This window comes from Diabrotica virgifera, chromosome 2 (assembly GCF_917563875.1).
Source record: "Diabrotica virgifera virgifera chromosome 2, PGI_DIABVI_V3a".
Classification (NCBI taxonomy): domain Eukaryota; kingdom Metazoa; phylum Arthropoda; class Insecta; order Coleoptera; family Chrysomelidae; genus Diabrotica; species Diabrotica virgifera.
Genome location: NC_065444.1, coordinates 170787371 through 170848318, shown reverse-complemented (window position 1 = coordinate 170848318; position 60948 = coordinate 170787371). Strand labels below are relative to the sequence as shown.

Here is a 60948-nt window from a genome sequence, read left to right as displayed (position 1 = left end):
TTGATTTTTTTTAAATATAGAAGAATACTGTACCTTTCATTTGCAATCTGCAAAATTAAAAACGGTTAACTACCACGGCGTCTGGATTTTTTTTTAAATAAACATTAATTTTTGGTGCTACTCGCAGGACAGCGGTGTTCGATTCACACAAGTTGATTTCCACCAAAATTTCTTCCAATCTTTATTTAATATATTATTTTCTTACTCTATATTTTGTTGTATTTTAATATTTTAATTCCAAATAAATCAAATTAGTTTGAGTATTGTTTGTGAAATATTGTTTAAACAATTGCATATGTTTAAAAATAAATAATACATTTTCATTCTCTAAGTTAAAATATATGAACAAAGAAAGTTTTTGCTAAAAAGGTGTTATTTCAAAAGACAGAGTATGTGTTTTTATTTTTCAATAAACAAATTTATTTATTTATATCGAAATGCACTAAAAATTAAAATTTATCAATCATTACCAAAGTCATTGGAATGCCCAATCAGAGCGAACGTATCCGCTGTCCTGCGCGTAGCATCAAAAATTAATGTCTATTTAAAAAATTCCTGACGTCGTGGTAGTTAACCGATTTTAATTTTGCAAATTTTAAATGAAAGGTACAGTATTCTTATATATGTAAAAAAATTAAAAATGAATAACCATTTTCAATTTCGTTGCAAAACGAAAATACAGCCGAACCATATTCCAGTCCAATCAGAGAGTGCTGCAAGCACCTCTACCGGTTTCGAAACTTATTAGTCTCTCATCAGGAGGCACATATGCTGCTCTCCCTGATCCAACCAAAACAAACCCCAGCGTGCAGTCCCGAATTGCAACGAACGAAATGGCATAGATGCCCTAGCGGCAACTGCTAGCAAAAGACTAAGTTTTCACTCTAATGGCATGTAACATATCCCACCAGAATGAAAACAATGGGAACCTTCTCTGGTTACACCTCCGAGGCTTCTACAATTTGCAAGCCATACGGATGCTGAGACTAAGGAAGATGAGGGAATTCTACAATTTACAATTCACGTCACATCTGCTCAGCGCGGTAAAGTTCCAACGAGACTGGTTCCCTTCATACTCCACACAGAGTAAATGTAAATCAAAAATGAATAACCATTTTCAATTTCGTTGCAAAACGAAAATACAGCCGAACCATATTCCAGTCCATTTCGTTCGTTGCAATTCGGGACTGCACGCTGGGGTTTGTTTTGGTTGGATCAGGGAGAGCAGCATATGTGCCTCCTGATGAGAGACTAATAAGTTTCGAAACCGGTAGAGGTGCTTGCAGCACTCTCTGATTGGACTGGAATATGGTTCGGCTGTACCAGTCTCGTTGGAACTTTACCGCGCTGAGCAGATGTGACGTGAATTGTAAATTGTAGAATTCCCTCATCTTCCTTAGTCTCAGCATCCGTATGGCTTGCAAATTGTAGAAGCCTCGGAGGTGTAACCAGAGAAGGTTCTCATTGTTTTCATTCTGGTGGGATATGTTATAATATGCCATTAGAGTGAAAACTTAGTCTTTTTAAAAAAATTAAACTTTCTGTTTGCTCTATTTTTAATCCTGCAACATTTAAAAAAAATGAATTTATTTTGCGAAAGCTGGATTGCAAAATTTATTTTGCAAAATCTATTAAACCCATCTTAATGAAATTTATAGTATTGTTTTAATATATCATCAAGTGTTTCTGGGTGAAATTGAAAGGTCCTAAGTGTAGCATAAATGGTTGAAAAACGTAAAATACAAATACTTGTTTTTTTTATGGTTTTTTCGAAATCATTGCTATTTTGCAACAAGGGTGACAATTTTTAAAAAATTTAACCAATCCTATGGTGTAGAAAATTTAATTACGCAACTTTTATGTAAATACAACTTTTCTGGAAAATGATTACTTTTAAAGTTATAATCAAAATACGAAGAAAAAAATCGAATGTGTCCTTCATTTTTTGACATTTTGATTATTTAAACTATGTTCCGGACCTTTTTGAGTGGGAGGATAATTCAATTATTATTATATGAGTTAATTCCAAGCAATTTCTGCAAAAAATATGAGTCACCTCTCAACATCGAAATGTACTAATATTTTTACAGATGCGCTCTGGTCTAAACCATCTACCTACACCTCATAATTGAAATTATCAAGAAATACGTGTAAATAAGCACATAGTAGACGCCCTATTCTGTAATCAAATCTGAATCATCTTTACTTTTAGATTATATTTTTATTCATTTTTGTGGGTATAAAAAGAACTACTTAGCTAAAGATTATTATCACGGTAAACGACATGTCCTGAATGCAATTATAGAGTCCCTTTGTCGAGTACGTCACCACCCTGTTCTGCTTTATTTGTCCATCTTAAAAAGCGCACATGAAAAATAATTCGAATTTTAGTTCCTACCACATTTTGACTGCTTGATTAAATTTCTTTAAAATTGAAAATATTGAAAAATATTTGCTAGTAATTTTTACAATAAAAACGTCATTGTTGAGAGTTTAGATCAAGGGGTATTTTAAATTGCTCATAATACTAATGAATATTTTGACTACATTGCTCTCGCCAAGAAAATATATACAGTAATGTAAAATCTGAAATTATTTACAAATAGTGTCTATTTACAATTTTTGCTAATTCCGAAAAGGGGGCAGGGTAACGTACGTTTGATTTCCATTTCCTGCTTCGGGTTTTAACTCCTTAATTCTCCCATCATCATGATAAGTCTGCTCATGTTTGGGAGATCCATTTTCATACCAGTCAGGTGATTGGCTAAGCGCAGCATTGTGGTCTACATATTCTATTTTAACACCTATAGAGTTTTCATCGGCACTTGGTGAATGCGTCTGCAGCATGGAGTATTCTCGACCTAAAGGTGGACTTGGGTTTGCAGGCGCTGCTGAATATTCATGGCTACGCATCGGAGCACTGAATAGTTGGCTTTCGTGTGAGTTTAACATATAAGAATAACTATTTTGAGCCGAGCCAAAGCTTGAATAGGAAGCTGGTGAGCCGAAGCTCGAATAAGTTCCCGAGGTACTATTAAGTAAGTTTAAATGAGGACCTAATTCATAAGACTGGTAGCTCCAAGAATCTACTGGTGCTGAAGTACTCAGTGTATTGGCTTGTGTGAAAGGAATGGTATTATTGAAGTTTGTAGCAATATTTGGACTTGGTGATGCTGAGCTAATATATCCAGTTTTTCGTGGTGGTTCACGCTTCCTCCATTTTGCTCGTCTATTCTGAAACCAAACTTGGACCCTGGATTCACTCAAATTTAATTTTAATGCTAGTTCTTCTCTCGCGAAGACATCTGGATATGGGGCTCGCTCAAAGGCTCTTTCTAATTCTTCTAATTGAAAAGCCGTGAAGGTGGTTCTAAAAAAAGAAAAAATAATCCAAATCAATTTGGAAAATATGTTTTAGAAATTACATTAATTACATTGAATATAAATATTAAAATGGTTCTTTTCTTGTTCCATTTTTATATTAACTACCCTATGTATATAATGGGAATTAATCACAATTGTAATTTAAAACAAATTATTATATTTTATAGATATTTGGCGTTTTGATTTTCACCTCGAACATCGTTCTCAAAATAAAAATTAAACAATTTATTTTGTTTTGTTATTTACAAATGGAATGGGATATATTACATTAGAAAACTTTGAAATATATTCAGAATTTCATATTTTTTTACTCACGAATTTAGTTACGTACTGATCCCATTTTAAATAATGAGGAAAAACACGAAAAGTATCTAATAATAGGTACTATCCCAACCTAGCGTTAGGTCTTACATTTAGATCTTTCTTATTCTATGAAATCCTCTCTTTCGATATAATATTGATGTTCACCTATTGTAACATTTAATCGTTTTGAAGTATTACATTATCTAAATAATAGTTTTCGCATTCACAAGGTATTTTGTAAACAATTTATTTGTTTTTTGGTCAGATGTGTAATGCAATGGCCGAACCTTCAACCTTCAGTTCCAAAAAAATTATCCAGCTGCTAAAAAATATGTGTAAATGATTTTATAGACAAGGCGAAAACGGCGGGTTCGTTGGGAAAAATATTTTCATGAGATTTTTTGGCATAATCACATTCGTGAGACACACCTGAATAAGGTACAAGAAGTCGCCCACGCGAAAAGTGGTCCAAATTTTTTTTAACAATGTTTTTTTAATCCAATTGCAAAAATTAATATTTTTGGCCCGGACAATTTTTTTTTAGGTTTCTTGGACCATTCTGGACAAAAAAAGTCTATTATATTTTTTCTCTAAAGTTGATCGTTTTCGAGTTATAAGCTATTTAAAATTTGAAAAACGCGAAAATGGCCATTTTCAAGGCGTAATAACTCAGTTAAAAGTTATTGTTATGAAAGTCAGAAAGTGACTAAATCAAAGTTTAAAGTCCCCCTACAAGATACTGAAAAAATTTTTGTCATTATTTTATTACTAAGCTGTCATTTTAAGTAATAATAATGAGCTTGAAATTATATAGTTTCGATTTTTGAGCTCATCCCCTTCACCCCCAAACAACCCTTTAATTGATTTAACTTAAGAGAAAAATGCTGAGAAAACTTAAAATATATCGTATTGCGGATATAATTCCTATAGCTTATATACTCTAAGAATAGACTATTAAATCACGTGCATTTCGATTATTGAGCTACAACCCCTTCGCAAGAAAACACCCTATCTTCCCGGCTTAAGAGAAAGTTGTACTTAAAATGCATTAAACTAATTATTTGGCGACTACATATCATTGAATAATTTATAAGCTTCCAAATTACGCGCATTTAGATCAGTAAATTGCAATTTATTTTGTATAGTGCAGTCACTGAAGGTAAAAATCAACCATTAACTTCAATTTCGGTGAACCTTCATGGATTTTCACGAAAATTGGTCAGTGGTTAGAGGATACGTCAAGAAACAAAGGTAACATGGTAGCACCGTGCGCCTTTACCCTGAGGGTGGATACCGCCCCTTCACGGGGGTGAAAATTATTTTATTAAAAATAACTGCACAAATCAATCAAAGGACAAATTAAAAGCAAAATTTATTATATAAAGTTAATAAAATAAGTCAATACTTTTTAAGTTATTAAAGATCAAAGATTTTAATTACTCGTGAAAAAAATGCATGTTATGAAGCAGTTTTTCATAAATCACTGAAAAACTGTAAGTTTTTACAAAAAAGTTAATAGTAGTTTAATTCGTATAGCTTATATTCTAAAAATAAACTCTTAAATCATGCGCCTTTCGATTATAGAGCTACAACCCCTTCGCAAGAAAACCATCCCATATTCCCGGCTTAAGAGAGAGTTGTACTTAAAATAATTTAAATTAATTATTTGGCGACTACATATCGTTTAATAATTTATGAGCTTGCAAATTATACGCATCTTAATTATTGAATTACCATTTTCTTTCTATAGCGCAGTCACTGAAGGTAAAAATCAACTATGACCTTCGATTTCGGTAAATTCCATTCATTTTCACGAATTAACAATAACAACTTGGGGTTTTAACCTGGGGTATATGCCACCCCTTCTCGGGCGTGAAAATTACTTTATTAAAAATAACCCCACAAATCGAGACAGTGACAAATTGTAAGCAAAATTTGTTATACAGTGATGAGCGTATCTACTAATAACTATCTACTAAAAACATATTGAATTGTGAGATAAAAATGAATAAAACCCGTAGAGTTGTTAAATTTAGCGATAGTAACATATAAATTGACATTATATTGATTGTTGCTCACCTTTAGATGTATCAGAGGAGTATGTCAATTAAAACTGTCACTGTGATAGTGGCATTTCCCAAATTCGTCAGATACGTCTAAAGGTGGGAAACAATCAATATAATGTCAATCTATAAGTAACTATCGCTAAATTTAACACCTTCACTAGGTTCATCTCTTTTTAATTCACAACTTAATATGTTTTCCATCTTTTGCGTTATTTTGCCGGTTATTAGTGCGCATATCACTGTTTAATGTGATTAAAATAAATCAATACTTTTTGAGTTATTAAAGATCAAATATTTTAATTTTTGTGAAAGAAAATGCATGCTTTAAAGCGATTTTTCATAAATAACTCAAAAACTGTAAGTTTTTACAAAAAACTGTTCATCACTAAAATTGAAGCTAATAAAAAATGTAATAAATTGCTTACATGAAAAACCCTTTAATGTTAATTTAAAGTAAGTTATTGGCTAAATTTAACACCTTCACTAGGTTCATCTCTTTTTAATTCACAACTTAATATGTTTTCCATCTTTTGCGTTATTTTGCCGGTTATTAGTGCGCTCATCACTGTTTAATGTGATTAAAATAAATCAATACTTTTTGAGTTATTAAAGATCAAATATTTTAATTTTTGTGAAAGAAAATGCATGCTTTAAAGCGATTTTTCATAAATAACTCAAAAACTGTAAGTTTTTACAAAAAACTGTTCATCACTAAAATTGAAGCTAATAAAAAATATAATAAATTGCTTACATGAAAAACCCTTTAATGTTAATTTAAAGTAAGTTATTGGTAATTAAATATATATTTTTTTCTGCAACTGTTCAAATCTAAGGATTCAAGCTTAAATAACGGGAAAGAGATGCATTTTATAACACTTAGGTACTAAATACTTGTCAAAGAACTTAAAATACCTATCAAAAATGAGCTCCAGAAAAAGTTGATAGCATCAAAATCCGCTCACCAATTTTCGTGAAAGTGAACGGAGATTTACCGAAATCGAAGGTCATAGTTGATTTTTACCTTCAGTGACTGCACTATAGAAAGAAAATGGCAATTAAACAATTGATATGAGTATATTTTGCGAGCTCATAAATTATTAAACGATATGTAGTCGCCAAATAATTAATTTAAATTATTTTAAGTACAACTCTCTCTTAAGCCGGGAATATGGGATGGTTTTCTTGCGAAGGGGTTGTAGCTCAATAATCGAAAGGCGCGTGATTTAAGAGTTTATTCTTAGAATATAAGCTATACGAATTAAACTACTATTAACTTTTTTGTAAAAACTTACAGTTTTTCAGTGATTTACGAAAAACCGCTTCAAAACATGCATTTTTTTCACGAATAATTAAAATTTTTGATCTTTAATAACTTAAAAAGTATTGACTTATTTTAATAACTTTATATAATAAATTTTGCTTATAATTTGTTCTTTTATAGATTTGTGCAATTATTTTTTATAAAATAATTTTCACCCCCGAGAAGGGGCGGTATCCACCCCCTGAGGGTAAAGGCGCAAGGTGGTACCATGTCACCTTTGTTACTTGAGGTATCCTCTAACCACTGACCAATTTTCGTGAAAATCGATGAAGGTTCACCGAAATTGAAGGTAATCGTTGATTTTTACTTTCAGTGACTGCACTATACAAAATAAATTGCAATTTACTGATTTAAATGCGCGTAATTTGGAAGCTTCTAAATTATTAAATGATATGTAGTCGCCAAATCATTAATTTAATGCATTTTAAGTACAACTTTCTCTTAAGCCGGGAAGATAGGGTGGTTTTCTTGCGAAGGGGTTGTAGCTGAATAATCGAAATGCACGTGATTTAATAGTTTATTCTTAGATTATATACGCTATAGGAATTATATCCGCAATACGATATATTTTAAGTGTTCTCAGCATTTTTCTCTTAAGTTAAATCAATTAAAGGGTTGTTTGGGGGTGAAGAGGATGAGCTCAAAAATCGAAACTATATAATTTCAAGAGCTCATAAATAGCTCGTAATTCTGCCGCAAAAACCGATTCAATATTCCTATTTTTAAGTAGTGGGGGCTCACTCAGCCCCCCACTAAAGTATCAAATTCCTGCTCAGTGGAACGAGCTCAAAATTTTTAGTTTGCGGAATATGAGAGCTCGTAAATAGCTCATAAATCAGGGCTATTTGTTTTTTGATTTTTGCAAGTGGGGGGGCCAGCTCAACACGGGTGATAGTGCGGCAGATTCGTGCAAATATAAGAATTGTGCATTTTATAATAGAAGCATATAATTCGGACCACATATACTACACATATAAAGGTTCAAAATTAGATATAAGGCCATCTCAGATTTTACCTTTTACAAAAATGGCAGGCATTCAAAATGGCGACGATACATATGTGACTTATAGCACGATAACTTTTAAACGAAAAGTCTGACTTCAACCAAATTTGGTATATGGCTTCTTTTTTTGATGGATAAGATCGAGCTTCTGAACCGGAAGAATCGGTTTACCAGAAGTTGTGTTTTCCCTGATTTTTTATGTAAAAATATGTTGTTTTTTTTTTCAATTCTTTCACTCTGTATATATTAATTTTTTAAAAAGGTAATACCGACATTGAAAAGAGCGTAACAATATTTTATAGGAAGTATTTTGAACTTTTTAGTTATGTTAATTACCATGTAATAAATGCATAACTTATCTTCACATGTACCTACTCGTATGTGCGGCAGATTCGTGCAAATATTATAAGAATTATTGTGCATTTAATGGTAGAAGCATATAATTTGGACCACATATACTACACATACAAAGGTTCAAATTTAGATATGAGGCCATCTCAGATTTTGTCTTTTTCAAAAAAGGCGGGGATTCAAAATGGCGACTATAAATATGTGACTAATAGCACGATAACTTTTGAATGAAAAGTCTGATTTCAACCAAATTTGGTATATGGGTTACTTTTTGACTTCTTGAACCGGAAAAATCAGTTTACCAGATATTGTGTTTTCCTGATTATTTTGTAAAAATATGTTTTTTATTTTTTCAATTCTTTCACCCTGTATATAATAATTTTTTAGAAGGGTAATACCGGCGTTGAATAGGGCGTAAAAATATTTTTTAGGAAATATTTTGAACTCTTTAGTTATACTGATTACCATTTAATACATGCATAACTTATCTTAATAATAATATAAGAATTATTGTGCATTTAATGGCAGAAGTATATAATTTGGACCATCTCAGATTTTGTCTTTTACAAAAATAACGGGCATTCAAAATGAATCTGCCGATTATAGGTACATGTGAACATAATACGTTATGTATTTATTAAATAGTAATTAACATAATTAAAATGTTCAAAATATTTCCTAAAAAATATTTTTACACTCTTTTCAATGGAGGTATTACCTTTTTGAAAAAATTTTATATACAGGGTGAAAGAATGGAAAAAGAAACAACATATTTTTACATAAAAAAACAGTAAAAACCACAACTTCTGATAAATCGATTCTTCTGGTTCAAGACCTCGATCTTACTCATCAAAAAAAGAACCTATATACCAAATTTGGTTGAAATCTTACGTCTTTTTCAAAAGTAATCGTGCTTTTAGTTACATATGTACAGTCGTCATTTTGAATGCCCGCCATTTTTGTAAAAGGAACAAAAACTGGATGGCCTCATATTTAAATTTGAACCTTTATATGTGTAGTATATGTGGTCAAAATTATATGCGTCTACCTTTAAATGCACAATAATTCTTATAATATTTGCACGAATCTGCCGCTCATAGGTACATGTGAAGATACGTTATGGATTTATTAAAGTGTAATTAACATAACTAAAAAGTTCAAAATATTTGCTAAAAAATATTTTTACACTCTTTTTAATGGTGATATTAACTTTTTGAAAAATTAATACATACAGGGTGAAAGAATTGAAAAAAAAAACAACATATTTTTACATAAAAACCAGGAAAAACACAATTTCTGGTAAACCGATTCTTCCGGTTCAAGACCTTGATCTGATTCATCAAAAAAACAACCTATATACCAAATTTGGTTGAAATTTGACGTCTCGTTCAAATGTTATCGTGCTATTAGTCACATATATGTATAGTCGCCATTTTGAATGTCCGCCATTTTTGTAAAAGGCAAAATCTGAAATGGCCTCATATCTAAATTTGAACCTTTATATGTGCAGTATATGTGGTCCAAATTACATACTTTTATCATTAAATGCACAATTGTTTCACATATCGGCTGCACTATGATACGTGGACGCTGAGAAAAGCAATGGAAAAAAAGTCAGACGTTTTGAGAGAAAAATCGTCAAAGAGGGATTTTTGGGCCCTCTCAAGGCCCTTAAGTCGTCGGCAGATTTAAGAACATTGTGGCTATCCACTGACTCAACCATCACGGACGACCGTTCGAGCTGGAAGAGGGAAGAAAAATACGTTTTTTGCAAATGTTCTAGGATCCTGTACAATTTTGATTTTATTTTTCCTATTCTATAAAATTCCTTATTATTGAATGGCAAATAATTAATCATGTTAATAAATGTTCCTTACCCTTTCGTCAGACCAAGTAATTTTGGCTTTTTCATATTATGATCCCATCTTTAGTATTTATCTATGTTGTACTTTGATTTGAAATTTAATTGGCTATTTATTTTGATACTATTTTATTTAACAAAAAGTTCCTTTAGCGTTTTTATCTGATTATTTTACTTGGTGGAAATGCAGACTTTAGAGTGCAAATATATACAAGATGGAAAATAATGGCCATTAGCCATCTTTTTGTTATACTTTCAACATAAATTACCATTTGTATCAATACTTTTTTTTTGTCATATTACAAAATGTCTGTGATTTACATATTTTACACTTTTTGTAGTTTCGATTGTCTCATGGTTCTGCAGAGCCGAAATCCCTAGAACTGACTTAACTTTCTTCGGAACATAAGATAGCAAAGTTGTTGTTTTCAAAAATCCAAACACATCCCTATTTATCGAGTATTTTTTATTGGCTTGGAGTCGGTACATTTCTTTCCCGGTTTTCTCGCAGGAGAAATAAAGAAAATTATTACATTTGGAGAGTTTACTGGCGTTGAAAGTGCCATCTGGTTGTGTTTGATAATCGAATTATAAAAGTCCCTATAAAATTTTAAATTACATATATATTTACTTATTGTTTTAATTAAATATATCAATGTCAAATAAACGTCAAATTGAAAGGCAGTTTATTTAGAAGTTCTCCTAAAAATTATTAATTTTTAAGGTTTTTTCTTAACTTTTTAAGTATTACGAATAGTTTAAAGAAGTACTAAACCAGTGATCTGTAAGAAAGTGTGAAATTTCGCGCCTAGAAGTTAAATTTCAGAAAACAAATAATATGGAAGGTATACCACCCGAACCTCCAGATAAAGGTACATTTTATGTAGAAATGAAAGGAGATGGGATGATGGAATATGAGGAATTAAATAAAAATAACAGTAGGGTAAATAATAAGGTAACAAACAAACAAAACCAAACAAGTAGCACTATTGAGGTAAGTAACAAATTTAGTTCCAATAACGATGAAACTTTGACAAATTTAAATCAAACAGATAAGTCAGGTAAGCAAAATTTAAATAAAGTAATAAATTTAAGATTAAAACATAGATATCAATTTGGAGATAATGCACCTTATATAGTACACATAGAAAATAAAAACTGTAACATTGGTCGACTACACAGGATCGGCACGGTCCGTTTGATTTTAAGTACAGTACCTGAAATTGAAAATAATATCATACAAATTACAGTAGTTGGTAGAAATAAAATCAAGGTAGAACTAAATAATTTTGCTAGTGCTAATAAATTAATTGATTCTCAAATTCTTAAAGGCAAAGAGTATGAGGCATATATTCCAACGTTTTTTACTCAAAAGAAAGGTGTTATAAAATTGGTAGATAAAGAGATAGAAGATAATGATTTATTATCATTAATTAAACCTAGATTTGGAATTAAATTCGAAGTATTACATGTAAAAAGAATTATGCGGAAAGTGATTCAAGATAATGGTAATACTAATTATGTAAAAACAGGAACCGTAATTGTCACTTTTAAAGGTCAGTCTATACCAAAAAATGTAATAATAGAAAAAATGATATACGAGGTGGAAAATTATACACCCAGAATAATCCAATGTTTAAAGTGTTTGAGATTTGGGCATATAAGTGCCCAATGTAGAGGAAAAGATAGGTGTGAAAGATGTGGCGAAGAACACAACAAATCTAATTGTTCCAATCCGAATAATTTACTTTGTGTATTGTGCAAAGGAAAACACAGCGCTACTGACAAGGGAGCAGATTGTACAGAAAGACAAAAACAGGAATATATTAAAAAAATTATGAATAATGAAAATATAACATATTATGAAGCTAATAATAAATATAAAAAATGTTATTCAACAGTAAGTAAAGACCAAGAAAATACTTCAAATAAATATACAATATCTAAACGAAAAAGATCAAGTAGTATTGATTCTAGTAGTGTAGATAAAGAAACAATGGAAGCACGCAGAAAAATTTTGCAAACACCAAGAATACAAAGTCAGCCTTGTTAAAATTTTAATAATCCCATTTATTCTAACACAACACAAACACAAAACGATAATCAAAATAATATAGGAGAAATAATAGTAAACTTTATTTCAGCAACATTAAATCAAATTAATCACAATTTAGGTCAGAAAACGTTGGAATTATTAAAAAACAATATTTCACAATTATTATTACCTCGTGATGGCTAACGTTTTATTTCTTCAATGGAATGCGAGATCAATTAAAACAAATAAGGGTTATTTAGAAAAATTCTTGTATGACAATAAAATAGATATAGGATTAATATCAGAAACTTGGTTTAAAAAAAAGTAATTTTATTAACTTTACTGGTTATAATGTCTTTAGGAATGATAGAGATGATGGATATGGTGGAGTAGCCATCCTTTTGAAGAAATTAATAAAATTTTACAACAGTCCTACTTTTCACCATATTAATGACATAATGTGCAATAGCATATCAATTAAAATTCAATCCGGCAAAAAGTTAAACATTTATTCAATATACGTAAAGCCAAATCTTAAAATCACTCTAAATGAATGGAAAAAGTTTTTTAATAGTCTAGAGAAGCTTTTTATAATTGGTGGTGATTTTAATAGCCACAATTATGTTTGGGGTTGTAGTACTGTAGACACTATGAGAAAAAATCTGTTAGAAGCTATTGAGGACTGTAATCTTGTAATTTTAAATAATGGTAAAGAAACTTTGATGCGTAGACCGAATAGCAATAATAAATCTGCAATATATCTTACAATATGCTCAGCAAATATAAGTCATTTTTTCAATTGGGATGTTGTGGATGAGACATTAGGATCAAATCATTTTGCTATTGTTATTAAGTCAAATATTAATGTGGAATGCGGAATGTGTAAATACAAAATTCCAATGGAACATAAATAAAGCGGATTGGTCTCTTTTCTCTTCTATCACTGATAATTTCATGGAAATAGATAATAATTTAAGTTGCCAACAATTTTTAAATAAATTAAACGAATATTGTAAGATATGTATACCGGAGAAGAGAACAGGGACTAATCCACGATTTAGAAAAACTTGGTGGAATGACAATTGTAAAAAGGTAATAGAAGAACAAAAACTAGCTTTACGCAAGTTTAAACTACAGTCTAATATACAAAATTATATAAATTATAATAAATGTGTAGCGAAAACCAAAAAAGTTGTATTAGAGAGTAAGCGTAATGCATGGAGAAATTTTTGTAAAACTTTAAACAAAAATACACCAATTAAAGATATGTGGAATCAAGCCAAACGATTACAAAACATTTTTAAACCACAAGTAAATCCAGTGACTGAAGGAGAATGGGTTGAGGAGTTTTTAAGAAAATTATGTCCAGATAATATATTTTCAAAAATTAATGTAATGGAAAGAAAAAACTCTAAACATCCACTTTCAATTCCATTTAGTTTCTGTGAATTAGAAATAAGCCTTAAGAATAAGAAAAATACTTCTCCAGGTATAGATAATGTACATTTAATTTTAATTATTTTAATAATTTAAATTTTAAATTTTAAAATAATAAAATTTTTAATAATAAAACATAATATTATGTTGGCCAATTTACATCAAAAAGGGAAAGAAACACTATTAAATTTTTTTAATCAAATATGGCTATCAGAAGATATTCCAGATAACTGGAGAGAGTACCGGGTGGTTCCTATTCTCAAAACAAATCGGAATCCTGATTCAGCAGAATCTTATAGAGGTATTTCATTGAGCTCCTGCATAACAAAAACACTGGAAAGAATGATAAAACTTAGGCTCGAAAGTTGGCTAGAAAAAAACAATTAATTATCACAAACACAATTTGGATTTCGAAAAAATCATTCTACTGTGGAAGCAGTGAGTCATTTGGTAACAGATATAAATTTAGCGTTTACGAAAAATTCTTCAGTAATCGCTCTTTTATTAGATGTTGAAGCAGCATACGACAACGTTAATTTAAATATACTATATAACAAAATGATACAAATAGGTCTGCCAGAATGTTTCTGTCAAAAAATAATAAAATTGTATGACTGTAGAAAAATTTATATATCGGTAAATAATAACACATTTGGTCCAAGACTAGCGATGGGTGGTTTACCTCAAGGAGGAATATTAAGCCCTTTGTTATATTTAATTTACACTTCTGATATAGAAAAAAATTTAAACTCAACAAAAATTTTACAATTTGCAGATGATATAGTTATTTATCAAGAAAACTTTAAAATAGAAAATGCAGTCAAATCCATTGAAGAAGGAGACAAACATATTAAAATATGGAGTAAATTACATGGACAAAATATATCTGATTCCAAAACCAAATTATGTATTTTTACAAGAAAACGAAAAGAAATACCTAATCACATCTTAATAAACAATATCTCCTATCCAGTACAAAGTTATGTTAAATATTTGGGTATTACTCTGGATAGACAGCTTCTCTGGAACGAACATATAGACCATATAGTTAAAAAAACAGAGAGAGGAATAAACCTTCTTCGATTCGTATCACACTTACGTTGGGGAGCAGATCCAAATATTTCTTTGTTGTTTTTTAAAAATAATATAAGAGCTATATTCGACTACGGATCAATATTATACAGTGACGCATCACAGTGTCATTTAAATAAAATAGACAACATCATTAATAAATCCCTTAGATTGTGTATAGGAGCCCTAAGAAGTACACCGATAAATAATCTACAAGTTGAATGCTGTGAAATGCCGATGGATATAAGACGAAAAAAACTTGGCATCAGCCTTTTAGTTAGATTGTATGAAAAAAAGGCAAATTTAATTACCAAAATACATCAACTGTTTTTAGCAGACTTGACAGAAAAATATTGGATAAAAAAGAAAACTCTAAATATAGTAGATTTATATTCAAAAATGACAATATATAATAAACAACTTTATAAATATGACATAAACCCAAATTATAATATTGACTTTAATACTATGGAACAAGTTCAGGTATACTTTTTAAGGGACTATAGCAATTTGCCTCTATCTTTAAGAAAATTAGTGTTTATCTCCGACAGTTCACAAATGTTCAAAGACTGTTATATGGTATATACAGATGCATCAAAAAATATTGAAGGTGTGGGGTGTGCCTATTGGGATAGCAGTAATAAAATTAGCAAAATGTTCAAACTAAATTCTATTATGAGTATATACACAGCTGAGTTAATAGCGATAATGGAAGCACTAAAATATTTATCTAATATAAATCATTCAAAGTTTATAATTTATAGTGACAGTAAAAGTTTTCTAAGTAAAATTAATGCTATAAATGCTAAATCAAAAGTGAACTACATTGATTTATATATAATAAATAAAATTAAAGAACTTCAGCAACAAGGAAAGTCTGTTAAGTTAGCATGGGTTAAAAGCCACTGTGGAATAACTGGAAATGAAATGGTAGATGAATTGGCTAAAAACGCGGTGACAAAAGGAGTATTAACACAGTATCTTTGTACGTCTGGAGATATTGAATCAGATTTATTCAAGGAGCTTAAGAAATAATGGAAAGAAAGGTATATTGATGAGAACATAAATACAGGAAATCTTTACAGATCAATCAGAAACTATATCACAGATAAACCTTGGTTTTCTAAAATGGAGTCGACAAAGGATATGACAAGAACTATATGCAGAATGAGATTTAACCACTGTCTTACACCATCATATATATTTAAACTTAATATAGCTGATAGCCCTCAATGTATTTGTGGTCAGTTTGGTAACCTACAACACAAAATTTTGACCTGTTCTCTTATTTCTAATAAAGTTAATATGTTTTTAAATTCACTGTATTCTTTGACTGATGTCCACCATCCCATTAATTTAAATTATTTATTAACATTAGAAAATAATGAGTTGGTATATTGACTATTGTATAAACATATTTTAGATATTAATAAGTTGTAATTGTAAAATATAGTTTAAGTATTTCTTGTAAATTGTTATATATTAAAAGAAAAAAGAAAAGAAAAAAAACATAAATAAAAAAAAATAAAAAAAAAGAAAAAAGAAATACAAAAAAATATATAAAAAAATATAAAAAAAATAAGAGAAAAAAAATATATAATAAAAAAAATGAATGACGAACTTGGACAGTCCATAGTAAAAAGCTTTCGAATGAAGTAGAGGGCTAAAGAAGAAAAGAAGAATGTTGCAGTTTTTACTGTGGAACTCTGAGAACATCATTTATAAAAAAATAAATAAAAAAAATATAATATAAAAAATTATTAAAAAAAATACAAAAATAATTATTTATTAGTAGAATTGTTTATTAGAGATTAATATTAGTATTAGTTTTAGGATAAGATACGAAAAAATGGCTAATAAAATAAAAAATAGTAAAATTGGCGAATGGATTTAGTGTCCGCAGTCATATAAACCCAAATAAACAACAATTAAATATATTGTCGGAAATTCCAATATCCACGGAATTATACTACTTTATGCATCTATTTTCTATGGTCACGGTATAGGTATACGAGTAAATAGTCGCATACTCTTATTTCCTATATAATCAAAAAAGGTGCACTTGGAGTCTTGTCATCGAACCTGATACACCGTAATATAAAAAGAATTTTACGTTTTTTATTGTTGTATAATAGTTATTTATGAAACAGTTCGTGAAGTAAGCTTTTTGAGAACGCACGCGATGTTTAGACGAGCGACAGAAGAGCGAGTGCTATACATCGCGTAAGTTCGCAAAAAGTACTTCACGCACAGTTTCATACAATATTTTATCTACGATAAACAAATAAAAAAAGCTGTAACTCTTCGTCACTGGAATTCATTTCTATTCTAAAACAGTGGCCTAACCCCAAAAACGAAGTTTTGAGATAAATGCAATCTTTGCATTCGTATTTACATTGTACTTATGGGATGGCGCTACAAATTATAAAGCGCCATTTAGCTAAATATAGAGGTAGGTTGTGTACACCCTTGTTAATAGGAATATTAATGTTGCTGCTTTATTGATATGTTAATCTAAAAATGCTTAATTTGTGGGTTAGGCCAGGGTTGCTCTGAGCGCCTCAAATGACGTTTGATACACGACCTTTTATTTTAACGGATATATTAACGGATAAATTACATAAATCGTCAATATTATAAGATAAAAAATAGTGAAACAAAATAGAAACAATTTATTGTAAAATTTAAATAAATTGCAAGTTGCATAATCAACCTTAGGAACTAATAATTTTAAGAAGTTTAAGATTTAATAATAAGTTTATTTAAATAAGTTTGAGATTGCAGTTTTAAGTTGTAAACGAAGATATATAGTTTTTTGCAGAATTTAATATAAATTTCTTTACTAACTCAGTGGACGGGATCCTTAAATCAATGGACATCATAGGTAGAATTTCTAGTGGAGTAATCATCATTAGGTCTTCCTGGAAAGACATGTAGGTACCTAGGTGTTTACGAATTAAGCGAACAGTTTCTAAAATAGATATATAAAATGGAAGTGTTGAAATCCCGTAATTTTTGAAGTAGCTTCTGCAATGTGTTGTTCCTCTTAGGCCAAACAGATACCTTATTTTTCTTTTTTGTAATTTAAAAATAATATCGGATTGGGCAGCTGTACCAGAACCTCAAAAAGGAAGACTATATCGAAGATGAGACTCGAACAAATTAAAATATATTATTTTGGAAGATATCAAATTGATTTTCTTTCAAAACAGATCTTTCAAAAGGCAAGCTGAGGCTGGTTTCTTATTTAACAAATCGATATGAACGCATATATATACAAAAGGTATTCGCATATCAGCCAAAAATATGCGCTCACTATTGTATATCAAGAAATTTGCTACCAACGTCTCTGTCACTCAATATATCACCAAGTACAGGGTAACCTATCTAAAACTCATCAAATCAGCTAAAAAAGCCTACTATCAAAATCGCATGGAAAGCTCTAAAAGTGTTGCAAAAGAAACTTGGTCCATAATAAACGATCTAAGAAATAGAACTCACGCAGTTCAAACATTTGCCCTTCCAGACCCGGAAAATCTAAACGAATATTTCGTTAATGTGAGTAAAAATATAACTTCTACTATTTTGCCACAAAAATATCCCATTTCCTATCTCCCCAATTCAGGAGTGTTCTCGAATTCATTATTTTTAAGACCAATCGATATATCTGAACTGATCCAAACTATCAATAGTATCAAAAGCAAATCATCCTGTAGTACTGATGGACTATCCATAAAATCTTCTCAAATCTCACAGAAAATGTGTTGGAAAACCTCGTCTCACTAATTAATGATTCCTTTGAAAGAGGCAAATTCCCAGAGTGCCTAAAGATAGCCATTATTATTCCCCTTCATAAGGGTGGTGAAAAATCTAATGCTTGCAACTATAGACCTATTGCCTTACTACCGGTACTTTCAAAAATTATTGAGAGACTCATAAAAACCCGTCTTATGTCCTTTCTCATTGATAACAACATCTTATCCCAAAATCAGTTCGGCTTTATAACTAATAAATGTACCACTGATGCCTTGTTTTCTGTGTTTCATGAGGTTTACCAAGCACTAAACAATAATGTTTATACTGCCACTGTTTTCTGTGACTATGCCAAAGCTTTTGATTGTGTAAATCACGACATTTTGATTAAAAAACTAAATTTCTATGGGATTCGAGGTATTTCTTTGAATTGGTTCCAATCTTACTTGAATAATAGGAAACAACTAGTTAGAGCAAATGATACTGACTCTAGTCTCAAAAACATTGTATGTGGAGTACCACAAGCTTCACTATTGGGTCCTCTACTGTTCCTTATCTTTATAAATGACATCACTAACTTAAAAATCGATGGAAAAATTTTTCTTTTTGCTGATGATACCAGTATCACTTGGAGCAACTCAACTATTGCATCTCTTCCTGCAACTATAACTTCTGATTTGCTTACGATAAAAACCTGGTCTGACTCTAATTTACTCTCTTTTAACGTGGATAAGACAGTAGCATTATCCTATAAAAGTGCTCTTCAACCCCTGCTTGTTAATAACAGCCAGATCTCTACCGTTGATTCTGTAAAATTTCTTGGTATTTTTTTAGACAGCAACCTCAAATGGTCCCTTCATATCGATGTGTTAAGTAAGAAACTCGCCTCAGCCTGCTATGCTATAAGATCTGTTTCGAAAGAACTCAATTTAGCATCTTCTAAACTAACATATTTTTCTTTGTTGGAGTCTCATCTTCGATATGGTCTTCCTTTTTGGGGTTCTGGTACAGCTGCCCAATTAGATGTTATTTTTAAATTACAAAAAAGAGCAATAAGGTATCTGTTTGGCCTCAGAAGAACAACACATTGCAGAAGTTACTTCAAAGATCACGGCATTTTAACCCTTACATCTTTATATATTTTAGAAACTGTTTGCTTAATTCGTAAACACATGCATGTCTTTCCAGCAAGGCCTCGTCATGACTACTCCACCAGAAATTCAAATTTTGATGTCTATTTACCGATCGCGTCCTCTGAGTTAGTAAAGAAATCTATATTATATTCCGCAAAAAAACTATACAACCATCTTCCTTTACAACTCAAATCTGCAACATCTTTCCCCAAGTTCCGTAAAATGACAAAAGCTCATCTATCTAAAAGACCATATTATTCAGTAGAAGAGTTTCTTAATGACTAACTAAGAAATTACAGTAATGTACAAGTAACCAAACTTATCTATATTTGGGTGTCACATGCAGCAGCTTAAACTTATTAGTTCCTATGTCTATAAATAGTTTACTTTGTTGTATATTCACTTTGCAATTTCTATAAATTGTTGCAATATATCGATTTTGTTTTTTTTTTACTTTATTAACTTATATTTGTATTTATTTATATTTTTTTTTATATTGACGATTTATCAAATTTCAAAAAATTGTATTTGTTATTGTTATTGTTAGATATTATTTATTTATTTTTTCTGAATTTAATTAAGCTTTGTCCATAAAATTTGTATTTTCAGTGACAATAAAGCATATTTCTATTCTATTCTAACGGACGGTTTAAGGTGGCTGTCTAAAAAAATATTACGAAATTTTACTGAATCAACGGTACTGACCTGGCTGTTATCAAAGAATATACTCATGAGCTGTATATTCGTTGCTGTTATTAAGAGGTAAGGGTTGAAGAGCTCATTTAGAGGAAAATGCTACTGGTTTATCTACTTTAAAAGAGAGTAAATTAGACTCGGACCAGGTTTTTATTGTAAGTAGATCAGAAGTTATTTGAGTTGCCCCAAGTCATACTGGTACAATCAACAAAAAGAAAAATGTTTCTATTTTTTTTGTTATACTGGGAAATATTTTAAGTTAATTGCTGACTTTTTCTCTCTATGAATATTCAGAGAAATGAAGTATTTACAAAGAGTACCTAGATAGATAAGAAGAGTATTTTCCACTTAAAAACTTTTCATCTCTAACTAGAATAAACTCCCAAAAATTTTTTAAAAATTTTTAATAAGAAATCCTAAATAAATTTTCAAAAATAGTTTATTCATGATCTAATAAAATAGTAAAGCCGTTTTTAATGAAGGGGGATATGAGCTATTACCTCCGATTTCGTTGAACCTCCATCGATTTGCATGAAAATTGATGAGTGGTTAGAGGATATTTCAAGGAATAAAGGGGACATGATGCCAACTTGCGTTTTTACCCTGAGGGTGAATGCCGCCCCTTCTCGGGGGTGAAAATAGTTTCATTAATCTTCTTCTTCTTCTTTACGTGCCATCTTCGCGACGAAGGTAGGCAATCATCACTGCTATTCTAACTTTTGAAACTACAGCCCGAAAGAGTTCAGTTGAGCTGCATACAAACCATTCTCTGAGATTTCTCAGCCAGGACATTTTTCTCCTACCTTCCTTGAATCTTCCCCTGCATAATTAATTTTAGGAGTTCATATCTGTCACCACGTGTTATATTATGACCTAAGTATTGAAGTTTTCTTATTTTGATGGAATCCAGTATCTCCCTGCTGTTCTGTATTCTTCCATTGGTTATTTTGTCTGTCCAGGAGATTCTCAGCATTCTTCGATATGTTCACATTTCAAATGCTTCCAATCTATTGAGACATTGTTTATTAAGGGTCCATGTCTCCACACCATACAAAAGAACAGAAAATACATAACATTTTAGTACTCGCTTTCTAAGATTTAGGCTGAGGTCTCTACTACATAATATTTCATTAATAATAACCCCATAATTCGATAGAGGGACAGATTCTAAGCAACATTTGTTATATTGGCGATGTAAAGTCACAATGACGACCTCTCGTGAATTTCGGTGGAACTAAAATTGAGGCCTTTTTTCTTTAGATTGCCACAGTTTATTGCCCTGCTATAATGGGGGTTTTGATGTTAAATCGTTGTTAAAATCGTTGTCAGAATTTTCGAAAATCAATAAAGTGAAAATAGTATATTGTACAACAAGAGAGAAAAAAGACATATTTCTCAGGCGAGTGCCGCAAATCAAGCGAGAGAGAAATATGTCATTTTCTCTCGTGTTGTACACTGTACTTTTTCTATGGATGCGTTTTTGTCGAGAGTTCAAATTTCAAAATTAAATAATTTAGGTGCTTTTAGGTATATTATATGCCTAAATTGAAATAAAATACATATATACACATAGGTATTTAATATTCTTAATATTTATATACTTTATTTATTTAAAATTATAATTCACAGTTGAATAGTCTTAAAAGGTAATTTTTGATAAGTTTTGACAAGTTTGAACACGTTTTATTTGACAAGAATAATTGTGTTTGTATTGTGCATGTTACCAGGGAAATGGCGATCTTATGTATGTAAACCGGCGGTGAACCTGTGAGAAAAAATATTTCTCACTGCAATGGCCGACTTTTCTCACTGCCTGAGAAATTGTTCGTTTTGAATGTACAGTAGGAAAAATGAAAGAATACCCATGAACGAACATATAAAACACGCTGTATTTTCTTGTCACCGTGTCACAAAGAAAATTGGCCAGCGCAAGTACATGTAATAATTAGTGTTACATGTACTTGCACTGGACAATTTTCTTTGTGACACGGTGACAGGAAAATACAGCGTGTTTTATATGTTCGTTCATGGGTATTCTTTCATTTTTCCGACTGTATGTAAGTAGTGAGAGAAGTTGCACATTGTATAGCATCCATAGAAAAATTTAGTAGTCCCATCGGTTAATCTACCAGCATCAGTAGAATCAAGAAGAATGTGTTCGTCCTAAATTTACTCCAAATATTCTGCAACACAACATACAAATAAGAACACTTTTGATAAAAGGTTTCTAAGCTTTTAATTAAATCTTTTGTATTAAAATTTATTATTTATATTGATTTTCGAAAATACTGACAACGAATTTATCAATGATTTGACATTAAAACCCCCCAGTATCCAGCAATACAAAGAAAAAAGGCCTCAATTTTAGTTCCGCCGAAATCCACGAGAGGTCGTCATTGTGACTTAACAACGCCAATAGAGTTATTAAAATAAATAGAAACCTTTTGGGTTATTAAAGATCAAAGATAGCACTAAAATTTACGCAGCAAAAATTTTTTTAAATTTATATTTTAAAAATTTTTCCAAAAAATGTTATTGTTTTTTTAAATAACTCCGTTAATTTTTAAGATATCAAATTCACCTAAAAACCATTTAAAATTTAATTCCAAGGGCTATTAAACCACGTTGAATATAATCTTTCAAACCCTTTTTTTAATAAAAGGTTAAATGGCCCCGGTAACATGGTTATCGCAGCATAATTAAACGTTTCTATCTGGGTTATTTTTTACCCTACAAAAATAGTAAAAAAGTTAAAAGATTTGAAATACGGAAAAAACTAAAATTTAGTTATACATATATCATTTTTTACGTATATAAAAAAAATGAAAATTACGATATTTTAAAAATTCTGATTTTTTTTTAAATATCTTTTTTTCAAAAATATGATAAAGAAATATCATATTCTAAACCGGTCAAAATTGTTGAAATAATTACTTATGCTAATATAAAGAAATTCTTGTAAGGATTACTATAAATTTTAATTTTTGTGGAAATGGCATATGTTTTACTTTTCACTTTTTCCTAAAAAATTCGAAAAACTTCTCTTATTTTCATCATAACTAGCTTAATATTGATGCTATTAACTTCTTCTGGAGCTCATTTGACAGGTATTCCGAAGTACTTTGACAAGTGTATAGGTATATTTTATAAAATGCATCGTTTTCCCGTTATATAATCTTGAATAGGTACTTAGGTTTGAGTACTCATCGAAAAAAATATACATTCAATTACCCATAACTCACTTTGAATTAACATTAGTTTATTTCTTTAAGTGAGGAGTGTATTCAATTTTTTTATTATATTCAATTTTGGCAATAATAACTTTTTTATAAAAGCTTATAGTCTTTGAGTTCTACGTGAAAAAGAGCTTTAAAACATACATTTTTTTACGAAAAAAATAAAATATTTGATCTTGATTTACTCAAAAAGTATTGATTCATATTGATAACTTTATATAACAAATTTTGCTTAGAATTTGTCCCTCTATCGACTTATGGTATTATTATTAATAAAATAATTTTCACCCCCGAGAAGGGGTGGCATCCACCCCCAGGGTAAAAACGCATGTTGGCATCATGTCACCTTTGTTCCTTGAGGTATTCTCTAACTACTTACCAATTTTCATGAAAATCGATGAAGGTTCAACGAAAACGGAGTTGAAAACCTTCAGTGCTAATCGCGAATTGTAACAATTATGTATAATAAATTGATGTTGAAATGTAATGAAATTTATGCAAAATATTTACATGGTCAATTGATTTTCACCAAATGCTCCAATTTATAGCTACCACCAGTTGTGAAGTTCAGGGCGTCAGTTGTTCGATAAGCGTGACTAAAATGCCTGCATATATTAAGAAATTCCTCAACTATTCCCCTTTTTATAAAAACCATTAATAATTTAGCACGCGTCCTTTTCAGGTAAATAACAGAGAGTCGAATCACTTTTATAAACGTTTTAATGGTTATTAGTGTTACCATTAAAAAAATGGTATAATTAAGAACTGTAAAATTTATTTGAATTTATGTCCTTGTTCTTGTCAAACTTTATGCTTTTCCAATCGCCAGATTTTTGTGTCTTATTTTATCCAACACTTTCCTATCTAATCTAATCCGTTGTCATTTACTTTATTTCTTCCATATTTTCGTTTTTGTCTACTTACTTCCATACCTTTCCCATACATCTTAATCCTACTACTTTATTTTAGCTCCACTCTCTGCTTTCTCCTTCAGCTCTATACTAGAAATTGTTTTTCAATTTGTAAATTTTATTCTTTGAGCATGCCTATGCCAGATTAATTGTTTTGAGACCTTGTTTCGTTTTTATTTATATTTTGTATTAGGAAGAATTTCTAGACAACCAGAATTATTAATTATATTATATAAAAACAAATGATTTAACAGGGATTACATTCTTCCCATCAAGGGGTAGATGAGGACATTTTAATTAACAACAAAAGTAGGTATAAATATTTAGGTAAAGGAGGAACACGAGTAGTAAAATAAAGATGCAATTATAACTGAATTTTCGCTATTTTAACGAATGACAACAAATAATCGTATATGTCTTTTTTACCTAAAGCCACCAGATTCGTTATATTAAAAAGGCTTTGGATCTTCAATTCTTTGCAATATACTTTGTATCAATAACTCTTATTTTGATATAAAGATTTTTAATAACAAACATTTTTCTACACTGCAAACATTGAGAGTTCTACACGAATTCCAATAAATATACAACCCACAAAAGGGTTAAATAAGTAAAAAAAATTAACGTAGAAATTTTGGGATCCAAGAACAAAGTAACTTCATGTGCAAATAATAAGAACAGCCTAGAAACGAATCAATTAATAAAGGACATAATATCGATCTAATGTATCAGTTCTTCTGCATTAAAAACTACAAAAATTGTAAAATAAGCTGCTTGGAAATTACTTCGTACAGGAACTATAAAGTAAATTTTACAGGGTGTTAGTAAATAAGTATGAAAAACTTTAAGGGGTAATTCTACATGAAAAAATAATGACGGTTTGCTTGATAAACATATGTCCGCAAATGCTTCGTTTCCGAGATACGGGGTTTGAAATTTTTATTTTAAACTGCCAATTTATTTATTGCTCTAAGATCAAAATAAAACATCTTGGCGCGTATTTTTCACTTCCTAATACGAGTGCATTATCATAGCCCAGTAAATGAATGGGAAATTCGGCGATACCGTGTAATTTTCAGGGGCAACTCCGAATTGCATGAAAATTTGGATTTAGGTTCTACTTACCCTCCACTTCAAAGTTGAAATTGTGCCGTTGGTTGATTTTACTTGGGGGGTGACAGTCACCCCTTCTCGGGGGTAAAAAAACATACGTTCAAGATAAGACCGGAAATGGATAAATTGCCTGATTTTAAGCAACTTTTGTTCTATAGAGTTTTTTACTTAAGTCAATACTTTTCGAGTTATTTGCCATTGAAAATGTTGATTTTTCGACAAAAAAACTACGTTTTCAGACGGTTTTTCGCAAATAATTCAAAAAGTAAATATTTTTTCGAAAAAAATATCCTTAGCAAAAGTGTAGCTTATAAAAAACCCCAAAGAATAGTGTATCAGTGAAGTCTATCAATCAAATAAAAACAAAGTTGTAGCTCATGAAAAATACGTTCTTATTCGTCTAATTCCAAATCGAATATTTCAAGGTGAAATCACCGAAAAATTAAGCACTTTTCGGGAAAAACCCATTTAAACTTTTTTAAAGGGTTTATAAAAAGCTTTGTTTTAATTTTTAAACAAAAGTTTTAGCATTAAAAATAAGCCAGTTACGCTCAAAATAAAGTTGGCCCTCTTTTTTTTTTTTGTAAAACATCATGAAAATCTCGCCGTGTTTAGCTCGCCAAATGAAATTAATCGCTACCGCTTTACAAACAATTTACTTACCTATCTATTTTTTATATGATCTGTCAGTCTCACCGGTTTAAAGTGTTTATTTTTGAAAGGGTTATAATTGAGAAAGCTTGAATGGGTCACTAATCACGAGTGTATGCAAATTTTGAACAGCCATATCTTAACCAATTTTTGTCTTACGGAGAAACAAAATAAAACTAGCATATTTATAATAGCAAAACCTACATTTTTTTACTCTTTAAGATTTTTCTTATCACTAATACTTTTTAAGTTATTTTGAAAAAATAAAATTTTTCAAAAATTTTTAGAAAATTTTTTTTTTGCTATAAAACCAAATGTTTTTAAAAATAAGCCCTTCAAACCAATCAAACTTACAGATCATATAACAATACACATACAGTTAAAATAAATGGTAAAGCCAAACGATTAATTTCATTTAGGGTGCTAAATAGAGAGCGGTTTTCACGATTTTTTTTACCAAAAAAATGGGGCCAACTTTTTTTTCAGTGTAACTCGTTTATTTTTGATGCTGTAAACTTTTGTAAAAAACAAATAAGTCTTTTTCGATACTTTAAAAATGTTAATAAGGTTTTCCCAAAAAACGCTTTTTTCTTCGGTGATTTCGCGTTGAATTATTCGATTTGGAATTAGACGAATAAGAATGTATTTTTCATGAGCTACAACTTTGCTTCTACTCAATTTGTAGACTTTACTGGTACACAATTTTTTTCGTTTTTTTTTATAGGCTACACTTTTGCTAAAAATATTTTTTTCGATAAAATATTTACTTTTTGAGTTATTTGGGAAAAATGGTCGGAAAACGAAGTTTTTTTGTCGAAAAATCAACATTTTAAATCGCGAATAACTCGAAAAGTATTGACCTACGTAAAAAACTTTATAGAACAAAAGGTGCTTAAAATAAGTCAGTTTATCCATTTCCGGCCTTATTTTAAACACGCTTGTTTCACCCCCCGAGAAGGGGTAAATGTCACCCCCCAAGTAAAAGCAACCAACGGCACAAATTCAACTTTGAAGTGGAGGGTAAGTAAAACCTAAATCCAAATTTTCATTTAATTCGGAGTTGCCCCTGGAAATTACACTCCAAAACGGTCATTTATTGGGCTATCAAGAACTATTTAAATAATAATCCAAAACAATAACAGAAAATATTAGTAATACGATTTTAAATAGGTGCAAAGCTACAACAAATGTTCAAAATGACCTACTTTAGAGGTGACTGAAGAATTTTATATTCATCATTGGCGCGCAAACGGGTAACGCTCTGAATTTTTTAAATAAAAAAATAGTACGCCACTGAGATATGTCAAATTAAAAATAATTTTTGAATTCTTGGTTCCATTTACAACAGAAAATTTCTCTTGCCATTTTTTCACATGATGCGCCGTTTTTATGCAAAAAAGTAAAAAATCTTAACGTTTACAATGTATTTGAAATCAGTTTCTATGAATATGGAAACACCTCGAATACTTTGTAAGCGTTAAGATATTTTATTTTTTGTATAAAAACGGCTCTTCATATGAAAAAATGGCAAGAGAAATTTTCTGTTGTAAATGGAACCAATAATTCAAAAATTATTTTTAATTTGACATATCTCAGTGGCGTACTATTTTTTTATTTAAAAAATTCAGACCGTTACCCGTTTGCGCGCCAATGATGAATATAAAATTCTTCAGTCACCTCTAAAGTAGGTCATTTTGAACATTTGTTGTAGCTTTGCACCTATTTAAAATCGTATTACTAATATTTTCTGTTATTGTTTTGGATTATTATTTAAATAGTTCTTGATAGCCCAATAAATGACCGTTTTGGAGTGTAATTTCCAGGGGCAACTCCGAATTAAATGAAAATTTGGATTTAGGTTTTACTTACTCTCCACTTCAAAGTTGAATTTGTGCCGTTGTTTGCTTTTACTTGGGGGGTGACATTTACCCCTTCTTGGGGGGTGAAACAAGCGTGTTTAAAATAAGGCCGGAAATGGATTTATTTTAAGCACCTTTTGTTCTATAAAGTTTTTTACGTAGGTCAATACTTTTCGAGTTATTCGCGATTTAAAATGTTGATTTTTCGACAAAAAAACTTCGTTTTCCGACCATTTTTCCCAAATAACTCAAAAAGTAAATATTTTATCGAAAAAAATATTTTTAGCAAAAGTGTAGCCTATAAAAAACGAAAAAAATTGTGTACCAGTAAAGTCTACAAATTGAGTAGAAGCAAAGTTGTAGCTCATGAAAAATACATTCTTATTCGTCTAATTCAAAATCGAATAATTCAACGCGAAGTCACCGAAGAAAAAAGCGTTTTTTGGGAAAACCTTATTAACATTTTTAAAGTATCGAAAAAGACTTATTTGTTTTTTACAAAAGTTTATAGCATCAAAAATAAACGAGTTACACTGAAAAAAAAGTTGGCCCCATTTTTTTGGTAAAAAAAATCGTGAAAACCGCTCTCTATTTAGCACCCTAAATGAAATTAATCGTTTGGCTTTACCATTTATTTTAACTGTATGTGTATTGTTTATATGATCTGTAAGTTTGATTGGTTTAAAGGGCTTATTTTTAAAAACATTTGGTTTTATAGTAAAAAAAAAATTTTCTAAAAATTTTTGAAAAATTTTATTTTTTCAAAATAACTTAAAAAGTATTAGTGATAAGAAAAATCTTAAAGAGTAAAAAAATGTAGGTTTTGCTATTATAAATATGCTAGTTTTATTTTGTTTCTCCGTAAGACAAAAATTGGTTAAGATATGGCTGTTCAAAATTTGCATACACTCGTGATTAGTGACCCATTCAAGCTTTCTCAATTATAACACTTTCAAAAATAAACACTTTAAACTGGTGAGACTGACAGATCATATAAAAAATAGATAGGTAAGTAAATTGTTTGTAAAGCGGTAGCGATTAATTTCATTTGGGGAGCTAAAAACGGCGAGATTTTCATGATGTTTTACAAAAAAAAAGAGGGCCAACTTTATTTTGAGCGTAACTGGCTTATTTTTAATGCTAACACTTTTGTTTAAAAATTAAAACAAAGCTTTTTATAAACCCTTTAAAAAAGTTTAAATGGGTTTTTCCCGAAAAGTGCTTAATTTTTCGGTGATTTATAAAAGTAAAACCTAAGTAAGTAAAACCTAAATCCAAATTTTCATTTAATTCGGAGTTGCCCCTGGAAATTACACTCCAAAACGGTCATTTATTGGGCTATCAAGAACTATTTAAATAATAATCCAAAACAATAACAGAAAATATTAGTAATACGATTTTAAATAGGTGCAAAGCTACAACAAATGTTCAAAATGACCTACTTTAGAGGTGACTGAAGAATTTTATATTCATCATTGGCGCGCAAACGGGTAACGGTCTGAATTTTTTAAATAAAAAAATAGTACGCCACTGAGATATGTCAAATTAAAAATAATTTTTGAATTCTTGGCTCCATTTACAACAGAAAATTTCTCTTGCCATTTTTTCACATGATGCGCCGTTTTTATGCAAAAAAATAAAAAATCTTAACGTTTACAATGTATTTGAAATCAGTTTCTATGAATATGGAAACACCTCGAATACTTTGTAAGCGTTAAGATATTTTATTTTTTGTATAAAAACGGCTCTTCATATGAAAAAAAGGCAAGGTATATTTTTGACACAGATTATAGGAGGAATTCAAAAATGATTTTTAATTTTACTATTTTTATCTTTACTATTTTTTTCTTTAAAAAAATTCAGATTATTTCCGTACGCGCGCCAATGATGAATATAAAATTCTTCTGCCACCTCTAAAAGACGTCATTTTGAACATTTGTTGTAGCTTTGCACCTAGTTAAAATCTTATTAATAATAATTTCTGTTATTGTTCTAGTGTAGTATTATTATATTAAATAGTTCTTGATAATGTATTAAGAAGTGAAAAATACGCGCCAATATTATTTTATTTTTTTGCATAAAAACGGAGCACCATATGAAAAAAAGTCAAGAAAGGATTTTTATCATAAATTAAACATAGAATTTAAAAATAATTTTAGTGTGAAATATCACAGTGGCGTACTATTTTTTTCTTTAAAAAAATTCAGACCATTACCCGTAGGCGCGCCAATGATGAATACAAAATTCTTGATTGTATTCTTGATGAATACAAAAGTCTTAGAGCAATAAATAGAGTGGCAGTTTGAAATAAAAATTTCAACACCCCGTATTTCGGAAACAAAGCATTTGCGGACATATGTTTATAGAGCAAACTGTCATTATTTTTTCATGTAAAATTGCCCCTTAAAGTTTGTCATACTTATTTACTAACACCCTGTATAAAACTAAACAGAAGGGAATCAGAATCAACCAAAACCACAATGCTAATTTTTCTTTTAAACGACAAAATTATGCAAAAAAAGTTTCACGGATGATTTTTACAGAATCCGTCTCATTGCCTTTTCCAGTCTCATAAAGAAAAGTGCGAATACGCGTGTTAAAAACTGTTTTATAGAATGGAGACGGTTAAGTGTAGCACGAGTAAACCAATCAGATTGACACTGAAATCCAAAGGGAAGGTTTACAAAGTGTTTAAAATGTAAACACTGTTTCCTGAATATAATCAAGGATAATTAGGATAAGGATAATTCAAAAAGCGAATATGTTAACATAACAAACACAGTTTCAAATAATTCCCAAAGATTTCCCGTTACACCACCTGCTAAACAGAAAGCAACTGTGACACATTTGAGGGACTATGACGAACAGTTCATTAGAAATATAATTTACCATTTTCATGAGACTGGGCGTTGTCGTGTAGATAATCATTGAAGTTTTTGCAGAAAAAAGGCACAAAGAGACGTACCTACGAGTGGACTGGAAGTGTGAGTTTTCTCTACAGAATTGTATAAAATAATCGGGATATAAATGAAATAAAACTAAATAGAATCGACATTTATTACTCGAACCGAATGATATTCTCTTCCTTCATCTTAAGTATTTAGACAATATTAAATACTACAGAAGTGAACGCAAGCCTATTGCGTATGTTAATGAAGCCTTTGTACGTACACTCTGCCTGCAAAGGTAAAACAGTATATGTGAAAAAAGTGAGTTTTGAGATAAATGACTTTTTGTTCTGGTTGTGCCGTTTTGTCATTTATAAAGTTAGACAAGTGAAAATTGGAATATAAAAAAAGCATGTTATTATAATAATTATTATAACAGCAAATATGTATAGTTTTTTCAAATGTGCTTGAAAAATGACATATACTGTTTTACCATTTTTCCAGTATACCCAAAGAGTATATAAAAGACTTTATACGTATATACCGTCGGGGGAGATAAAAATTCCCATTGGTCATACTATGGTAAAAGAGTATATGAAATGTTTATACTATTTTACCATTGGAATTGGGACACCGTTTTTATGAAATATGTTACCGTATAACAGCATATACCACATATATATTGTTTTACCAGTAGAGTTTCAAAAAATAGATATAACATAATACCAAGAATAAGCAGTGTATGATGATGTATACTATTCTGCCTTTGTAGAGTTTGTCGAATATACTGTTTTACCATAGCAGAGACGCAAGTACACGTACTCATATACTGTTTTACCAGTGTCCAATTTTGAAAACTAAATGAGATAGAAATAAACAAAAAATTGCATAAGAAAGAGAGGAAAAAATTACCCAGTTTCGGCGGCAAATTCAAAAATCGATTTTTTTCACATATACTGTTTTACCTTGGCAGGCAATACTGACTAAGCCATACAGCTTGTCAGATGATAGTGGTAAAGGCTTGTTCAAAAATATTTCAAAAGGAAGTAAATTGGTTATCTTACACGGGTTGAGCAAATCAGTATCATGCCGTATGCCCCTGTGATTCTTACATCAGGTACCAAGTCGCGAAATTAGCATGATGATATTATGAATGCAGAAAATTACGAAAAATAGTTAAACAGTTAATCTCCAATCTGCCTGTATAATCTGTTGTTGTCACTGACAGTGCTCAGTATAATAAGTTACAAATTAATAGAGCACCAAACAGTAATTTTAAAAAAGCGGATGAGTGCAGTCACGGAATGTTTTCACCTCCGATTTAGTTGAACCTCAATATATCTTCATGCAAATTGATGAGTTGTTATAGGATACCCAAGAAACAAAAGTGCCATGGTGCGCACTTGCACTTTTACCCTGGGGCGGATGCCACCCCTTCTGGGGGGTGAAAATTATTGTATTAAAAATAATACCATAAATCGATAGACGGACAAATTATAGGTACAATTTGTTTTATAAAGTTATTAAAATTAATTAATACTTTTTGAGTTAAAGATTAAAAGTTTTAATTTTTCGTGAAAAAAATGCATATTTTAAATCGGTTTTTCACAAATAACTCAAAAACTATATTTAATAAGAAAGTTATTGTTCTTACTCGAAGAACTATACATATAGTGTTAATTCCAAGTGAGTTATGAGTAATTGAATGTATATTTTTGTCGGCGAGTACTCAAATCTAAGTATTCAAGCTTAAATGACGGGAGAAGGAGGCATTTTATAAAATATACCTACAAACACTTGTCAAAGTACATACGAATACCTATCAAATGAGCTTCTGAAGAAGTCGACACCATCAAAATTAAGCAAGTTATGATGAAAATAAGAGAACCCTTTCGAATTTTTTACGAAAAAGTGAAAAATTAAACATACGTCATTTACACAAAAATTAAAATTTATAGTAATCTCTATAAGACTTTCTTTAAATTAGCATAAGTAATGATCTCAGAAATTTTGACCGGTTTAGCATGCATATTTTGGAAAAAATATGATTTAAAAAAAATCAAAATTTTTCAAATATTTGTAATTTTCTTTTCTTTTGATAATAAATAAAAAAATGAAAAAAATATTTTTAAGAAACGCTTTTCTTTAGTTACGAGTGACTAAAATTAAACATATTATAAAAAAATCAACCAAAAAGCAAAAAATAAAAAAAATTTTAAAAATCTAACACATTCGTCAAAGAAAAGCGTGGCGCATCTTCATCGAATAAACGGTTTTCGCACCACGCTTTTCTTTAACAAATATGTTAGATTTTTTCATTCTTTTTTATTTTTTGCTTTTTAATTGATTTTTTATAATATGTTTAATTTTAGCCACTCGTAACTAAAGAAAAGCGTTTCTTAAAAATATTTTTTTCATATTTTTTTTATTTTTTACTTTTTAGTCCTACACTTTTCAAACATTAAAATATAACGTCATGTTTATTAAAATATGTATAAAACATATAATGTACAAACATGAAAAGTAATCGGAATCGGCAAATAATTTAATACTTTATTGTTTAGTTATGAAGCATAACGTAAACAATTAACGTAAAAAGTGAAATTATGTATAGTTCATATAATTAGCTACAATCTGTAAAAGTTTCAAGTTTCTTCATTGTAAAAAACAAGAGAATTTAAGCATTTTCCGTTAAAATAGTTTTTTATTTAAACAATAAATAAAAATTTTTTTTATTGACTATTCGTGTATTATTCCCGCGAATGCATATGTCTGCAAATTTTTAGTCATTTGCATTGAAGAAAAGGCAGTCAAATTAACGTCCAAAGCTTTGACCCAAACGATTGAACTAAAGAAAAGCGTTTAATTAATTAATACGACAAAACGAATTCTAATGTTAATTGTAGCACAAAACGTCTCTACCGGTGGTTTTTCTAAGACTACGATAAAAACACGAATTTTTTGAATTCGAGTTTTGGTTGAAGTTTTTTGAAATTTGACACGAATAAACGCCGATTTATATATAAACAAATATATGAGCGTTCAAAATTTAAAACTTTATTGTTTATTAATGAAACAAAACGTAAACAATTAACGTAAAAATTGAAATTATGTATAGTTCATATCATTAGCTACAATCCGTAAAAGTTTCAAGTTTCTACATTGTAAAAAACTGTAAAGAAAAAAGTAAAGAAAAGCGTTTAATAACTCCAAAAAAAATACTCAATACCTATACGTAAACAATGACAAAAACAAATTTTAGTATTTGCTTAAGGTGATACAGTAGCGATCAACAGGTAGCCAAAACGCGTTCCAATATTGCGGCTGTAATTTTGAATATTTTTTCGAGATATTTGGCACACGTATTCGTAATATCATAAAGATTGGCGGTACAGAGCCCAATTTGAAAAATATATTAATATGTGGAAATTACTCTGTAAATAAATACAATATTAAAAAAACGAGCCTGTACCGCCATTAAGAAGAACAAAAAAATACACTTTCTTCAAATAAACTTTTTTATCCGATGCCTAGATTTTGTGTCATTTTGGAACTACTAAAATTGTTTATTTCATTCTTCTTCTTCTTTAAGTACCGTGCCCAAATTTTTAGGCGTGGGTAGCTTCCATAACAATTTGCCGATATCGTTCTCGATCTTGTGCGGCATGTAACAATTGATCTGCTGATAAGCCAGTCCATTGACGAAGGTTTCGGAGCCATGAATATTTCTTTCGACCAATTCCTCTTTTTTCGTCGATCTTTCCATTGAGTATTAACTGCAGCATCCTGTATCTGCTACCTCTCATTATATGCCCCAGATATTCAAGTTTTCTCTTTTTTATCATCTTCATTAAGTCACCTTCGCCTTGACCTACTCTGTTTAAGACTTCTCTGTTTGAAATGCGTTGAACCCAAGATATTCTGAGCATTCTACGATACGACCACATCTCAAAGGCTTCTAATTTGTTCATCATGTTAACCTTCATGATCCAGGTTTCACATCCATATAGTAATACAGGATACACATAACATTTTAGGAACTTGATTCTTAGTTGTAAATTCAGCTGAGAGTTGCTCAGAATAGATATAAGTTTCATAAATGCTCCTCTTGCAATTTCTATACGAGTTTTAATTTCTTCATCCGGATTTAGTGTCTCGTTTATCCAACATCCTAGGTATTTAAAATGGTTAACTTTTGTTATTGATTCATCACTGACAATTAGTTGCATAGGGCCGACGTCTTGTTTACTAACCACAAGTAACTTTGTCTTTGTTGTATTTATGTTAAGTCCGTTATTGGAGCATTCTCTAGTGACTCGATCAATAAGGAATTGAAGATTTTCGATATTTTCAGCCATGATCGCGGTGTCGTCTGCATATCTGATGTTGTTAATAGTTTCTCCCCCGATTCGAACTCCACATTGTCCTTCCAAGGCTTCATTAAAAATTATTTCTGAGTATACGTTAAACAAAGTTGGGGATAACACACAACCCTGTCTGACACCTCTTTGAATGCAAATTTTGTCTGTTTCTTTGCCGTCTACCAGAATAGAAGCTTCTTGATTCCAATATAGATGTTGTAAAAGTCTCAGATCTTTATCATCTATTCCAATCATTTCTAGATATTCAAACAACCTATCATGTTGAACTCTATCAAACGCCTTCTCAAAATCTATAAAGCAGACGTAAATTGGTTTCTGTACTTCCCATGATCGTTGAAGTAATGTTAACATTGAGAACAAAGCTTCCCTTGTTCCCAATCCTTCTCTGAAACCGAATTGTTTGTTTCCCATTGTCTCTTCACATTTCTGCTTGATTCTATTAAGAATTATCTTAAGAAGTAGCTTGAGAGAGTGGCTCATGAGACTAATTAGTCTAAAGTCTTTACATGATGATGTATTAGGTTTTTTTGGGAGTGGAATAAATGTAGACTCCAACCATATCTGTGGCATCATTCCAGTCTCGTATATATGGTTATAAATGTTTGTTAATTGTGAGACATTATCGTCATCCAGAAGTTTGAGCCAGTCTGATGGTATTTGGTCAGGGCCTGGAGATTTCCCATTTTTGCTCTGTTTGATGGCTTTCTCTACTTCCGCTTTTAAAATACTAGGACCAGTATTCGTATACTTTGTGGTGTTAAGTGGTGGCCTCGTATTAGTAGTTCCAAAATGACACAAAATCTAGGCATCGGATAAAAAAGTTTATTTGAAGAAAGTGTATTTTTTTGTTCTTCTTAACGGCGGTACAGGCTCGTTTTTTTAATATTTTAATTAATTACAGAGTAATTTCCACATATTAATATATTTTTCAAATTGGGCTCTGTACCGCCATTCTTTATTATATTAAGAATACGTGTGCCAAATATCTCGAAAAAATATTTAAAATTACAGCCGCAATCTTGGAACGCGTTTTCGCTACCTGTTGATCGCTACTGTTTCCTCTTAATAAAATATTTTACTTGTTTTGCGATTTCTGTTGAATAATTACCAAGATAGAAACGTAACCATGTAACCGGGACCCTTTAATCTTTTATATTAAATTTAACAAAAAGTAAGGGGTTTAGTAACCCTTGAAATTAAATTTTAAATAGTTTTAGATGAACCTGATATCATAAAAATTAACGGAGTTACTCTAAAAAAAATACAATAACATTTTTTTGGAAAAAATTTTAGAGCATAAATTTTGAAAATTTTTTGGAGAGCATAAATTGTATTGCTATCAACTGATATTTCTGAGAACTTTGACAAAAGAAGACAAGAATTTATAAAACCAGTGTAAGACCAATAATGACATATGCATCAGAAACAAGACCCGATACAGCCACAACACAAAGACTATTGGAAACGGCAGAGATGAGAGTAGTGAGAAGAATTACAGGAAATACAGTGAGAGATCGAAAGAGGAGTGAAGATATCGGAAGACAATGTAACGTACAGTGTATAGTGTGGAGACACGTGTGGTCAAAATAGCAAGCGATAAATCACCAATCGGTAAAAGAAATATATCGGCCGACCGCGCAAAATATGGAGTGACAACCTCCAACAAGCAGAATTGCTAATAAATAGGAAGAAGAAGAAGAAGAAGAAGAAGATGTTATAAAATGCATAATTTTTCCTTCATTTAAGCTTGAATACTTTTGTATACTCACCGAAAAAATATACATTTAATTAGCTATACTTAACTCACTTTGAATTAACATTAAAAGGATTTTCGAGTACGAAATTTATTAGATTTTTTATATTCATTAATGGTTTAAAACGTGCAATTTACTTTAATCCAAATCTTTTATATTTAATAACTCAAAAAGTATTGATTTATTTTAATAACTTTATATAACAAATTTTACTTAGAATTTGTCCCTCTAGCGATGGTTATTTAAAAAAATTCACCTACGAGAGGGGAGGGCATCCTCCCCTAGGGTAAAAGCGTAAGTTGACACTATGTCGCTTTTGACGCTTTTGTTCCTTGAGATATCCACACTTACCAATTTTCATGAAAGTCGAAGGAGGCTCAACGAAATCGGAGTATGAAATCTTCAGTATGAAATCATGAAACCACACAAACAAAGGTCATATTCAATAAAAAATTGACAAGTTGCTTCAAGAAAATACTTACAGCTTCCACCACATTATCCACACTTAAACCGTCTTAAACTCTATAAAAATGGTGTGCACCTAAATAAAAAATGGAATTGCAAACCAAACCATTTTAGGAGCTGTTAAAGAAACTTGCGCGAAGGCAGAAATAGCTAATACTAACATGAGGAGAACGCGATGGTGGATTGACGAAATACGAGAGAAAATGAAGAACAAAAAAGACAAATGGAAGAAATTTCTAAGCACAAAGCACCCGGAAGATTACGAGACATATAAAGAAAAAAAGGAAAGAGGTTAAAATAGCGGTGAAAACAGGAAAGAAAAGGTCATGGGAGAGGTTTGGACAAAAAATGACAAAAACTTATAGGGAAAACCAAAAACTCTTCCAAGGCGCATTAAAGTAACTCAGACAAAAGAAAGAGCACACGATGCTGGATATAAAAGACAAGAATGGAAACGTACTAACAGAAGAAAAACAAATAATGGAAAGATAGAGAGAACATTTCAAAGAACTAACACATGCAGACAAGGACAATATAGTGGAGATACAAGAAATGAATGAAGAACAAGTGGAAACCATAACAAAAAAGGAACTAGGGAAAGCAATAGAAAGACTAAAATTAGGCAAAACACCAGGAAAGGATCATATCACCCAGGAAATGATAAAATTCATGGGAATAGAGAGAATGGACAGCATGAAAGAACTAATGAATGATATCATAAATAGAGCAGAAATACCAAAGGACTTTAAGAAAGGCATTATACTAAAAATACACAAAAAGGGAGACAAGAGAAACTGTAATAATTTTCGAGGTATCACCATATTAAGTATCCTTGGGAAGGTATTCACAAGAATAATAGAGACAAGAATAACAACCCAAATAGAAACAACTATGGAAGATAACCAGTGTGAATTCAGGAAGGACAGAAGCACGTAAGACCTAATATTCACAATAAGATAAGTAAGTAAGACGGTAATCAATAAGAATAGAGAGATACATATATATGCTTCATCGACCTGGAAAAGGCGTTTGACAGAACCGAAGAAAGGACGTATGAAAGACACTAAAAGAAAGGGGAGTCGACAGACACATGATAGAAAGTAATAAAGGATATGTACAAAAATAATACAAATAGAGTAAGAACCAATAAAGAGAAATCTACTTTCTCGGTGGTACTGGATGAAGCAATAAAGAAAGCCAAGAGAAGAATGAGAAAACTAACATTAGGATACTGGCAAATGAAAGAGACTCAATTTTCGGAGCTACTATTTACAGATAACATGGTATTGATAGTAGAAAACAGAGAAGACTTACAGAACAATCTTGAAATCCTAGAAGAAGTACTATCAAACATAAATATGAAAATTATTACAGAAAAAAACAAAAACAATGATAATTTCAAATACGAGGAAGACACACGCAATAGAATTAGACTGGAAACAACTAGAGCAAGTGAAAGGTTTTAAATACCTACCTAGGAGTAATAATTGAATCAAATAGTAAACAAGTCATGGAAATAAACGAGAGAATGGGACGAACAGGAATCTCATTTAACATTATGAGAAAACATTTTTGGGGAAAAAAGAGATATTCGGAGAAAATAAAAACGGCAGTCGTTAGATCACTAGTTAGACCAGCAATCATGTATAGCAGCGAGACATAGACATTGACGGGGAGGCAAAAATCCAGAGTCAATGCTATGGAAATGAGGTTCCTGAGGAAAATAGCAAACCGAAAGAGGACAGACAAAATACAAAATAAAACAATCAGACAAAATCTAGAACTAGAACCAATCAATAAAAAAATAGTAGAGGGACAACTTACATGGTTCGAGCACGTGTGTAGAATGTCAAACGAGAGACTAACAAAACGAGTGTTCCAAACGAGAGGGCAGGGGAAAAACCAAAGAGGAAGACCAAGAGTTACGTGTGTAGATTAAATCAAAAAAGAACTCGAGAACAAAGGATTGACATTGGAAAGTGCAAGAAACCTAACACAAGATCGGAAAGCATGGAGACTACAATGTCAAACTCAACTCCACCAGCCTTACACATAAAGGTAGAGAGGCTTAGTACTAGGTAAGTAAAAAAAGTAAGTAAAATATAGTCATATTGTCTTTCAAACAGTTATGGGATGTATCAGATTTTTATAACATTCTAAGTGCTCTAACTTTTTTGCAATCACAGGCTAAAACAGTACACAGTTGCTCGAAATGATATAGTGTAGGTTACCTCCGAGGTCCAGAAATGTACGGTGAAGAACATCAACAAAAATAAATCGTCAATGATAAAAAGAGAAGATAATTAACAAATGAATACAATAGGGAACAGACATAATACAAAGAGATATTGTTATCTTCTATAGGATTGAGAACGACGCAAAAAATAGCTAAAATGGGAGACTTCGAGAATTGGGATATTTGCTATGTTGCCCTATACAGGGTGTCCCGAAAAGATTGGTCATAAATTATACTACAGATTCTGGGGTCAAAAATATGTTGATTGAACCTCACTTAGCTATATACAATAGTGCACACAAAAAAAGTTACAGCCCTTTGAAGTTACAAAATGAAAATCATTCTTTTTTTCATGTATCGAAAACTCTTAGAGATATTTCATTGAAAATGGACATGTGGCAATCTTATGGCAGCAGCATCTTAAATAAAGTAAAATTTGTGTACCCCATAAAAATTTTATGGGGGTTTTGTTCCCTTAAACCCCCAAACTTTTGTGTACGTTCCTATTTAAAGGAACAAAACTACCTACCATAAAATTTTTATGTAAATATATTAAAAAAGAAGCTGCATATCGATAAAAACTCGATTATCGAAAAAATACTAAGAGGCAAAAAAGTTTTAAAAACGTTGTGTTTAACTAATGGTACTACAATAATGAATTAATTGGAACGTACACAAAAGTTTGGGGGGGGGGGGTTTAAGGAATCCAAACCCCCATAAAATTTTATGAGGTGGACAAATCTCACTATAATTTTGTTTTAAGATGATCCTGCCGTAAGAATGATACATGTACATTTTCAATAAAAAATCAATTTTCATTTTGTAACTTCAAAGGGCTGTAACTTTTTTTATGACCACATTTGTACTAAGGTAAGTTAGGTTCAATAGAACTATTTTTGACTCCAGAATGTGTGGTATAATTTATGACCAATCTTTTCGGGACACCCAATACTGTACAATATAGCAGAGAAAATGAAAATTATCTATTTTACAATAGTTCTAAGGAATAGATATTGAATGAAACATAATTTTAATGAAAAGAAATTAATATTTTTCATTCTGTACATAAAACAAAAATATATTTTATACTTAATAACATATTAGAATAAGTACTGTAGTTAATAAATTATTAGTATACCTACTACTTCTTAAAAGGTGAAAACTACAAAAATGTACCTACATATATCAACAATTGAAGTAGCTTAAGTGACGTATTACCATATAGTGACCATTATTTGTATAAATACTTTTTAACATACGTCTTAAAAATATAATCCGATAGCACAAGATATTTAAAATAATTTGTAAGAACATTTAAACAAATTTTAAATCCAAAAATTAATAGAAGACGTACAGATGATTCGAATAATTTAGAAATATATGAGTAACACTAAACACTGAATAAAATGTATATTATATTTTAAGCGTTATACAGGGTGTAACAAAAGTGCAGGTCATAAATTTAATCACATATTCTGGGACCAAAATTAGTTCGATTGAACCTAATTTACCTAAGTACAAATGTGCACATAAAAAAAGTTACAGCCCTTTGAAGTTACAAAATTAAAATCGAGTTTTTCTAATATATCTAAAACAAATTATTTTATGAGGGTTATGTTCCCTTAACCCCCCTCCCCCCATCTTGTGTGTACGTTCCAAGTAAATTATTATTGTGGTACCATCAGTTAAACACAATGTTTTTAAAACTTTTTTGCCTCTTAGTACTTTTTCGATAAGCAAGTGTTTATCGAAATATTTTGAATATTTGTCGAATCCACCATATATTTGTATATTGTCAAGTACGATGATAGAAACCTGTTAATAATCTTAAAATTTATTTTTGAAACATATTAAAAAAGAAGCCATATCTCGATAAAAGGTAGCTTATCGAAAAAATACTAAGAGGCAAAAACGTTTTAAAAACACTGTTTAACTAATGATACCACATTAATAGTTTAATTGGAACGTACACAAACATTATGGGTGTTTAAAGGAACAAAACCCCTAAAATTTTTATGTAAACATATTAAAAAAGAAGTCGCATCTCGATAAAAACTGGCTTATCAAAAAAATACTAACAAGAAAATAGTTTTAAAAATATTGTGTTAGCCGTACCTCAATAATAATTTAACTGGAACGTACACAAAAGTTTGGTGGGGGCGGGGGGGTTTAAGGGAACAAAACCACATAAAATTTTATGAGGTGTACAAGTTTCACTGTTATTTTTTTAAGGTGACATAAGAATGCCACATGTCCATTTTTAATAAAAAATCTCTAATAGTTTTCGATATATTGAAAAAAATCGATTTTCATTTTGTTACTTCAAAGGGTTGTAACTTTTTTACGTACACATTTGTACTAAGGTAAGTTAGGTTCAATCGAACTGCTCTTTGTTATTTTTGTTACAATAAGAGTGAATAGCTGACTGTGAAAAAATCGATATTTTATGAAAACAGTGTTTATAAGGTAAAAACAACTGAGGTTTTGAAGAAAATTAATAGTTAGACTAGTAAGATAAAGAAATATATACTAGATAAATACTAAAAAACAAAGATTATCAGATATAGGAAAATGGACGAAATTAAAAAGATGTTTCAAGCACCGGAGAAAAACGATTAGGTCAAACGATTAGTATGATCAAAGATTATAGACTTAGCGCGAAAACTAAAGGTATGAATAAAAAATTAATCTAAACAAATCTAAATCCTTGGATCACTTTGAAAATGATTCAAAGATTAAAAACTGTCGTACCTATATAAATAATATAAAAGAGATGATAAAAGTACATATCGAACAATTGGACAAAATAAAGAATAAAAGTCAAGCAACGGAGAAAAACGCGACAACAACAAAGGTGAAATAATTATGTAAGTATTATGAAAGATGATAGATAAGGGCGAAAGCGCAAAATTTCGCGCCGACGTGTTTTAAATGCATTAATTTTTTTCGTATCCTAAAAAACTAACAAGTATTTTTGAAAAATTTAAACGCAGAATGAAAGATTACATCATAATGATTAATTATTATTAGGTATTTTGGTTATTACCGTAGAATAACAAAAAAGTTTTTTTTGAATGAGATATTTGAAATAAAAAATCACACTCAAGTTTCTCTTTTTTTTTTATCCCTGTAACTTATTAAAATAAACATGATAAAAGCTTTCAGGGACTTTCGGCCCTTGGTAGTAATGCAATCTTTCATTATGCGTTTAAATTTTTCAAAAACACTTATTATTTTTCTCAAGATTCGAAAAAATTAGTGCTTTTAAAAAGTATTAGAGCTGAAAGTTAGCGCCTTCGTCCTTAAATTAAATCTGTTTATAGCAAACCAAAATTCAGACCATGCATTTTGACACAGACATGAACAAAAGCAGCAAATTAATAGAAAAAATCAACGACAAAAATTAATTGAAAAATATAGATATTCTCTAAATTCAAACAAAATATAAATTTAAATAAAATTAAAGATGATTTTTCTAATTTCTCAATTATGTAGTAGAACTAATTTGCTTACCTTGTTTTTTTCTTTTTAACTCCATTATCATTTTTCTTCTTGTCATTCTTTTTCGTACTTGTATTTTGCGTACTGCCAATTTCAGTAGAACTTAAGTTATGCGACTGAAGTAGCACTACATCTTCATTTTTTCTCTTTACCCCATTGGAGTTGTTGTTAATATTTTCCATTCCGGGTGAGTACATCCCCAAATCTTGGTGGTGTATGGGAGAACCGTCCAGTTTTTGAGGAGAGCCTTTGTATTCCATCGGTGATCCCATGTTTCCAAACATGTCGTGCTGTTGTTGAATCCCGAGCATCACCTGTATAGAATGCACATTAAGGTTTTCCTGATTCTTGTTTAGAAGAGTCGATGCCAAAGATGGCAAAGGTTGGTTGTTGAAGTCATTAAAACTTTGATCGTCAAACGGCGCACCTTCCATACTTTTAATTAATGGAAATAATCAGAACAATCTATATCAATTTACCGATAATTTTTTAATCAAACAATTGCTACGAGCTTCAGTTAAGCAGATAAACTGACTTCTGACATTATTATTTTAGTCAATTTATATTTAACAAGCTCAATTAGGTCCAGAAATTCTGTCCAATTGTGATCCTCGTTTTCAGCGTCAAACTTCACGCTATTGGCTCGAGCGGCGAGGGATGTGGCTTACGCGCGAAACAGGGCGTCGGGTCCTTTTTGTTTGAATGAAAACCATGTGAATACTATGTCGAGATAAGGGCACCACAGGTCCTATTGTTGGTTTTCGTAATTTTCTTGGGTTATATTTGATGGTGGTCACGTGGATCGCAATGATGTGGGTTTGAAATAATTGCCTTTTTTCTTGTGGGAACGTGATTCAAGAATAATTTAAGTATTTCTGTGTACAATTTTGTATTGAAGGATTAAAGAATTTTAGCAATATTATTTGGAAACAACTAACAGTAAAAAACTAAATTAATTTATTTATATGATTTTCAAAAATGTGTTTGGATTAAAGATTTACTTATAAATTTTTATTGGGGAATTTTTTTCTTCTTCTTCTTCTTCTTCTTTGGGTGAAAATCCACTAATGGATGCTAGAGGTCATATTTTCCATTAACCAGTGGCGTAGCGTGAGTGTCGGCTACCCGGGGCGGAGGACAATTTTGCCGTCCTCTTATTTAGGTATTTTAATTTAATGTATACTATACATTACATACATTAATTATAGAGAACTTTTCGGCGAGAATAGTCATCATTATTTTGCATTATAATACAGGTTAGATTTTAAATAAAAAAGTTTATCTAAGTTTTACAATCACGTTTAATAATTCTCTGTCAATATTATCTGCAAAGCATTTACTTTCTGAGCGCACAATTTTATGTCAAGTCCCCTTGTTTGTAAATATTTTTGTGCATCTTTTACTTCATGTAGCACCGGTTGCCACAGGCACAAAAAAACAAAGAAATGAAAATGACTGTATCGAAACTAGTAAAGCACCTGCATCTGTCCTAGTGTTTAAGCTTTCACATGCCTCTGTCAGTTTTTCCAAAGTGACGAGAATGTCTTTGTAATGATGCCATGTCACATTTACGGCATCGTCTCTTGCACTCCACCGCGTGTCTTGAACCCTTTTTAAGAAGCTTTTGCCTGTAGCTGCTATCATAACTTCCCAACGATGTGCCGATGAGAAAAATAAATAATAGCAACGTTCTAAAGTGCCGAAAAAATTTACTGAATCCACCTCAACTGAGGCAGCGTGTAAACAAACTAGGTTTAACGAATGATTTGAGCAAGAGCAAGGTACGAATTCAGCTGTAGGGTTTATTTCTTGAATCCTTTGCTGAACTCCTGAATACATTCCAGCCATAACTGTGCCATACAGTTGCTTATATCTAGGACATTAGCTTGAATCTTGTCCAAAATCATCTTTGAAATTAATTCAGCAGTTTTGTCTTTAGTTTCAATGAAATCTATAAAAGATTCCATTATTTTTACTTCCTGATTTTCAATTACTAGATACGTATCTTAATAGGTACCTGATTCGTTTGATCTTTAGGAGAAAGATCTGGAGTGCTGTCGAATATAATTATTGAATAATACTTAGCCTTATTTTTTATTTGCCCGATGATATGTTGGCGAACATTATTTCCCAAAATGGCAATAAATTCGTTTGTATTTGTGGTGACATATAAGTAATTGAAATTTTGTCACACATTTTAGAACTTACAAGATGTTCACGAAGTACAGGATCGTATTTTGCAATTAAATTAACTAATTCTAAAAAGTTCCGTCTTTTGGTACTGGTGTCGCTTTCTATATGTCCACGTAAAGCCAAATTTTGTTTTTCAAGGAATCTTATAATATCAAACATTCTGATAAGAATTTCCTGCCATTTCTTTATTTCTTTTGTCACTATGTCTTGCTCTTTTTGTCAATAGTCTGTCCTTTTTGAAGTCTGCTCTCCAACTCCTCCCATTTGCAATAATTTTGGATGTGTAGTGCACTTGATTCGTGACTTGAAACCTTAGGATTTAATTTCCACCAAGTATTAAATCCATCAGATTAGCAAAAATTAGATCCATCCGATGTATTTACGTTATCAAATAAACGACAACAAAAGCAAAATAATTATGCTTTAGATGGAGAATAAGCCATCCAAGTACGTAAAACTTTTTCGCCGTTAGTCAATGTACGGTAAAACCATTCCTTAGTAAGCCGTCTTGTCTCTCCTTTTGATTTTAAAGATTCCGTGCTATTTTCAATCGGTCCGAATTTGTAGTTGCTATAAAAATATGATCTGGTTCTAATATTTACAAAATATTTTTATTATTTATTGTTAAATTTTGCCGCCCCTAAAAGTGACGCCCGGGGCGGGCCGCTCGATTTGATTGTCTAGCCCTCTACGCCATATTATAGCAGCACCGACCATACGCAGTTGAAGATCGAACTCTGAACAATTTTGATGATTTTTCAATTTTACCTCGCTGTATCTTTGGTCGCTGTAAATATTTTCTCTTGAAATTTTTACTGTGTCATCTTTGACGTACATATTTAGATAACAATGAGCTTTATGCAAAATGTTTATACAAATTAAAAGATGAGTTGTTAATTTTTAAAAATTTTGTCGTCAGATTTCGTTAATTTCATGTTTACTTAAAACATTTAATTGACATTAAAAAACACAACAACAAAACATAATTCATGAAGAAGTTTTCTGAAAAATTTGAAGTCAAAATATGCAATACGAAAAAAGTTATGTGCTTTTATAGACGAGCGGCACACCAAAAAAACACATATTTCTCGAGATACTGTGTGATGTGATGACCACGGTGGTGTGGTGAATGGCTAATTTTGGTCATACTTTATGTTTTTGATGGTGCTGAAAACGAAAATTAGGTTTATTTTGAATTTTACGTGGGAAAACATTGGCAAAATGGTAATTTTACCCTAAAAATTAAAAAGTGATGAAATCACATTTTTGCGTTTAATAACTCTGTTCCATCTTAATATTTTTTTCTGAAATTTTTATAGTATATATTTTTTACCTTTCTAAAGACAATGAATGGTACATGTTTCAATATTTCTGTCTCATTATATAGCACCTATACTAGTGGCAGAAATAAGAGCAGCCATAATATCACTAACAGAAGGTAGAGCTCCAGGACCATACGGAGTACAATCTGAATTTCTTAAACTTCTTGATGATGAATCTTTACGAATAGGTACTATGTAAAATCTTTAATAATATCTATGACACAGGCAATATCCCAAAAGATTGGCTAGTTTCAGAATTTCTTACCTTACCAAACAAACAGGGAGCAAAAAAGTGCGGAGAATATAGGCTAATAAATCTAATGAGCCATACATTAAAACTTTTTCTTAAAATTATACATCGTATAATATACAAGCTATGCGAAGAGAGAATACAAGACACCCAGTTTGGATTCATGAAAGGCGTAGGTACAAGGGATGCACTGTTTAGTCTACAGGTTTTATTTCAAAGATGCAGAGATATGACTTGCGATATTTACACTTGCTTTGTGGACTACCAAAAAGCATTTGATACAGTTCAACACCGAAAAATGATGGATGTTCTAACAAAAGCCCAAATGGATGATAAAGACCGACGTATATTACAAAATTTATACTGGAACCAATCAGCCACAATAAGAACGAATCTTGGAGTTGAACCAACGGAAGCGATCCAGATTCTACGAGGCGTTAGACAAGGTTGTATACTTTCACCTATATTATTTAACCTATATTCGGAAGAAATATTTAGTGAATCCTTGGAAAATTGCGAACATGGAATACTTCTAAATGGAGAACGCCTAAACAACATCCGCTATGCAGACGACACCGTTATTTTTGCAGACAGTTTGAACAGTTTACAGCAACTAATAAACAAAGTAAATGAAGTAAGTGAAAGACTTGGACTTCAAGCAAATATATCAAAAACTAAATTTATGATCATCAGCAAAAATAAAATTAGAGAAGCCCAACTACTTATCAATAATACACCAGTGGACCGAGTAAAATAGTATAACTATCTTGGAACAATAGTAAACGAACAATAGGATCACTCACAAGAAATAAAAGGTAGAATAGAGAAGGCTAGGAGTGCATTCAATAACATGGCCAAACTCTTTAAAAGCCACAACCTTAATCTGGAGATAAAAATAAGGCTCCTACGATGTTATATCTTCTCAATATTGTATTACGGAGTTGAATCCTGGACACTCACTGAAGCAATGAAGAAAAAACTTGAAGTATTCCAGATGTGGCTATACAGGCGAATCCTAAGGATATCATGGACGGACAAGATAACCAACGAGACCGTATTATACCATTAAAAGGAGAAAGTTAGAATATCTCGGACACATAATGAGAAACGGCACTAAATACAGATTAGTGAAGGTAATCCTTCAAGGTAAAGTATTCGGAAAGCGAGGAATTGGGAGAGAAGAAGAATAGCATGGTTAAAGAACCTGAGGAAATGGTTCTCCACAATAACAACTAATCTATTTAAAGTATCAGTTAATAAAATAATTATAGCCAGAATGATCGCCAAAATTTGAAACGAATAGGCACTAAAAGAAGAAGAAGGGTAAAATTCCGATTTTGACAATGTTCCTCCATCTAAAATTTAAAAGAAACCTTATTTTCGTTTTCAGTACCGTCAAAAACATAGTGTAAGACCAAAATTAGCCATTTACAACACCAGTCAGTATCTCGAAAAATAAGCGTTTTTTTTTGGAAGAGTGCCACTCGTCTATAAAGTAACATAACTTTTTTCTTATTGCATATTTTGACTTGAAATTTTCCAGAAAACTTCTGCATGAATTATAGTTTATTAGGTATTGGTTAAAATTATAAACTAAAAAGTTTGTCACTCAACATTTTTATGTGAACATGAAACTAATGAACTCTGACGACAAAATGTTTAAAAATTAACAACTCCTCTTTTAATTTGTATAAACATTCTGTATAAAGCTAGTTGTTATCTAAATATTTTAAAGACAACACAGTAAGATTTTTAAGAGAAAATATTTACAGCAACCAAAGATACAGCGAGGTAAAGTTGAAAAATCATCTAAATTAATTTTTCGCATTTTTGCAAAAAATGTGATTTTTGAACATGTTCCACCAATTCTAGATAAAAATAAACTTCATATTCAGATTCAGCGACCTCGAAAATATAAAGAATGACCAAAATTTGCCATTCACCTATCATGGTCCCTTTTTCGATTTCTAAGCCTCAAATTAGGGGTGTGCAGTGTGTGCACTGTTCAGATCGTATAAAGTGGTCGACAGAAGTTGGTTTCAAATTTCCATCGTTAAAACATAAAGTTATCCAATTTAGTGTAGTAGAATATATAGTTGTCATTCTCCTGCTATTTATCTGAACGGAGTTCCACGCAAAATTTTTGACCAATGCAAATTTTGAGTTACGTTTGATACACGACTTACATGGAGACATCACATTGAAAACACTAATAGGAACTGCTTAAATTAAATAAATAAAGATTTTAAAAACTCATCACTAATGAAAAGCTGAAAAAAAGTATTAATGAGAATGTTAGTGCTCTTGTTCGCTCCAGATTAGATTATGGAAGCATGCTCTGCATGACCGCATGCAAGAACACTTATCTCAAATCTCTAAATACAAGACAAACAAATTCTATCCGCTATAACTTTTCCCATGCGCATGCGGTAATCATTTTCAATCAAATTAAGTCAAAACAGAAAGTGAAACATACGCCGATGTGTGTAGTATATACAGTGCTAGTCAAAAGTCCGTACCCCCCCTCGTATCTTTTGAACGGTTATACCTATAATAGTGAAATTTGGAGATAGGAAATAAACGGACGTAAGCTTCTTAACTAGTCATGACAGGTGACGTAATAGTGACAGATGACTTTACAGCGCAACTGTGACAGATAATTTTAAATGGGACCTTATGGCAAGTGACACCTCGTTTGAAAGGTATTGAAAATACCTATTCAGTCATACTAATATTGTTTAAGTTTAAGCTAATTTTGACGAATTAATGAAATAAATATAAAATTGTAGTTTCATTTAATTAATTCAAAATTCAAAATTCCGCCTATGATTACTTGTCAAAAAGGTTGACGTTGACGTAAAAACTACTAGAGAATCGAAAAACGTCAACTTTTTTGACAAAAAACCATAGGCGTACATTTGAATTTTTATTAATTAAATGCGAAGCTACAATATTATATTTATTTAATTTATTCACCAAAATCAAAATTAACTAAAACACAAAAAAATTAGTATGGCTGAGTAGGTATTTTGAATACCTTTCAAACGAGGTATCACTTGCCATAAGGTCCCATTTAAAATTATCGGTCACAGTGGCTCTGTAACGTCATCTGTCACTATTACGTCACCTGTCATAACTAGTTAAGAAGCTTACGTCAGTTAATTTCCTCCATCCAAATTTCACTATTATAGGTAAAACCGTTCAAAAGATAAGAGGGGGGGTACGGACTTTTGACTAGCACTGTATGTAGTCTACTACAGTATACAAAATGTATATATGTTACGGTTGATGTGATCAATCCGGTCTGTATTAATAATTACCTGTAAATATTAATAGTAACCGTAGTAGCTGGTCAATGTGATTAATAATGCCTTTATAATTACATTTACCGGTTATTATTAAGACTTTCCTAACAATTCTGATTAATGTAATAAAAACGAATTTTGGGCTTCACTATTGTATATTTATGAAATTTGATAATAAAGTTAAACACTTAAACAGAATTTATCAATAAAAAACTCAACTAGACACCTTATAAGTAAAAACAATATCATACACATGCATTAGGATTTAAGTTACTAGACTATAATTACTTGCTTGTTTAGGAAAAGCTCCTGTGCTGTGGCACTTAAAATTACAAAGAACGCTTAATTTTTTGCATTTGCAGTGTTTTTAACTGCACTGGCCACTAGAATATATTGCAGTGGCGGAATCCTTGACTGCCTAATTCTAATCTTCACGAACGCATTCACTGAGACTTATTTCAGTATCAGGCGCTTCATTGACCGAAATAGTGTTTCCTTGCAGGTGGAAAATTCGTTTCTTGCATGAAGTTGGTTTAAAATGCCATGCTTATTGCCTAGTTTGTATAGTTTTTCATCTATAACAGAAATAATAATGGCAATAATGTTTCGACTATCAGTCTTAGGTCTCTCAAATTCTGGAATTCGCACTCTAACACTTTGACCTACTTTTTCAACAGGGAATATATTATTAGAATGCTTTAACATTTTGTCAGATTCTTTTATAAGTGACTGTTTAGCAAGATTCCGAGTCTCCTGAACTTTGATTTGAAGTTTTGTCAATTGCACTGCCATCTTCTTCGTCTCCCTCCTTTTGTTTAACGCCAATATGGCATTGTCTTTCTCATTGACAGCAATTATTGCACACGCATTATGTTCGATTGGGCTGTTAGTGTTACCTGTATCTTCATCTTCAATATTCGCTAACTGTGAATCCTAGGCTGTACTGTTGAGTTCCATATCACCACGGTGCTTTGCTCCATCATCAGCGTCATCAGAATGATCTGCTATTATCGCTTCTAAATCTTCTTCTGATTTCGGATAAAGTACCAGGAGGTAAATATGTTTTTAATCATACTTTAGCCTTATGTATTTAATATATTAAATAGTGTATTACACAGTGGCCGCTTCCGACTACAGATTGACTAACACTGTAGTATGCACTATGCGATGCGCCGTATTTACCTCTGGTTGGTATGTCGCAGTGACTAATAAACCTGTAACCTCCCTACATTCCGCAAGCTTCTATGCACTTAACAGTATTGAAATTTATCACATTTACCGTTCTAATCCGGGATTTATTAATAATTACCGGTAGATGTGATTAATTCTGCCATATTTATTACTTTTACCTAGCTACTCGGTTTGTATTAATAGTAACCGGTACTTATTAAAATTTCCAATTAATCATACTTGCCGTAACATATACACATCGACGTTCGTTTCAATTTATGTTTTGACTTAATTTGATTGAAAATGAATCGCACCGCATGGGAAAAGTTATAGCGGACGGACTATCGAGTTGCAGCCGAAAGCATGGGCATTGAATTTTTCTTTCGAACCTACCCTTTTTATTCACATCATCTTCTACTCTCCTCTTATTTCACTAGAATTTCACACCTATTTTCAAACTTCCAGCTGTCTCCTTAGACAATTATTTCAAGATGCAATAAATACCAAACAATAAAACCAAATTCTTTATAACGACGCAGACGCCTACGCCTCAAAAAATGAAAAGAATAATAGTAGCTGTAGTCTCTATACCGAAAACATAATATTACTAGCTGTACACAGACTACCCAGCCACGTCAATAGTTCAATGTAGTATTCATACTCCAGAGATATACAGGGTGTTTCATTGGGAAAGTAACATACGTTAACTGCAGAAAGAGGACACTTAGGCGGTCTCAAAAATACCATACTTAATGGGTCTTACTCGGTTACTCCATTAATAACAAAGATACTGAGTGTTTTATCTATTTTGCCATTTTCTTAATTGGTTCATAACTTTTTAACCACACTGTATATTTATTTTATATTTAGCACGCAAATATCGTTTAAGGTGTACAATAAATTATATTGTTTACAATTGTAAAAAATCCAGGTTCGGATTAAAAAAAAAATTGGAAAAATATTCCAACCCAAAAACAACACCCTGTATATTAAATTTTTTTAAAATGGATTTTTCAGTTGAAAAGTGGATGAAAAACTAAATTTAGTGGTATACTTTGAATTTTTGGCAAAATGATTTTTCTGGTCAAATTTTGAATTTAAATTCTGAAATTATGTGAATTTCGAGAGCTATAAGTAGAAAAAAATTGAAATACAGCTTATAACTTGTCAACAGCACTGTATATTCATTTTATATTTAACACGCGAATATTCTTTTAGGTGTACAATCAATTAATTTATTTACAAATAAAAAAATCCAGGTCCGGATTAAAAAATATTGTATAAATGTTCCGACCCAAAAAAAAACACCCTGTATATTAAATTTTTTTAAAATGGATTTTGCATTTGAAAAGAGGCTGAAAAACTAAATTTAATGGTAAACTTTGAATTTTCGGCAAAATAATTTTTCTGGTAAAATTTTGAATTTGAATTCTGAAATTTTGTGAATTGCGAAGCTCAAAGTAAAAAAAAATTAAAATATGATTTAATTTTAATTAATACCATTATTTAATCTAAATTGGTAAAATATTAACATTTTGACACATAACAGTAATTTTTGATGGTGGTAATTTTGAATAAGTACTTTAGTTTTGAATAGTTATGCTGCACATTTTCTCTGTTTTGTTATAATTTTTAGATACTTTGTTGATTAAAGTGATGTATCCTTTATTGACTCTTTATTATTTATTCATTATTTAAAGATGAATATTCGCCATAAACTATTTGTCACAGATAATAAAAAAACACTGAAATGTTTTAACATTTTACCAAATAATGGTATTAATTAAAATTAAGTCGCATTTTAATTTTTTCTACTTCGAGCTTTCGCAATTGACATAATTTCAGAATTCAAATTCAAAATTTTATCAGAAAAATATTTTTGCCGAAAATTCAAAGTATACCACTAAATTTAGTTTTTCATCCACTTTTCAAATGCAAAATCCATTTTAAAAAAATTTAATATACAGGGTGTTTTTGTGGATCGGAACATTTTTACGATATTTTTTAATCCATACCTGGATTTTTTATAATTGTAAATAAAATAATTGATTGGACACCTAAAAGAATATTCGCGTGTTAAATATAACATAAATATACAGTGCGGTTAACAAGCTGTAAGTTGTATTTATTTTTTTTTCTACTTAGAGCTCTCGCAATTCACATACATAATTTCAGAAGTCAAATTCAAAATTTGACCAGAAAAATCATTTTGCCGAAAATTCAACGTATACCACTAAATTTAGGTTTTCATCCTCTTTTCAACTAAAAAATCCATTTTTAAAAAATTTAATATACGGGGTATTTTTGGGGTCAGAACATTTTTACAATATTTTTTAATCCAGACCTGTATTTTTTATAATTATAAATAAAATAATTGATTGGACACCTAAAAGAATATTCGCGTGTTAAATATAAAATAAATATACAGTGCGGTTAACAAGTTGTAAGTCGTATTTAATTCTTTTTCTACTTAGAGCTCTCGCAATTCACATAATTTCAGAATTCAAATTCAAAACTTGACCAGAAAAATCATTTTGCCGAAAATTCAAAGTATATCTCTAAATTTAGTTTTTCATCCTCTTTTCAATAAAAAATCCATTTTAAAAAAATTTAATGTACAGGGTGTTGTTTTTGGGTCGGAACATTTTTCTAATATTTTTAATCCGGGCCTGGATTTTTTACATTTGTAAATAAATTAATTTATTGTACACCTTAAAGGATATTTGCGTGCCAAATATAAAATAAATATACGGTGTGATTAAAAAGTTATGAACCAAGTAAGAAAATGGCAAAATAGATAAAACACCCAGTATCTCTGTTATTAATGGATTAAGACCCATTAAGTATGGTATTTTTGAGACCGTCTAAGTGTCCTCTTTCTACAGTTAACGTATGTTACTTTCCCAATGAAACACCCTGTATAGACTTTTTAAAGCTTCTGAAAAGAAGAATACTAAAAGTCTCAGATACAAAATTTACTACTTTAAACATTTAAAATAATTGAAATAAAAGTAATGAACAATATTTTAAATCTAAGACTTTTCGCTAAAAGAAATTGCTTTTTGGCTGCATCCTGAATCTCCGGCTCTTACAATTTATAAGCACGGAGACGATGAATAAAGAAGAAAGCAGAAAGGACAACGGTCACGTATCTACTCTCTTTTCGTCTAGGAAAAGCCCCGAAAGACAGTTTCTAGTACTCAAAAAACTGAGTAAAGATGAAAGAAGAGTTGGACCACCACCTCCAGATGGATCTGGAGATGGTGGTCCAACTCTGAGTTGAACAAAAGCAAAACTGACTTTCCCGTTGGAGCTGCATTTCCAGATGGATCTGGAGATGGTGATCCAACTCTGAGTCATATAAAAACAAAAACTGCCTTTCCCGTTGTTCATCTTTACTCATATTTTTGAATACTAGAAACTGTCTTTCGACCCTTTTCCTAGACGAAAAGAGAGTAGATACGTGACTGTTGTCCTTTCTGCTTTCTTCTATATTCGTCGTCTCCGTGCTTATAAATTGTAAAAGCCGGAGATTCAGGATGCAGCCAGAAAGCAGTTTCTTTTAGCGAAAAGTCTTAGATTTAAAATATTGTTTATTTATTTTTATTTCAATTATTTTAATTGTTTAAAGTAGTAAACAACAAAACTGTGGCTCAGTGGTAAGAGCGCCTACCTTTGGATCGAAAGGTCCAAATGGGCGTGAGCTTGAATCTCACCAGGGTCGAGAATTTTTCGTTTATTATAAATTAATGAATGAAAATAGTTTCTGTCCTTGTGGTATCGGTACTCACCGGAGGGACCGCAGACGTTCGGATACAATTAGCGTCTCTTTGCAAAGTAACAAGATACTTACTCAACACACACACTACACATGACACTATGGAGGTACCTGCAAAAATTCACCGTACCTCTCATGCCAATGGACATTAGTTGTCAAGGCATTAGCTAAATAATAAAATAAAGTAGTATACTTTGTATCTGAGACTTTTCGTATTCTTCGTTTTACGAGAGATGTCGCTGTTTTGCCTCTTAAAAGTGAATTATTTCAATCGCGGTAATTTCCCTTAAATAAGACAGGCTTGTTGATGCTTGATTCAGAGTTGTGACTGCATAGCTCCACTGATGATGCCTGAGAGGCAGAAATAGCTATCTGGAGATGGTGGTCCAACTCTGAGTCAAATAAAAACAAAAACTGCCTTTCCTGCTCCTGAAAATACTCCTAATAATAATGCTACCTAATAGCAAATATCTAGGAATATGCACTGATTCTTTTTTCAGTTCAGTCCATTACCAACATATAGGCGTAGGTACTCGTTAATCATATACTCCACAAAATTTACCATATCGGTTATCAAAATCACACTAAAGGAACATTAATAACCATTCTTTGGACCCCATCTCATGTAGATATCAGTGGAAATGAAACCAAAGGTATCGCAACGAGAAAGATAAGCTGCTTGATCTACAGCAAGTATAAAACAAAAAACTCTAAAAACATGAGAAATTTACTAGAATAGACAAAACATAAAACTGCATGTAATCCAACCTACTGTCTACTTACCTAAAGCTTCGTTTACACTTGGCAAATTTACTGGGTGAAAGTACTTGCAGCCACCAAACTTGCCGTGTGTACACAACAGGTATGTGCACTTGCTAGCGCTTTCTAGTTTACACCCAGTAAAGTTTCTAGTGTACACCCAGGGTGTTTTGTCACCCAGTCTTTTTAATCTATACTCTAAAGAAATCTTTAGAGATGCTTTGGATCACAGACAATAGGGAGTAAGATTAGGAGGAGAAGTACCTAATCAACAATATCAGATACGATGACGATAGAGCCATTCTTGCAAACAATTTACAAGATCTGCAGACATTGGTGAATCTAGTCAATGAATGAAGTTATCGGAGGGGCCTTAAAATTAACATTGCAAAAACAAAATGGATGGCATTTGGAAAGATTAATATAGATCAAGATCTGCTACCTCTTAATGGAGAGAAGCTAGAACGTGTAAACCATTTTAAATTCCTTGGCAGCTGGTTAAATGTAAACTGTGACTCCGATGAAGAGATAATAATCACGATCGAAATATCAAGTAAGGATTGTATTACCTGGAAACCAGTAGATATTATGTAACAGAAACCTCTCGATGTATATTCGCAAGAAAGTCCTAAAATATTATGTATTGTGTGATCTATCCTATTATCTGGTTGTGAGATATGGACATTAAAAACCACAATCCTTAACAAATTAGAAGCATTCGAATTGTGGTGCTATCGACGAATCCTAAAAATATCGTGGTTTTCGCATACTTCGAATGAACATAAATATCAAAAACAAGAGAAAAACAGAATATTTATGTTTCTGAAGAGAAGAGGACGAATAAGCACCGAAATACGAAAGGCCAAAGAAAATTAGTTAAACTCACAGTGTGAAGAGATAGAGTTGTTAGAACAAAAACATGATACGTTTAATATGCACAAAGAGATGAAACAAGCAGCTGGTCTTCAGAAATCCAACACAGCTATCAAACTGCGAGATCGACAGGGAAACCTCATCACAAATAAAAATCAAGTAATTTGCATATGGACCAAATACATACAAGAACTCTTTGATGATACTAGATCCGAACAACATCAATCCTACATAATATGTAATGACTATGCACTTACCAACCCCATCAAGTGAATTGGAAAAAGCAATATCACAATTAAAAGATGGAAAAGCTCCTGAACCTGACGATGCATAATATGCTGAACTCATAAAACTATTTAACATCGACGCGACGGTACTAAATGTCTATAACAAAATATTTTAGTGACATTTATATTTTTTCAGAATGCAGTGGGTACTATGGTTTGTTTTTAAACCAAGAGGAGTGATTTAAATTTACCGCGCTGTAATGCTTGTTTGTAATTGGTCCAACCGCAGGCAAGTTTACTTCACTGTTACAAAATTTTGACACTACTGACATTTATCAAATTTTGACACTTTGACTAACCGCATTTCATAGGTTAATTATGTTATATCGGCGATTTTTTGTGTTTTCTGTGTTATTTCTTTAATTTTTAAATTTTTAGTCTGCTTTTATACAAAAAGCAGTTATTTTTAGAACTCTTTAGTGATGCATTAATATAATATAATATTTATGGATTGCCGTTGAGGGCCGACATGATCAACCAAAAAAGAAGATGTATTTGGAGATATTTCTAGTGACTTTCTTGGGTGTGAATCTGTCTTTTTAGTTTACTCCTCTTGGTTAAAAAATAAACCATAGAGAGTCTCTCTTTAGTATAGAAGTGCTATTTCAAAGATGTAGAGACATAATTAAATTGCGATATTTATGCATGCTTCATTGATTACCATAAAGTGTTCGATACAGTAAAGCACAACAAGTTGATGGAGATATTAACCAATACTGGAATAAACACCTGTAATCTAATAATTATTAGCAATCTTTACTGGAATCAAACATCGTCTATCCGGCGAGAGGCAGGAAATTCCGACGATATCAAAACCAAACCTGGGATCCGACAGAGATGTATACGATCACCACTGCTAACATACATAATAAGTCTCTGTAAGTTGGAACCATATCTATGGAAAGCTTTTTTATTATTAATTTTACGAAAACTAGTTATTCTTCATAAAAAGTTTTGCATTATCTAAAACCTATGATTCAACCATCAGACATGAAATTTTGTTAATATTATACGAGATATGTCAAAAAATATGAATTTTGCTCAAGAATAAAGTAGCTTTATTTTTCACAATATTGAAAATTGTTATTATGAAAAGTTGCTTGAAATTAAGAACTATATTTTAATATGCAGTTATATCCTTCTAATTGAAAAAAAAATATTTTTTTAAATTATGCATACCATTATTTTTAGTTATTTCAATTAATTATGATAACTATTTTATTATTAATTTTACAAAAGAAAAGTTATTCTTCATAAAAAGTTCTGCATGGTATAAAACCTAAAATACAACCATATTATATCAAATTTTATCAATTTTATACGAGGCATGTCAAAAAAGATGAAATTCGATCAAGAGTAAAGTACCTTTAAAGTTCAGAAAATTTCAATTAGAAGGATGTAATTACATATTGGAACAAGGTTTTAAACTCTAATTAACTTTTTATAGTCACAATTTTCGATATTCGTGAAAAATAAAGGTGTTTTTATTTACTCTTCGTATAAAATTGATAAAATTTAATATAAGATGGTTGTATAATATGTTTTAGACCATGAAAAACATTTTATAAAGAAAAAATTTTTTTCGTAAAATTAATAATAAGAGAGTTACCATAATTGAAATAACTGAAAATAATGTCGGTTATCCATAATTTAAGAAAATTTTTTCAAATTTTTTGTTCAATTAGAAGGATTTATTTTGCATATTAGAATATATGAGTCATTCAACGAATATACGACTCTCTTGGATTATTTCGACAGCGAATATTTTACTGTGCAAAATATGAAGAACGAAAGTAAATTGAAAATTACATTGTTGTTTATTGGAATAATTATTAGAGCCATTTACTTTCGTACTTCTTATGTTGTACAGTAAAATATTCGTTGTCAAGATAATCCAAGAGAGTCGTATATTCGTTGAATGGCCATAGTTCTTAATTTTGAACAACTTTTCATAACAACAATTTTCAGTATTATGAAAAATAAAGCTACTTTACTCTTGAGCGAAATTCGTACTTTTTGACGTTTCTCGTATAATATTTGTAAAATTTTATACCTGATGGTTGAATCCCAGGTTTTATACAATGCAGAGCTTTTTATGAAGAATAACTGTTTTTCGTAAAATTAATAATATAAAAGTTTTTCATATGGTTCCAACTTACAGGGACCTACTGTATAACACTCTAAGCTAAGGAAATCTTTCAAGAAGCAGTAGATTATGTTGAAGTCGGAATTAAATTCAATTCAAAAAATAGCTAATCTATTGAAGGGAAACGAAGCAAAATTCAAAATTTTGACGCAATTCAAAATTTTTCAATGTGTTTTAAATGTATTCATCTTTTTCGAATCCTGAGAAAACTAATAAGTGTTTTTGAAAAATTTAAACGCAGAATGAAAGACTACTTTATTACCGAGGGCCAAAAGTCCCTTAGAATAAATAATTCTTTTGAATGAAATATTCTTGCATATAAGTTCACACTAAATTTTCTCTTTTATTCTCACCCCTGTAACTTATTAAAATAAACATTATAGAAGTTTTCAGTGAATTTCGGCCCTCGGTAATGATGTAATCTTTCATTCTGCGTTTAAATTTTTCAAAAATATTTATTAATTTTCTCAGGATTCGAAAAAAATTAATACATTTAAAACACATTGAAAATTTTGACATGCGTCAAAATTTTGCATTTTGCTTCGTTCTCCTTAAAATATCGGTAATTTACCGTGTTTTTGGATTCGCAGTAGACCGCTTTTAGAATTAAAAAATTCAGTTGAGTATCTTAAAAAATGTGAACCTTCAACCTGCATGGACTGCAAAAGTTCAAATCTGTATTTATTTTGATATGCATATCTACTTATAGAGATAGAATTGTTAACAAATAAACGACACAAACTTTGGTAATAAACTTTCACAATTGGACTAACTATTTTTAAAATGATATGATATTATGAAATTATGAATTATGATGATATAAAATGTAAATAAAAAATGGTCCTTATGGGTCCTTAATAAAAAAAATGGGGCCTTAAATTAGATTTTTTGGCGGATTTTTTTTGCTAGTGCAAATTTGTCTAGATATTTTACAGTTAGGTATAGCCTCCCCTATGGTAAAAATCACGAGCCGCCACTGCATTGTTGAGTGATTCTGCGTCTTGACCCGCAGTAACGTGCATAATGTATGTGTAGATGCAGATGCACCTTTCTGAAAATAATCCTAACAGCGCCAATAGGCATATGGTATTGAGTTATGAGCAGAATTGGCAAATGGCACCAATTGCAAAAATTCGAATGTCAATATCGTAGACGTAAACTGTAATGAAAAGCGGTCGGAACAATATGAATATGCCCTGTTACCTTATAAACAACAATGCTCATATAAATTTAGACATACGAACGATAGAAGAAGAACGAGTTGAGACAAACTCTTCCAAAAAAGATCAAATAGTAGAAAAAAACTATAGACAGCTTAGAAAACAGACAGTTTGCTAATACAGTAAATTACTAGTTAAATCTACGATCGGTATTAATCCAATAAACAAATAGATAGAGGTGAATGCAGTAGTGTGAAGAAATAAATGGACTATGAGAAAAAACAGCTTCTGTAAA

General features: G+C 30.9%; 1 protein-coding gene across 1 annotated transcript; it reads right to left on the bottom strand.

Moving 5' to 3' along the window:
- Positions 1-1318: 1318 nt before the first annotated feature.
- Positions 1319-43931, bottom strand: LOC114335595 (retinal homeobox protein Rx-B). Its single transcript, XM_050644099.1, has 2 exons — positions 43423-43931; positions 1319-3370 (listed from the first exon to the last, which is right to left on the bottom strand). Exons 1-2 carry the CDS (start codon positions 43842-43844, stop codon positions 2626-2628), a joined length of 1167 nt encoding a protein of 388 aa, XP_050500056.1. The 5' UTR covers positions 43845-43931; the 3' UTR covers positions 1319-2625.
- Positions 43932-60948: the final 17017 nt, after the last annotated feature.

Bases quoted from the DNA above. Each gene is read 5' to 3' on its own strand.
- LOC114335595 (XM_050644099.1), bottom strand. From the start codon at position 43,844: ATGGAAGGTGCGCCGTTTGACGATCAAAGTTTTAATGACTTCAACAAC. The intron at 3,371-43,422 runs GTAAGCAAATTA...TTCTTTTTTTAG, and splicing joins GTTAAAAAGAAAAAAACAAG to AACCACCTTCACGGCTTTTC.